Raw genomic sequence first — 72,089 nt, 5'->3', positions numbered from 1 at the left:
AATCCTTTAAGAAGGCCTGCATCAAGGGGTGTGGCCAGGGGCATGGCCTCGCTCTGAAATACGACTGAGCGCTTCGGCAAACAAACAGGGGAGGCACCTAAAATACTAACTGGGGTCCATCAACCCCTCCTCACTGAGAACTGAGTCATAACAGTGTGTAATTGTTATTGAAAAACAGCCGCAACCCCCCCTCCCCAACATTCAAGACCTGATGGCCGCGGGAGAAACCCGGGGAGCAATAAAGTCGGATCACCTTTAGATCTATACCTAACCGTGCCAGCCCATTAACTTTTCATATCTCCAGTATACTTGCACAGTCGTACAGCCATATCATACAGTTCAGTAGTATTGTAGCAATTTGTCCCCAGGTATGGCGCCCCACACCTAAGACCGTATATCAAACTACCCTACTGGGTGGTGTCTTCATTATTATCGGGATACCATATTTAGCGCAAAGCAGCACTTCCGGGACCCAGTGAGGTAAGGGGTCTCCATATTAGATTAGTTGACAGGTTTCGCCTTATTAGGTGATGTTCTTAACTGTCTGAATCTTCTCCCCCCCCCAATGCCTCCGGGGAGTGAGGGGCTTCTCTGCGCGGTTTCTCACTGCCCCTTTACTTTAAGAAATGTAGAGCTTGCTTCGGGTCAGAAAATATATGAACCTTCCCATCGACCCGAATGCGCGGTTTCGCAGGATACACCATGTGGTGTTCGAGATTTAGATCAGGTAGCTTTCTTTTAATCAGCAAAAACTGGTGACGGGCATCTTGAGCCTGCTGAGTGAAATCAGGATACAGAGATATATCCATGCCCTCATAGAGTAGCGACTGCAGATCCCTGGCCCTACGCAGGTTAGCATCACGATCTCTGTAATTTAGCAGTCAGGCTAAAATTGGTCTCGGAGGCGCACCAGGGACTGGTCAAGGGGCCAGTGATCTATGTGCCCGCTCCACTAGGAAAACTGTTGAAAAAGTGTCTCTGCCTAACAACGTCACACGTGTTCTATAAACAGTTCCATATTTGGTATATTGGTGGATTTCCGCAATGCCAGTCAACCTTATGTTGTTGCTCCTCGATGGCACCTCTGAATCTTCAGCCTTGGCCTGTACAGCCAGCAGTATCCTGTCCATTTTTGTGCAAGCCAGGGTTCCCGAGGTCGTCACATCCTCAACATCCGAGACCCTCTTTTCCACAACATCGAGCCTGTAGTGTAGTTCCTATAGTACCCCTGCAGGACCTGCGCTTTTGGATAACATACATTGTGGGCCTGGTGGCAGACTGATTCTGAGCACCCCCACTGCGTATGTTAGCCTGTTTGCATTAGCTAGCTCACAGTGCCAGACTCGTGGAAACAATGTACTACTTTTCGCTCAGTCACTCGTGCTTGCTCATTTGGTCTCAGAGAGTTACACAGAAGACGCAGTCGAGCGTGTTTACAATAAGAATTTATTGCACAGTTGTTATTCTAGTGCAAAATATATGTGCGGCGATAACTGTTAAACAGTAGCAGAGATATATGATCAGCAGTACAGTGAATATAAAAGGATAGTACAGTTCTACCACTTTGCAATAGTCATGAACATATACATGAATATAAAATGCATTTATAAAAAAAGTGCATACTCCTACGATGCCTGTCTAGATGTACCTAAGTGTACCTAGCATGTGAGTACGTGCGAAAGAGAGTAAGAATCCCGCTCTGATCTAGTTGAACCCCATTACCTGAATAATGGGAGTGTGGGACTCCGTCCTGGTCTCGGGTTGGACATCCCACAAAGGATGGTTAGACCACTGTCAGCTGGCGCGACTGCATGCAGGAGCCTCAGCGTCTCTGGTCAGTGTATCGGCCTGGAAGTCTCGGTTCCCTCTAACTACTGAAAGCAAGAGGTGCTGTATTTATATAGAAAAGAATATAGAGTCCCTTTATCCCTTGTGCTTGTGTTAGCTATAGTTGGGTATGAGGATGACGTATGAGATGAACCTTGTGCATAGATAGTAGGAAGGGGGTGTATAGCCCCTGCCTGGTTTCCAAGTAGCCTCATGAATTATTCACACGTGCAGTGTCAGTCTAGGAATGAAATCATAGAGCACTATTGTTCGGGAAAATCCCTCCTTCTGCACCCAGGCCTAGATCTAGATAAAGGTTCAGTCCATAAAAGGCATTCAATCCTTATAAGGCGTTTTGTCCTTAAAAGGTTCGTTAGTGTGTAATGTAGGGAAGGTGATGTAGGTGAAAGGGTATGATAATCCCTGGGCCTATATTAGGGTACATATATGAAATATGTTACAACAAACAAATGATGGACGGAATGCTGACAATGCAGACATTCTCCCCCAGTCAAGAGATCTGGGTTAAATCCATCGTTCTTTTGCACACTACGCCACCCCAGTTCAGACATGGCCATATGCAAATCAGTCTTGACCCTGTGCCTCATGGGAACAGTCCAGCCCGAACTGCCAAGCCATGTCTTCCCTGGACCGGAATCAAGCATCCTAGGACCGGTTTCTGGCTATCAGCCGTCATCAGCCAGGATAGCTTGACTCCAGTGGCGTAGTGAGCACGGGACCCACGTCTGGGCATACCCATCCCACTTAGGGCGAAAAGCGTTACAACAAACAAATGATGGACGGAATGCTGACAATGGAGACATTCTCCCCCAGTCAAGAGATCTGGGTTAAATCCATCGTTCTTTTGCCCACTACGCCACCCCAGTTCAGACATGGCCATATGCAAATCAGTCTTGACCTTGTGCCTCATGGGAACAGTCCAGCCCGAACTGCCAAGCCATGTCTTCCCTGGACCTGAATCAAGCATCCTAGGACCGGTTTCTGGCTATCAGCCGTCATCAGCCAGGATAGCTTGACTCCAGTGGCGTAGTGAGCACGGGACCCACGTCTGGGCATACTCATCCCACTTATGGCGAAAAGCGTTACAACAAACAAATGATGGACGGAATGCTGACAATGCAGACATTCTCCCCCAGTCAAGAGATCTGGGTTAAATCCATCGTTCTTTTGCCCACTACGCCACCCCAGTTCAGACATGGCCATATGCAAATCAGTCTTGACCCTGTGCCTCATGGGAACAGTCCAGCCCGAACTGCCAAGCCATGTCTTCCCTGGACCGGAATCAAGCATCCTAGGACCGGTTTCTGGCTATCAGCCATCATCAGCCAGGATAGCTTGACTCCAGTGGCGGAGTGAGCACGGGACCCACGTCTGGGCATACCCATCCCACTTAGGGCAAAAAGCGTTACAACAAACAAATGATGGACGGAATGCTGACAATGCAGACATTCTCTCCCAGTCAAGAGATCTGGGTTAAATCCATCGTTCTTTTGCCCACTACGCCACCCCAGTTCAGACATGGCCATATGCAAATCAGTCTTGACCCTGTGCCTCATGGGAACAGTCCAGCCCGAACTGCCAAGTCATGTCTTCCCTGGACCGGAATCAAGCATCCTAGGACCGGTTTCTGGCTATCAGCCGTCATCAGCCAGGATAGCTTGACTCCAGTGGTGTAGTGAGCACGGGACCCACGTCTGGGCATACCCATCCCACTTAGGGCGAAAAGCGTTACAACAAAGACGTGGGACCCGTGCTCACTACGCCACTGGAGTCAAGCTATCCTGGCTGATGACGGCTGATAGCCAGAAACCGGTCCTAGGATGCTTGATTCCGGTCCAGGGAAGACATGGCTTGGCAGTTCGGGCTGGACTGTTCCCATGAGGCACAGGGTCAAGACTGATTTGCATATGGCCATGTCTGAACTGGGGTGGCGTAGTGGGCAAAAGAACGATGGATTTAACCCAGATCTCTTGACTGGGGGAGAATGTCTGCATTGTCAGCATTCCGTCCATCATTTGTTTGTTGTAACATATATGAAACATAACACCACTCCTCCTAATACTCATCAATAATAATATGCAAGTGAGATACTCATTTTACTAGGTATCAGCACATAAAATTATCAATGAGCCATTTAAAATGTTTCTAAAAAACCTAAAAAAGAGTTTAAAAATTCTCGAAATATTACTTCTGTCTTATAATTGTTCAGCAAATTACAGTCCTAAATGAGTTCGATCATACACATTGAACTACTACAAGCGTCCTTAGAAGGCCATGCTTTTTTATTGAAAGTTTCAATTTTAGGAAGTGTTCCAAATTTTGCAGAGTTTCTGAAATGAAAAGGAAAATATGAATTATTTTCCAGCACACGAAGAGCCAAATTTAGATTAAATGTCCTGGCTGGGAGATGCAACATCATCGCTGTTTGCTGCCGCAGGGGACGGACCTTGTAACACCTCACAGAGTACGTCAATGGAGCATAGATGAAATTCAGTGCTGCGAACAGCTGGTGGAAAGGCATCCGGTGATGTAGTCGATACCTCGGTACTAATATTGGAGCTGAAGCTCAACCCAGTTGTAAAAGGCACCTGTAGGTTCTCGAGGAATTAATTTGTCAAGATAGGAATACGCTGAGGACATTGCCAAGCATGGGACCGCAGTGGTTCCTGCCTGGTGTTTAAGTCCGCTGGCGTCTCCATTTAAAGTGTCATACAGATGTCCAACACGCATTCTTCACCGCAAAACAGGCATCAAAGAACAGGTAAGACGCAGTCCATCCAGACTGGTCTAAACGATAGGAACCAAGAAGCACTTAGTTCTCGGAGGCGAGGTGTGCCTAGATGTTGTACCATGCGCTCACTGTAATTCCGCTCCAGGAGAGCTTTTGCCATCTCGTTGGTGATTGGGCCATCCATTTCGTAGGTGGTAAACAACAATCAGGATTCCAGCTATTGAGGACAGGATCAGAGGCAGACCTCCAAAAATGCTTCCAAATACGGAGTGTATAAAGTTTGGAATAACTCCGAGGATTGTCTGAAAGGTGCTAAGGAATCCTGACCCTATGGTCTTAAATAGGTGTACAATACCACTCGTATCTGACATATTAAAGATACAACCCATCATTTCTGCTAAATGAATAGGGCAGTTTGTACGTATAAGCGCCTGTATCTCAGTCGAGATCCTTGCTATTTGAGGATCAAAGGTTTCTCGAGCGAGGGTTAAGGGTACAGTTTGCTATAAAAGCATGGCTTTCAGTCGGCTCAAAGTATCAAATTGTATAAAGGAAATATTCAGCGAAGGCCATAGCGGCGCCTCCCTGACTGCATTTGTTGGAGGAAACAATACTTGCATACAGCAAGTAACCCTGAAGTTCACAGTTACCAGATAGGCAATGCCTGGAAGCATACCACAGCAACCTTGATCGTTCAACATCAAGTAACTCCCATTCGAGAGCAGCTCGAACACCAGTGTAATCACGGCAGCTGGAGTTCCTTTCATGTGGCAGGACAAGTTTGCTACTGATCCATTACAAGATCCGTGCAATGAAATGTCCTGGCAAATGAGAGAACCGCTCAAAGCGCTCTTGCAGTTTGTACCACTAAGAAACACTTCTCGATCCCCACTCCGGCATCGAAATCTATATGGTAAATCCCAGGATTCCTTAATGTAATCTTTACCCCAATTTTTCATATTTGCCTGCCTGCCTTTGCTCAAGGCAATACTGAAACTGAAAGGTCGTGACCATGAGAGTGATATGGCCATGGATTAGCCATTCTGTTGATGGTGATTCCGCCACTGTAAATGGTAGCCTTTCCAGTTTTTCAATATGCAGCATTGTATATTTAGCTCCTCTTTGTGCCATTTCTATCTGTTAGATTGTATTCAGAAAACAGAGACGTACTGTTTATAAAACACCAAGGCACAAAGCCTGCACGCAAAGATTGCAGGGTCCAGCTCAATAACATGATAGAACGTAATTGAGATTGCCCGTGTTGTAATAGGGCCAAATCCTGTTCTAGGATGTCTATCGCAGAAGACACAATGTTGCCTAAAGAATATATTATGGAGGACAAAGTTGTTAACCCATTGTCTACCACAGCTAATGATTTTTTTAAGTTAATACCGTCTAATTCCTGTATTCTCTCTGTGGCTTCTTGTTGGGAAATCTTCCAGATTTCATTATAGGGTGCATAAATGCCAGCATATATGAAACGTTTCTGATTTTGTTTTGTGGGTCCTAGTAAAAAGTCCCTAAGATCCATGTCATGTGAGAGTAAAGATAAGTGTTGTTTTACTTCTGTGAGTGTTGCGGTTTCTAGCCAATCAAGGCACAACTTCCCAACACTATAGAATGGCACTACCCCCGGGTGTTATCTCTGTACATAACGTGGGTCTGGCCTATGGATGCTGAGTCCCTCAGTGATTTTCAGGAATCTCTTATGACATATTTTCGTGTCTAAGGGCCAAACCACCCACTCCTTCTAATTTGGGTCTGTCCTATTGTACTGTATGATGTCATCTACTGTTGCCCCTTTCTTTCTAGTCAAATTCTGCCACCCCCATGTGTTGGTGTTGAAAACCGAGGTGTGTTCAGGTCCTTGTTCTTAGCTTGTCTAAGACAGGATGTCTGTTGCTCAGTTTCATTTAGAAATAGTATCTGCCGTGGAATGACGTATGCTCTAAATAGCACTTCTTTTCCCTGGACGTGCCAGTCCCTAGATCCCCAGACTGATTTTAAGTCTATTGTGTCTTTCCACAGGTCAAAACCCTGTTCAGACAGTTGGGTAAGAAAGGAAGCAGAGTAAATCTGTTTGGTGTTAGAATAATTTTCAGTGCTGATTTTGGTGCAACCTTATAATAATATGAGGCTGGATCGGAGGTGTTAAACCCTGAAAAATATGAAAATTTCTGTGCAAACGTTTGCTAACTACTTTTTGGTGGTGTAGGACAATGTTCCCATTGATCATATTCAAATACATTTCTAAGTGAAATAGATTTGTGCAGGAAATGATGACCATAATTTTGGTAACAGTACATAATCTGAAGAACCTTCTAACATTTCATTGTTTGACAATGCAGCAGTTTTCTCTAAATCAGACAACATATTAATAACTGTTTCAGTGTGCCAATCATCAGAAAAGGTACTGGAGGTAATGATATCACTTAATGAAATTTTAAATAAATGTGGAATCTTTAAAACTTCAGTCGGTCTGAAAATACCAAAATCAACCTAGTCCCAAACTATACCGTCCGGTATGGGAACTGCTGTAATGTTCACTGATCACAAGTCTCTTTGTTCACGGTGTGATGATAGGTGTGGCTTTAAAATCAAGTTGACTTTAGGGGCTGTAGAGTTTTGCTGGAGGTAACGTCCATTAATAAGCATACTAAAAGTTATTACTAAGCCTAGCCAGAAAAGAAAAACCAATATCCCAGAAATTACCCAGAGTTCAATCCAAGGCGATACCAGGTATGTATTTTTAAGAAAGTGAATAAAGTTCTTGATTTGTTGCTTGATTGGTGTTTTGGCTGGCGTTGTTTCATGTTCGCTTGGTTCCAAGGAAAACGTATCAAAGTTCATGAAGTAGCCAGAAGCAGTTCGATCAATTGTTGGAATTGCATCAGGATTAGTCGAAATTGTATGTTGCTCTCTTCGAGGCACGTTGATGTAGACATCTGTATTTGGTCTAATTGCAACTTGTGCGTTGATTTGAGTTTGGTTTTGAAGTTGAACTTCTGGTTCAGGGGGAACGAGTTCCATTGCATTGTTGCATAGTCCTTCATCCCGTACAGGAGGGTCTTCAAACGTGATGAGTCTTTCTGTTTGAACTTCTTGGATTGTAGCGAGTGGAGGGCGTCTGCTACTTTGGAATCCACAAGGCCTAATGCTTAGTATCGGCCACATAGTGTGTTTTGATTAAGTTGATTGAGACAAATCTTTTCTCCTTTTTTCTCGGCAAGAGGCGGCAAAAGTACAATTCTTGTTCCTTGTACTGCAAGGACTGGAACAGGTGTTCTGTATGAGGGTCCAAATTCCTTTTTGTCGCAATTTTCTCTCTGACCAGATCCCCGATTTCTGGGATCCAGACAGGTCTTGCCGTGTCTGCCTTGACTTTCCCAGTGGCGGTCTGCTTTAGTCGGACATTGCTTTGTTTTGTCCTGGATTCATTTAGATCCTGTAAAACAGCCAAACGATCATTGATATCAAATGGTTTTTCATCCGCCCCTGTGCCTTCACAATCAAGATCAGGTACCCACATTTGTGTCCCAAAGAGGACTTCATATGGAGTGACACCCCCTAGAGAGTTTCTTGGCTGGTTGTTTAACTTCCACTGTACCCCATAAAGGTGTTTCACCCAACTACCGCCCTTGCCTAATACCCTAGCTGTTAAAGATTGCTTTAAGTCCCGGTTTTTCCTCTCCACAACCGAATTTCCCTTGGGATGGTACGGAGAGGAGTACCGCAATGCTACGCCCATTCCGTCCATGGCCTCTTTGTAAGTCAGAGAGCTAAACGTAGGGCCGTGGTCAGAATGTAACGTGCTAACTGCGTATGTGCCGATAAAGACTCACAAATCTTTGATAACAGTTCGAGCGTCAGCCGAGCGCTGAGGCCAAACCCATAGGAATCTCGAGCAGGAATCCACTGCAACCATGATATATTTGTAAGCCCTGTCCGTTTGTAAGGGGCCGCAGTGGTCCAAGTACACACATGCAAGAGGTTTGTCTGATTTTAATAATGGCGTCTGCGCGGGTCTTGCTACCGTGGAGCCTTTCATCTGCTGGCAGATGTCGCAATTCTAGACATAGTCTTTAGTTTGCTTCGTTACACCTGGCCACCAATAGCGCTGTTTCAGTAAAGAAATAGTGGCTGTAACCCCTGTGTGCGCAGAGCCCAAACCCTTGTGTGCAGCTAGTATTAAACCTTGCCTCCGATGCATATTTGGTATTACCCTATCCCCCACTCCGGGAATCTGAGCATATGGAATGTTTTGTGCATCTAATTTGTAGGAATATTTGAGTGGACATTTTTTAGGTACTGCTGTGCTGCCTTTGCCTGAAGCAATGACAGCTACCATTATCTCACTGTCTATTCTCGTTTTGGAACGAGTGAGTGCAGCTACGGAAGCTGTGTGAACAGCCCCCTTTCCGGCTTCATCAGCTAATGAATTCCCTTCAACGTGAACACCATCACGTTGATGACTCAGTGTATGGATCACGTGAGTCCTTGGTAGCTCGTTTTACAACTCTGCTACCTGTTTCCATATCATTTTATGCTTAATTGTGCCACCCTTGGCATCTTTAAACCCATTTTGCTCCCAATGGTATAGGTAATCATTATATGACTGCACACAGTAAAAGGAATCACACACGATTAGTGTGGGGAATTCATGATCCGTATTTACAAGTGCCAGTTTCAGCGCTTTTAACTCTGCCAACTGTGCTGTGCAGTCTCCTAGCGGTTGCGTTTTTGTGTAACTTGGATAGAACTTTCCATCATACATGCGGCCTTTAACGATAGCACACGCTGCGCTGTATTGCTGCTTACTTCCTATGGCCAGTTGCCCAGATCCGTCAGTATAAATAATATATTCATACTGATCGAGAGGCAAGATTTCATTTGGTAGAGAATATTCTTGTTAATATTGCAGGAATGCCTGTGTTTTTAAACTTGGATCAAATCTGTATTCAACGTCCATTGCAGTAAGAGAATTAGCCCATTGTATCCATCTTGGATGTAAGGCTTTTGCATTTGGAATGCTAGCCTTTGTAACAGCTTCTAAAGCCGGTACTGGGGTTACGACAATAATGCCTTTCCCCTGAGCCAGTGATCTTTCTCTTGCTACAGCAGTCTGAACAGCTGTCAGGATTTTTTCTGTTGAAGTGAAACGCATTTCTGCCTTTGTGTACAGGTGTGATTTGTATGCGATTGGTATTGTTTCTCCTTCATTGAAGGTTAAGTAAGTGTACCCGCATTGACCCGCAATTATACAGATCACCAAGTGGCGTATGTTTACGGGTGTTTATAAGTGTTTGTAAGCTATCATGCCTTCCTGGAGTGACCGAAGAATATTAGTATATTCTTGTGTCCAATTTTTGGCTGAAAAGTCAGGTTTTATTAAGTCGTAGAAAGGTTTTACCCTTTGTGCATAATCTAAAATGTATGTTCTGCCGAAATTTAGGAATCCCAGTATTGATTGTAAATTTTTTAATGATTTTGGAGGCTGGAGTAGCGCACACTTTTCTAAAAGGTTTGCTGTTAGACTTTTCCCTTCACTTGACAGCACATATCCCAAAAATAGGACATTGAGGTGGGCTATTTTTGATTTTTTAAAGTTACATTTGTAGCCCTCAGTGGCAAATCCCATAATAATGGTGCTTACCCTGATCAAGTGCCTCTCTAAGTTGTCGTCCCTTAGATAAATATCATCCACATAGGACAATGCTTCTTCATAAAATTTTGGAAGTAACTCCGTTACCCTTGCTGAAAATACCCCGGGGCTGTTCTTATACCCTTGGGGGAGTCAACAAAATTGTCATCGAGACCCTAACGCTAGCAATGCAGTCAGATACCTGCTTTCAGGTGCTATATTTTGGCAGAAAAATCCATTTGAGATATCAAGTGCTGTTTTGTATTTTTTCCGCACATTGTTATTAATTAATGTGTGTAGAAGAGTGGCATCGACTGCATAGTTGCCCCCAACTTTTTGCTGATGTTTTGACTTTTATGACACTAGCCAGGCTGTGGCCCTGATATCCAGGACCCCAGCCTATCTGCTTCTTCTCTAAACTGATGTGAGTACCCTTGGTACCTTCCAATTGGATACTGAGGACACCCTGTCAGCCCCTTGTAGATTGTACCCTAGGTACCCAGGGCATGGGTCCCTCAGAGGCCTACCAGGGGCTGCAGCACTTATTGTGCCACCCCTGGGACAGCCATACCAAATGACACCACCAGACCACTACTGTAGTCTGGGTAAGGTGGTGCTTGCACTCCTTACAGGGATATAGGTATCCTGTATCCCACTTAATACAACACATATATCCTCATAGGTCACCCCTAAAGCAGGCCTTGCTAATCCTACAAGGCAGGGTGCTGAGATATGTGTGAGGGGGGACCCCTACCTGAGTAGGGCCCCTCTGCAACCTTCGTAAAACCATTGCTGGGTTGTTTATAGTGTAGCCATACCATCTACTCTTAAACGCATTATAAGTAAATTGCGAGACATTGAAGGGCTCCTTCTCTTGAGCCCCCTGGTCACTGTTCCGTGACCCAGACTCTGTCCCCTCTGCTTTCAGGTCCTTCTCTTCAAGATCTACATTTTCATTCTTCACGACATCGACGACGCCTCTTGCTAGCAGCAGTTCTTCACGTTTTACCATTGAAAATCAGCCCGCGACCCGAAATCGAAAACGACCTATGCACCCGGCTTCCCTGGGGCAGGTAACAGTGGTACCTCGGTACTCTCGTGGGTGTGGGCCCTTCAAAAGCTTAACTCTAAAGTATTGAACTTGTACTCCTGCTAGAAGTGTTTTTAATCTTGTAAAATTCAACCGCGACATTCTCCATAGGCTTTAATAGAGATCCCGACAGTAGCTTTAGCCACTGCACGCGTCTCCCGTGGGTCCCCTTCCTCACTACCTTGGGTGGTTTCACAAGGGGCCAGCGACCCCTAAATGCCCTAGGCATTGTCTGTAGAAATGTCGTGGTTCTTAAACCACTTTTTTGATATATGGTTGGTCCCCCCCTGGGGCCCTATGATTCCAGTGCTATTTATTGTAACTATCACTGCTTTATTGAATTGTATCTTCACCTCTAGCCTCATAAAGAGACTAGTAGGGTTATTCCTAGAATAAATACATATATTTTATATATATACCTGTGTGGACTACTCTTTCATTTGGTTATTCAAGAGGTTATCTATGGTAAAACAATAAGCTTAACACTCCTTCAAGACTTAGCCTGAAGGCTGCTCACCACAGCTACCACTAGGATAGCTTTCTTTAAAGGTTGTCTTTAACCTATCACCATAAGAGTCGAATTGGACTGGTACAAGGTGTCCCCTATAACTAGAGGACAGCATATGCCAGGCCAACTTCTCACAATGCGGCACTGTGTGCATTTTGAACAGCAAATGTCTTTGTGCATGAGTTTAAATGTCTGTAATCTAAAACTAGATGATAAGTATTGTCGGGTTTAGAGACGGGAAACAAAGGATTGTTCATTGGAGAGGTACATTTTTCAATGACCCCCTGGTATTCAAGGATAAGTTCTTCCAAAAGAGACCTTTTACTTTCCTGAGCTTGTCCCCCTCAATCCGGAGTGGTATTTCATATAACTTATGTGGGACGCTCACCCTTTTGTCTGGTGTTTCCATCGTGATGTAATCATTCAAGTCCGCTGTCACCAGAAATGCCTTCAGGTTCTGGAGAGCTATTGTTACTTCTGCCGCGCTGTCTAGCATTGTCAGAGCCCATTCCCCGTTAAGAAGTTGTGTCCTTACAAAAAAACACGAGTTATTGGTTCAGGTGGAGACCGATCTCCTTGAATTAGAGAAGGAGCATGCACGAGATCCCTCGCCGGCACACGAGCCAAAGACTCTTACTGAAACAAGACGAGTACAAGATAAAAACAAGGGAGCAAATGGTGACTCAGAATCGTGCCACTCAGCATAGACTCTATGAGTTGGGAGACAGGGCCGGCAGGACACTGGCGTGGTTAGAGAGGCGAGAAGAGGGGTCCAGGTGGGTACAAAAATTGATGATAGGGGGGAAAATAGTGACTCATCCGCTGGACATAGCAAAGGAATTTGCTTACCATTTCGAAATTGTGTACTCCCCCTCTACCCAATACACGGCAGAGGACTCACGTCGGCTCCTTCAGGATAGTAGCATACCGGGCCTCTCGGATGTGGAGCGTGATGCCCTAGAGGCGGACCTGTCAAACGAGGAAATAAGTAAGGCCCTGGGGCAGATTAAATCCGGAAAGGCGATGGGGCCCAATGGCATTCCAATTGAATTTTTGAAGGCTAATGCCTCTCTGACCGTGCCACACCTGAGAGCCACGTATGAGGAAAGTTTCGAAGTGGGGAGTCTACCGGTAGATCAAAGGCTAGCCACCATCATAGTCATACATAAGCCTGCGGATCACTGTGGTTCATATAGGCCAATCTCTCTCCTTAATGTAGAGACGAAGGTGCTGGCTAAAGTTTTGGCAAATAGATTGGTGTCGGTCATTGCGTCGCTGGTTCACCCAGACCAGTCTGGCTTTATGCCAGGTAGAAATACGGCCCTTAACATACGGCGCCTACACAATGTGATGACCCGAAGGAATTACATCGAGGAAGATGCGGCGGTGCTGTCAATGGCGTTCGACTCTATCGAGTGGCGATACCTCTTCGTGGTCCTAGCGAAAGTGGGACTGAGCCCCAAATTTATAGCCTGGATAAAGCTTCTATACACCGGCATGATGGGGCAGGTGAGGGTAAACGGTTTCACATCTAGAACCTTCGAGTTACGTAGGGGTACTAGGCAGGGGTGCCCGCTTTCCCCGCTGATTTTTTCTCTTGTCCTGGAACCTCTCGCGGCCTGGGTGCGCAACGATGTGCTGGTGCGAGGGTTGAGATGGGCAGAGCACGTGGAGGGTAGAATATCCCTATATGCGGATGACATATTGCTATATCTGGCATCCCCGTATACCTTGATTAGGGTCGTGCTGGATATATTCGCGAATTTTGGCAAATACTCTGGGTATGCGATTAACTGGCACAAGTCGGTACTGTTTATGTTGAGAGGTGCAGTCCCACGCCTTCCGGCAGACTGCAACATAGCGGTCGCTACAGAAGGGTTTCGGTATTTAGGGATCTTTATTACCTCAGACCCGGTCTGCTTCTAACTGTAACTGTCCCCAAAGAGTCCCAGACTCTTATTTCAGGGCGATTGAAGGGGAGATTCGCACGCTGCTCTGGGATGGTAGGGCGTCTAGAATAGCGTTGCAGAAGTTGACTAGAGGCTGGTACGACGGGGGCATAGCACTACCGGACCTACAACGCTACTACTGGGCGGCACAACTGGTGACCATTAATCACTGGAAATACCACCCCCGGATGATCCAGCATATGTCCTGGACCGCTATCAAACAGATCGCTCCGGATTTATGGGGCCACTGTACACCACTGACAGGAAAAATAGGAGGAAGTTCTTCGGACCCACCCAACACACATTGGAAATATGGTGGGTGGTTTCCGCCCGGTTGGGATGGAAGGGCGTTCTCTCGCAGGCCACACCGTTGTGGACCACCCAGAAATTAGGGATGCTGTGTTATCAGCACGGGTTTGATAAGTGGGACCTTATCGGAATATCAACAGTAGGGGATCTGGTAAAAAAGCGAGCAATGCTCACCTTTGGTGAGCTTCAGAAGCAATACTGTCTGGCGCAGGGAGAAGTGTTTAGGTATTTACAGATCAGACATGCGCTACAGGTGGCGTGTCCATCCCTCAAAAATATACCGGAGTCATCTCCTCTGGAAGATCATTTGCTAGACGGGCTCCTCATCTCAAAAGCAATATCTCTCACCTACAAAAAGCTGAGTAATAACCTGCCGGACACTTTCCTGAAGCTCAGAGAGCGGTGGCAGGCTGACATTGGTCCGATAGACGACGAGGACTGGCAGACGGCACTTATGTCCCCGAGGGAGGCGGCTATAACACAGAGATTCCGGCTCATCCAGCTTAGGATCCTTCATCGATCATACATCTCCGGGATAATCTTGGCTAGATTAGGGACTAGACCTGACGACGGTTGCACGAGGGGCTGTGGACAGCAGGCCACATTCTATCACACCCTGTGGAGCTGCCCAAGGATACGTGCCCTTTGGGAGGGAGCCACAGAACCCATGAACACTGCCCTGGGGTAAGAGGTAGAATTGACGCCACTATTGGGACTGTTGAATGTGTGGGAGGAGACTGATCTCACGGAAGTTGAACAACAATTCATGATGCTGGGATACATGTTGGTGAAAAGAGAGCTAGCTAGGGGCTGGGGGGGAGCGAACCCACCACTTCTCACCGTATGGGCTAATGAAATGGATAGATGTATGTTGGTAGAAACTGCGGTTTTTGAGGCGCGGGGATGTCCTAAGAAATGGGATAAGAAGTGGTCAAACTGGAATAAATATCGAGGGGACCCCTGTGTATCGCCTACGGTGGCCATGGGGATGCATAGACCAGCAAATAGGGTAGGAAATGCTTAATATGTATCTAAAAAACTATGTATGATTACTCTATATTGAAAGCTTTATACATGTCGTTCATTTATGTTATGTATGGCTGCGATCGAAACCAATAAACAAAGTTAAAATAATAAAGAAGTTGTGTCCTCAGAATTCTGAGCATGTCCGATTTTCAGACCAGCAACTTTCTTTTTCCTAAATTGAGGTTTTGATTTTGGCTTATCTTCTTTTTTGGAAGTAAAGTCTTGAGCGCGCTGCTTGTCTCTGGACTGTGTGCGCTCGTCCTTATGTTCTGACCGTCCTTCTCTCTCAGAGTTTTTCTTCGAGCCCTGAAAGGAACAAGAAGAATGTGTGTCAGTATCCTGATACCTGTCAGGTTTCCTAATATTACGTCGAAATTCTGTAAATTTCAGCGTTACCGACCGGTATTTAGCCATGTGCGATGTAGGTAAGGAATCGGTAAATACCAATTCCTTATTGCTCTTGCATTTAAGGAATCGGTAATATCGATTCCTTATATGCAATGTAGGAAGCACTGAAAACAGTGCACCTAAGCCTTAAGGAATCGCTATTTACCACCAACTTCAAGTTGGTGGTAAGTAGCGATTTCCTTACAAAAAGCACTTTTTTGCTTTTTTTAATGTGCCATGTGGCACACATCCATGCCCTTAGGGCATGTATGTGCGCCACATGTGCACACATGCACATTTCAGGGGTGCAACAGGGTGTCCTTTGGACACCCTGGCACACTTGAAATACCTCCCGCTATTAACGATTCGGTAATGCCGAATCGCTAATAGTGAATGTCTTCACATTAATTCCTATGGGCCTCCAAGCCCATAGAAATAAATGGGTAGGTATTCCTTATTACCGGATCTCAATTACCGATTCGGTAATAAGGAATATTAAGGATTCGGTATTTTTTACCGAATCATTACCTACATAGGAAATACCTATTTCTTAATACCAAATCGGTAAAATTCGGTATTAAGGAACTGGTATTTCACATTTACCTACATCTGGCCCATTATCCCTATTCCTAAGGTTATACCTCTTTTCAGAGGGCTCCTGTGGAGGAGACCTACCTTGGGACTGAGATCTGTTGTCTTTAAACTTTTGTTGTTTTTTATTATCCCACTTCTTTTTAGAAGAAGTTGGTATCTGCCTAGAAGTGTCCTTTTCGGGACTGCCCATTAGTTGAGGTTTTACAGCTTTTCCCCGCAAAACTATCCCTGCCCAACTCTGCATACGTAGTTTCAATTATTTTGGGTAGTTCATTCTCCTGATCCAATGGAGAGAGCTCCCATAGGCGTTGGCGGATTGCCACTGATGCTGCTTCCCCTTTAATGATAGCTAGTATTATGGCTGATACCTGGTCGTAGCTATTTAATATCTTCATCCATAGGTTCAGAGCAGGCTCTGCTCCATACTCATTTTGTACTTGTCTTAATACATCGGGTATCACTGCTAATGAAGGAATACCATAAGTTCTGATATATATAGCAGCAAAGACTGTACCCCAAGAAGTACAATCCTCTAACTGTGGTGTAATCCCCATGGGCAAGCCGATTGGTAACATTCTGTGTTTTTCAAATGGTGTGGTATTTGGGAACACTGCTTCTAACTGTGTTATTTTGTGAGCTACCCAGAAAGGAAATTTGTTCACATTTTGTGGGCCTTTTACCCATTACCGCGTGTAATGTTTGTGGAGTAATTTTGGTAGATGTGCTCTGTGTAGGAGCTGCATTTGGTGTAATTACTGTTTGTTGGACTGCAAGTGTCCTCATGACGAATTGTGTCATGTTTCTGAAACGTTTTATCAACTCTTTGTGTTGAAAGACCAATTCATCTTGTGGCATTGTGTCAATGTCAGGATGTGGTTCATAGGTCGCTAATATTGGCCATGTTGCTCCTGGTCTTCCTAATAGACCGAGTCTTGCTCTTCTTTTTGAGTGGGGTAGGGTCAGTGACGGCCCGTGTAGGGCGTTTTACCGGGGCGGTGACGTGGCGCAGAGGAGGGGCAGGGTGGGGGGTTGCAAAATGCGGCAAACGGGCGAATTCAGGTAAGTTACGAAAAAAATTTATAAAACGAATTTCGTTGCGCGCGCTGCATCGCATTTGGCGATGCAGCGCGCGCAACGAAATTCGTTTTATTATTTTTTTTCGTAACTTACCTGAAATCGGCCGTATGCCGCATTTTGCAACCCCCCCACCCTGCCCCTCCTCTGCACCACGTCACCGCCCCGGTAAAACGCCCTACACGGGCCGTCACTGGGTAGGGTGCCATTAAACCAGAAAATATGTTCCTGGTGGGTAAGCGGAACTTCAGTCTCCTCAAACGGAGTGTAGACCGCTGGGACTTCTTCATGTACATAATAATGAAAACACTTTGTAGCAGCATTTGCTGCTGGGAATGTAACCCATGAATAGAACACCTCAGTTTGGAAATCTTCATGTGCCTCTATCACGAATATCACTATACCTCCCCTGGATGTTAAACCATGTTTGAGGAGTTTAAATGTGAGTGAACGTCAGCCATTGGGTGCAATATATATTGCATTGGCATCCTCTTCCTCATCTGACTGAGGCAAAGGCATATTTAATGGGTCTAATTCTCCTTCTTTGGTAGTAATTGTGTTTAAGATACAGAATAACTGTCCAAGGAAAATAAGATAAGGTGTTTTGCACAATTTTGGGAACTAAATATCCTTCAAGCTTGATAAACCAACAGCCAATACATAGGATATCTCGCCTACTCAGCTGAGGCAGAGTTTGTGCCCACCCACTCCAGACGTCTCTGGTATTTGTGAGTAGGGGTCTCTAAGAGTAAGCACGACTGAACTACCCAGAGTCTACTGTTAAATAAGTACCAAACCAACGTTGGGCGCCATGTAGTGTAGTTCCTATAGTACCCCTGCAGGACCTGCGCTTTTGGATAACATACACTGTGGCCCTGGTGGCAGACTGATTCTGAGCACCCCCATCGCGTATGTTAGCCTGTTTGCATTAGCTAGCACACAGTGACTCTAGAATCTCCTTTTTATCAGAGAGATTCGTTTTTGGCAACCTCAGAACACGACAACCCTGATTCCTCAGACTCCTGGAAACAATGTACTACTTTTTGCTCGGTCACTCATGCTTGCTCATTTGGTCTCAGAGAGTTACACAGAAGAAACAGTTGGGCGTGTTTACAATAAGAATTTATTGCACAGTTGTTCTTCTAGTGTAAAATATATGTGCTGCGATAACTAAAACAGTAGCAGAGATATATGATCAGCAGTACAGTGAATATAAAAGGATAGTACAGTTCTACCATTTTGCAATAGTCATGAACATATACATGAATATAAAATGCATTTATAAAATAAAGAGCATACTCCTACGATGTCTGTCTAGATGTACCTAAGTGTACCTAGCATGTGAGTAGGTACGAAAGAGAGCCAAGAATCCCGCTAGGATTTAGTCGAACCCCATTACCTGAATAATGAGAGTGTGGGACTTCGTCCTGGTCTCGAGTTGAACACCCCGCAAGGGATGGTTAGACCACTGTCAGCTGGCGTGACTGCATGCAGGAGCCTCAGCGTCTCTGGTCAGTGTGTCGGCCTGTAAGTCTTGGTTCTTTCTAACTACTGATAGCAAGAGGTGCTGTATTTATACAGAAAAGAATATAGAGTCCCTTTGTCCCTTGTGCTTGTGTTAGCCATTGTTGGGTATGAGGATGACATATGAGATTGACTTTGTGCGTAGATAGTAGGAAGGTGGTGTATAGCCCTTGCCTGGTTTCCAAGTAGCCTCATGAATTATTCATACGTGCAGTGTCAGTCTAAGGATGAAATCAGAGAGCAATATTGTTCGGGAAAAACCCTCCTTCTGCACCAAGGTCTAGAACTAGGTAAAAGGTTCCGTCCATAAAAGGCGTTCAATCCTTATAAGGCGCTTTGTCCTTAAAAGGCTTGTTAGTGTGTAATGTAGGGGAGGAGATGTAGGTGGAAGGGTATGATAATCCCTGGGCCTATATTAGGGTACCTATATGAAACATAACAAGCCTTTCTGTGTGTTTATCTAGTCGCTCTGACATTCTGTCCATTTGAAAAGACAAGGCATCGATCTTACCATTGATCTTGGTCAGGCTATGCTGCATCGCCGCCAAACTCTGTTTGAGATGTGGATCAGCTGCGGAGTCGCCTGCCTCAGAGCCAGATTCTGACATATTTTTGTCCATATCTTGCTGCCTTGGGGTCTTGCGAGGCTCAAATCGCAACCTCGACTGCGATTTATCTGTTCCTCTCATATTGAGGGCAGCCGAGGCACCTTGATCCTGGTGCGCTACAGCGAGGAAGAGAAAGCAACTCTACGAGCCCTTTGGCGCTGCAGCAGTTCTCCAATGTTGTTAGCACCTTCAACGCTTGTGAGGGCTGGACCCACTGTATAGTAAAAGAAGTCAGCTTTGGTGGGCTGAAATTAGTTCCACTGTCCAGTGGGGTGCGATCTCTGCAAACTTCGCTTGGACCCGACAGCTGACCCTTCCCTCACAACCTCTCAGCTTCAATCAGGTGAGCGGAGGGGGGGCCACCACGGGCCCGTACCCTGCGTCAAGCGCCACTAGTGGAGGAGCGTGACACTCCAGGCCTCCAACCCGGTCTCCAATATGTCCGCTCAGGTAATGGCAAGTCAGTGATATCCCCTCAAGAAGCCACTCACCGCTGTGTAAGGGAAACTTCAATCCGCACTCGCTCCGCTGGCCTTATTATCATTTCACTTCCACTTGATATTGATACTGAAGAACCATTTGACGATGTTTTAGTTGACGATCAACTTCATTTGGTGTCGATTTGCCTCAATTAGTGTGGTCGTTTGGGCTGTGGGCATGCGTCGAACGGCGCTTCTGAAACGTTCTGGTGGCTATTTTGTCTTTGCGTTTTGACGCAGTTACTTTTACTTTCACCTTGAAAACTGTTACAAAATGGTTCTCCTTCCCACAGCCAATGCAAATCTGTCCAATGGGGGGACATTTACCTTGGTGTGGTAAAAAAAATAATCCACCCCTGAAGCACAACTTCTTTTTCCGTAGAGACATCCCTCAGTGTCATTCTGCCTTGTGCCTTTGCTTACTTTTCATGTTCATGACTGACTCACTCAGGGTACCTCCGGCCTCTATGTCAGCAGCTTGTAGATTCACACACTCCAGCTCTGACAGCCATGAGAACCAGCTCCAGACTAAGAGTTTCTTTCAGCATTCGTCGTCTGAATGAATCTGACAGGCATCATCAATAACTCTGAGACGTATAGCTTCCTCATCATTAAATTCATTGAACTTACAGTGTTTGATGAGCGCATCCAGTCTCTCAACAAATTTGTCGATGGTTTCACCAACCTTTTCTCATTCTTGACTGAAAATGTACCTTTCGTAATCTACATTTGGCATTGAATTGAACTTGGGATTCAAGGCTTCTTTGATCTGACAGTATGTAACTTCGTCAGGCTGCTGCATTTTCTTTATGACTTCTTTTACACCTTCACCGGCAAGATTCTTAAGGAATTTGATCATCTTGTTATCTCTTTCTTCTGGTGCATCAATGAAATCATCAAATATCTCTATTCAAGCAGTCCATGTATCACCGATATTCTGCTTTTTGGCAGAATCGAAGGGTGGTGATGGTTTCAGGAAGGCGACGGAACCTACTGATGTGGAAAGTATTGTTCTTTCCGACGCTGCTTGGTGACCTTGTTTATGCAACGATCTATGAGGCCTAGCGACTTGCTACCTCTGGGTCATCTTTGATAATTACAGGAAACTTGGCCTCTTTCTTGGTTTCCCCATTGGTAAAATAGCCTTTCACTATTCCAATTACTGATCTCGGCTTTCTGATCTACGAAAACCTATTCAGTTGTTCTGAGACCCACTCGGCAGCTTTTGTGATATGCCGCTTCGTGTATGGACAGCTCCGCAAGCACAATCCTGGGCACTTCTTCTGGGGTCACTTCCCCAATGATGTGGTATGATGACTCTCTTTACTCAGTTCTGCTAAGCAGATGACAGTTTGTTTTATCTGAATCGCTTTACTTTTAGGCATCTTGTTGTACTGTCTGACACCTGGTTGATCTCTGCCTCGCATGGCTATCTTTCAATTTGCTGTTGTTATTTGCTGCTCATTCACAACCTGGTTGCATTCGCCTTTAACGTTATCACTCCATATGATAAATAGATTTAGGTTGCATTGTTGCACGGTACCTCTCTTTTTGGCCTTACCAGCAGGTTCTTGGCCAATGATGTGTAGACTTCTCAGCAACGCCTTTGTTATCTTCAAATGCTTCACACTGTCTGGAGATGTGCTTTGACTCCACATACACCAAGCATTGATTCTGCACTTTGATGGAGGTACACGAGGCACGCATGAGCAGATGGCTGGACCACAGCAAATTCTCTGGTAGAACACTGTTGATCTTTGGGTTTCTAATCCCCTATTTTGTTGCAGCTATAGCATCCTCCCCAGCCTCGGTACCCGCTAATGACTACGCCACACATGAAGCTTGGTATTACACTTCTTTATTCATCTGCGTGTAACCACGAACATTCTAAACATGCATTTACTTCACTGAGCTCTAACACTTATGTCACAGTTATATGGAGTCCATCAAGAGCAAAAAAGGTTCCGTCATTAACTCACACAACACTACACCCAGTACAAAACGTGCCAAAGCCGTGGTCCTAGTGATGTCATATATCCCTGACTACCAATCAGACACCCTGAAATCGGTCCTAGGACGCTTGTTTCCAGTCCAGGGAGAACCTGGCTTGGCAGTTTGGGCTGGACTGTTCCCATGAGGCACAGGTTAAGACTGATTTGCATATGGCTGGATTCAAACTGGAATGACATGGTGAGCAAACAAATGATGGATTTAGGCCCAGATCTCTGTACTGGGGTGAATGTATGACATTGTTCTGCATTCTGTCCATCAACTGTTGTTTTTGCATTTGCCACCCAAGTGGGACCGGTATGCCCAGACGTGCGTCCCGTGCTCTCCATGCCACTGGAATCAAGATATCCTGGCTGAAGAGGGGTGAAACCCCAAAACCAGTCCTAGGACGCTTGTTTCCAGTCCAGGGAGGACCTGACTTGGCAGTTCGGGCTGTACCGTTCCCAGGAGGCACAGGTTCAAGACTGATTTGCATATGGCTGGGTTCAAACTGGAATGGCATGGTGACCAACAAAATTTATTTTATTTATTTTATTGAACTTATATTGCGCGCAGCTACCCGCAGTGGGTTTCCCGGCGCCAGGGATAGACTGGAGGAGAAATCGGAAAACAAGTAATTGCAAGAGGGAGACACTAGACCGGAGGAATCTGGAACTAGAACAGGAGGGTCTTCAGTTTTTTGCGGAAAGCCAGAAGACTGGTTTCTGTTTTAAGCGCCATTGGGAGAGCATTCCACATCTTGGGGCCCAGATATGCGAATGAACGGCCTCCCATTTTTGCCAGTCGGATTCTGGGAATCACAAGATTGCCACTATTGGATGACCTCAAAAGGCGGCCAGGCTGATATGGCTGCGCAAGATTGTGCAAGTAGGCCGGAGCGGAGCCTTGGCGAATTTTGAAGAGGATGCACAAAGTTTTGAAGGCCACTCGATCCGAGATTTTTAACCAATGGAGGTCACGTAGAGCCTGCATTGCGGACATTCTCCTTGGGACATTACGCAGCAGGCGGGCGGCTGAGTTCTGTACAACCTGGAGTTTATTGATTGTAGCTTTATCTGCTCCTAGATAAAGCACATTGCCATAGTCGATATGGGACATCACAAGGGCCTGTACGACAGTTCTACGAGTGGACTCAGGCAGCATCCATATGATCTTTTGCAACCAGCGAAGGGTGTTAAAGCAGATCGCAGCGACCTTAGTTGCCTGCTGCCTCATCGAGAGTTTGTCGTCGATTAGGACACCGAGGTTGCGAGCAACAGGCACGGGGGTAGGCAGAGGACCCATGTCACTGGGCCAATGTCGTGGACCCCAGAGATCTTTTTGTTTGCCTAGTATGATCACCTCGGTCTTGTCTCCGTTGAGCTTTAACAGATGCATTTGCATCCAAGCTGCAACGCGAGAGAGGCCGATTTTGAGGGCAGAGGTGTCCTGAGCCCTGCTGCTAGACAAAGAGAACACAATCTGTGTGTCGTCTGCGTATGAGTATATAGACAGACCGGCGTCCTCTACGATGGAAGCAAGTGGTCTGATGTAAATATTGAACAACAGAGGGCTCAATATAGACCCTTGGGGGATGCCGTAGGCAGAGGAATGAATCGCAGATTCAGCTTGATGATCAGAGATCTGGTCCTAAATGATGGATTTAGGACCAGATCTCTGTACTGGAGTGAATGTATGACATTGTTCTGCATTCTGTCCATCAACTGTTGTTTAGGTCTCGCCTGACCCAGCGCATGCGCTGGTCTGGCGAGACTTTTTGAGAGGGCTCCAAAAAGTGCTACCAGGCCAGCCTAGAGCTACAGTGCATGTACGCGGGCACGCGCGCCCGATTGCTTTCACTTTCGGGGCCACACGGCCGCTTTGATGTTTGATCGCAATCTCAATCACTTTCACGGCTTGGCATAGCCAATAGGTCTCGCTTTTGGGACCTTAAAAGTATTTAGTTATGCAACTGTTGCATGGCTAAACACTTATAAGGTCCCAAAGGCGAGACCTATTGGCTATGCCAATGCTTGTTTTGCATTTGTCACCCCGAGTGGGACGGGTATGCCCAGACGTGGGTCCCGTGCTCTCTATGCCACTGGAATCAAGATATCCTGGTGTCCTAGGACGCTTGTTTCCAGTCCAGGGAGGACCTGGCTTGGCAGTTCGAGCCAGGTTCAAGACTGATTTGCATATGGCTGGGTTCTAACTGGAATGGCATGGTGAGCAAAAAAATGATGGATTTAGGCCCAGATCTCTGTACTGGGGTGAATGTATGACATTGTTCTGCATTCTTTCCATCAACTGTTGTTTTTACCAATAAAAAAAAAATGCAAAAAGAACTATTGATGGACAATGTTTAGATTTGTTCGGCATTCCGTCCATCAATTGTGTGTCTTTTGTTTTTACCAATAAGACACAGCACTTGGTCATTCGACTTGAAAACCTATTCCTTTATTGGCCTGCAGGGTCATAGCATTGCCAATTGTGTGGAAGCTTGATAAGCATGTGACTAAGGGAACTATTGTGAGATTTTAATGAGATTTCCTGAGGTTGTGCAGTACAGCGGCTATCTTGATTCCCTCTATGGTATAAAAGAAATGCACACTGCTGATGTCAACTGCATGGCTTTCAGGTGCATTGAGAGGCAGTATCTCATTGTTGGGCAAATTTACATGTAATGTAGGCCCAGGCAAAGTCCTTGAGCAGCGAATCCGATGCCGGACTCTTGCCTGCTTGATGATTTGAACTGGTAAAGTGTGCCTTCAAGGGATTTTTTTGAAAGACTAAGTTATATCATTTGACTATAGGATAAAAATATACCTATAGGTGAAATTAATCTCAAAATGCATGTATCTTAAAGTTGTATTTTTTGCATTAATCCTATATATATATACAAATCATTTCAACCAAATTAAAACAATTGAATAATCAAAAAAGACAAAAGGTGTGTGAAAAAAGTTAATTTATATCAATAAATGGTAGTCAGGGTACCTAAAATTTAGACAATTATACAAAATTTGGAAGGAAATAATATATTCAATGATTCCTCCACTCAACAGTAAATCAAACACTTTTTCTTGATGATGCTTAGAAGTTATATAGAAAACAGTGTGATAGTCGACGTTTCGGTCTTTACATCTCAGTTCATACCATTTGCCCAAGCCCTCAAGGGTACATTGGGTTGTCCACTGTATATATCATGCTTGATGATTTGGCATCCTGTGGAGAAACAAAACAAAAGAAACAAGGTTAGTGATTAAAATTGTTCTTAGAAAAAATGTAGATCATAGACAATACTAGGGTGAATAGTGCAAACACAAGACTAAGCTAGAGAGAACGTTTTATGATGTGGTGCACACATAGTGAAAGAACCAGCAAAAGGAAAAGATTATTAATCACGAAAACAAAGTAGTAAAGCGCTCATTGATAAATCTATATTTGTAGAGGTCCAACCTGCAAAACAAAGGGAAAAGACAGCCTAAGAAAGACTGAGGGAATGTTCTGTGTTTTGATGGCTATTCTAGTAAACATAGTAAACACAAGGAGATGATGAACAGAGCACTGAAACCTTTCAGACACTCACCCCCAGTCACAGAGCTGGGTTGAATCCATCATCGTTCTTTAGCTCACTTCACCTCCCCAGTTCAGACCCAGCTATATACAAATCAGTCTTGACCCTGTGTCTCATGGGAACAGTCCAACCCGAACTGCCAAGCCAGGTCTTCCCTGGACTTGAAAAAAGCATACTGGGACCGGTTTTAGGGTAACACCCCTCATCAGCCAGGGTAGCTTGAATCCAGTGGCAAAGTGAGCAAAGGACCCACGTCATGGCATACCCTGCCAACTTAGGGCAAACAAAGTAAACACAAGTGAATGGACAGAGCACTGAAACTTCTCAAATTTTCAGCTCTAGTCACAGATCTGGGTTGAATCCATCATCGTTCTTTAGCTCACTTTGCCACCCACCAGACCCAGCTATATGCAAATCAGTCTTGACCCTGTGCCTCATGGGAACAGTCCAGCCCGAACTGCCAGGCCAGGTCTTTCCTGGACCGGAAACAAGCATCCTGGGACATGTATAGTAAACATCCCCTGCAAAATGAAAACAAAGGAGTAAAGCACATTTTGGGAACACTGAGAATAACCAGGAATGTTCACATTGATCCTTAAGGTCAATTGTAAGTATTGTGCGGTACCGGATATAAGGAAACCACCAACACGTAGTGAAGTAAGCGTGAAGGGGTTATACAGGGGCAGTTTGTATGTGAATAAATCTGTATAAAGAGTGTCTGTTAACTTTGACCCTTCTCCTTTAGGTAAAATCATCTCAACAAACCAAGAGAGGAATAAGAACGAAGGAAGAAAATCACTATGTACAACCCTGAAATCTGCCTCCTACTTTCCCACCACCTTCTCCTGTTGGGGCACGATAATCCATTGTTACCTTGGTTGAAGGAAGGACCTCTCAGAGTGAGTGATGGGATCCACATCATTCCTGCAGCTGATTGAAAAACGTGTCACAATTAGGTTAGTGGTCTTAACGAGGTGAGGTAACTGCAATACAATTGTTAGAACTGAGTTTTAAAATTACTACAATCACTGGTTAACATACAGGATGCATCTGGCATCTGCACCGCCACCTTGTCAGAACATTTCTGGACCTGGAAAAACTACAGCTAAAGAAGCAGACCCTACTGGTAAAGAATTCTGACTCTTGCTGAAAAAATAGGACTCACACAGGGACTAGAGGACTCCTGAATCCTGCTGCACCCACAGGCTGGAACTGCTCTCCAAGTGGTTGGCCTCCTGTTTACCTGCTTCATGGACACAAAAAGCAGTAGGACTCTGTCTAAGAGGGTCCAGCTGACTAAAGAAGACTAGGCTCTACAGGAGATCTCACTGGAGAGGGAGACCTTGTGCTTAGAAGCCTGCCTTAAGGATCTAGGTCTGCAGTTCAACCAGAAGAAGCTTTCCCAACAGGTGGATACAGAGGGCCAGATCTAGATCCAGGGTTGCGGAGGACATTTTGTCTGCCACCCTGACAGACGTCTGCCTGCCAAATTTAGAGATCACAGCTGGCCCATAATTGATCTGTGCACCTTGACATAGCAGTTCATGTCATGGCACAAAACGTGTGGTTGAAGTCTGCCACCAAACTCAAGGCCCAAAAAGTATGGTTGAAGGCCGGTAATTGAAAATCAAAAACAAAGGACCTTCAAGCCTCAAGAGTTTTGTCCGTGTTTGTGGCCGGTCATTATTTGTTTTTTATCTGTCCCTCACCAACAGGTAGAGAAGAAGGACATTAAACCATCCTCCCTAATTAGGGCAGGTGGTGTAATGCCCTTCCTTCCGCAGACCCTACTCTGTCAGGCCATCAGAGGAAGCTTTCTGTCAAATGAGCCAACTGGGGCTCTGTTGACAGAAACCTGGCAGTCTTCTTGGCCCTAGGGAGGGCTGACGGAAAGTGATTTTGTTGGACAACTGCAACAAAGTACCCTGCCAAACTATAAATCGCTGCTAAGGCTGAAAGTAAAACCTTTGACTTGAACAACTTGCTCGGTGTGGGCCTGTTATTGCACCTAAATCCTGGTTCACCGCAAGCTGTTGTTTTTCCATAGTTCTTTACTTTTTGGAAGTGCTTTTTGCCTGAACACTTTAAATTCATATGTCTGGTGGCCCTTAACCTACTTTGATGATCTTGGCATCTTTTTGCTAATGATTTTCTCTCATTTGTTCTGAATTGTTTTGGGAATTTTATGGTGCTTTTTGAATTTTGGAATTGCTGGGACTGCTTGAACTTAGGACACACTTCTCTGGCGATTGCCTGCTACTTATGCCACAGCCACCAGACTCTCTCCGAACTGTGTTTTGGCCTATTGAGAGTGGCTTTATTGAGTTAGTAGAGGAACCACTGAGCCTTATTACCAGATTCATTTCTGAGACTGAGTCCAAGCAATTATTCTAAAAACTAGTAATCACCAGAATTCGGTGCAGGGATACCAACCAGAATTGTAGGCTGTGTTGCTGTACTGCTGTGCATAAAGTCATACATAAATTCCGCAGCCAAACTCCACCTCAACCTCCCACCCCACACTGACATCACCCCATACCCCTAGGAAGTCCACAGGCTCCCAATCCACAAACAAGCGCTCTTTAAACTCCTCACACACAAACCCTTACACAACATTAGCCCCATGTGCCTGAACAACAGCAAGCTTCCACAAACCTATCAGACACCTCCTCTCAGCTGGACTATTACTATCACCCCCCTTCATATGCAGAACCAGAACCACTGATCGTGACTTTCTTCTACCTTGCTCCTAAAGTCCAGAACGACCTGCCCCTGCACATCAGTGCCACCCCCTCAGTTCTTGAATCCCGCAACAAACTGAAGACCTGGCTCTTCACTTAGCCCTGGTTCGGCCCATAGAGCTCCTGCTTCAGCAACTGGATATATCCCTGGGTGAGTCATATACTATACAGATAAATATAACATAACAGTTACCCCTTGCCCGTCCCCGACTTGAGCCTCTTGGACACCCCTTAATTCTAATTTAATCAACCACGCAACCAAACAGTTTGCCTTATCACTCTCTGTGCAAATTCCTGCTACATATTCAGCAAGATTTCTTTTTTTGCATTTTATTACTGGTACACATAACATACTATGAACATGTTTTGCTTGCAGGCGAGATGGAACTCATACAACAGATACATTGCCCAAGACTGCATCCATCCTACACATCACTTAGAATGGAAGTAAGAGAAAGAATAAATAGCCGCAAACATCAATCCCATGCATTTACAGATCAAGTTACACAGAGTCATAATCTTCCCGCATTGATGACATTACCCTCTGTCCCCCGTGGTGGATAACAAGTAAGCTGTTAAGGGGCCCCAGTAATCTTTAGGCCGTGAGGCGCTAGGCAACTCCACTACATATAGTGCCAATTGCGATCTACAATAAAACATGTCAGATAACCAAGCTTTCAATGTAGGGTTGGTCCTACGCACTGTTTTGTGCTGCAACAGAAGAAAAGGCAACCCGACGCCCTCAATGACTCCATTGCCCGCTCTGTGTCCTCAGGTACTGCAGAGGGCACCGCCGCACTTCGCACTGCAACCCTGGTCTCAGGACGACCACGCGCAGCCACTGCTTGCACCACGACCTGTGGGCACCGCCTTGCTTCATGCTGCCGCCGTGGTATCCCTGACGACAACGCTCCACGCCATCGACCCCGCTGCTTGCACCTTGGTTTGAGGGCACAGCTCATTAGTTACATGACGCACCGCCCCTTCCCACACTGCAGCCTTGGCCTACTGACGCCGGCGCCATCGGCTCCGGTTCGTCAGCCGACGACAGCGCTTCAGCAACGGCGATGCTGCTGCTTGTACCTGCCATCACCGCGACAAGCACTGCACCACTTCGCTCCGCAGCCATGGGGGAGAATGTCTGTATTGTCAGCATTCCGTCCATCATTTGTTTGTTGTAACGCTTTTCGCCCTAAGTGGGATGGGTATTCCCAGACGTGGGACCCGTGCTCACTATGCCACTGGAGTCAAGCTATCCTGGCTGATGACGGCTGATAGCCAGAAACTGGTCCTAGGATGCTTGATTCCGGTCCAGGGAAGACATGGCTTGGCAGTTCGGGCTGGACTGTTCACATGAGGCACAGGGTCAAGACTGATTTGCATATGGCCATGTCTGAACTGGGGTGGCGTAGTGGGCAAAAGAACGATGGATTTAACCCAGATCTCTTGACTGGGGGAGAATGTCTGCATTGTCAGCATTCCGTCCATCATTTGTTTGTTGTACCGCTTTTCGCCCTAAGTGGGATGGGTATTCCCAGACGTGGGACCCGTGCTCACTACGCCACTGGAGTCAAGCTATCCTGGCTGATGACGGCTGATAGCCAGAAACCGGTCCTAGGAGGCTTGATTCCGGTCCAGGGAAGACATGGCTTGGCAGTTCGGGCTGGACTGTTCCCATGAGGCACAGGGTCAAGACTGATTTGCATATGGCCATGTCTGAACTGGGGTGGCGTAGTGGGCAAAAGAACGATGGATTTAACCCAGATCTCTTGACTGGGGGAGAATGTCTGCATTGTCAGCATTCCGTCCATCATTTGTTTGTTGTAACGCAACAGAAGAAAAGGCAACCCGACGCCCTTAATGACTCCATTGCCCGCTCTGTGTCCTCAGGTACTGCAGAGGGCACCGTCGCACCTCGCACTGCAACCCTGGTCTCAGGACGACCACGCGCAGCCACTGCTTGCACCACGACCTGTGGGCACCGCCTTGCTTCATGCTGCCGCCGTGGTATCCCTGACGACAACGCTCCACGCCATCGACCCCGCTGCTTGCACCTTGGTTTGAGGGCACAGCTCATTAGGTACATGACGCACCGCCCCTTCCCACACTGCAGCCTTGGCCTACTGACGCCGGCGCCATCGGCTCCGGTTTGTCAGCCGACGACAGCGCTTCAGCAACGGCGATGCTGCTGCTTGTACCTGCCATCACCGCGACAAGCACTGCACCACTTCGCTCCACAGCCATGGTCACACCGACGCCGCTGGGATGCTGTCACTGAGCCACTGCATGCACTGCAACCTGAGGGCACCACATACCACACTGCTGCAGTTCGCACCGCAGCCGCGACACCCACCCTCCCAACTTCAACCGCATGGAGTTCGATCTTCAAAGTGTGTGACTTCAAGTGCCTGATGACTCCCCCACCGACCTCTGGAAATTGACGCCTGTCAACGCCAGCTCTTGGAGGCTCATCATGAGGCCACTGACGCCCTGAATTTCTAAAGGTACTGTTTGCGGGTCGTCCCAACACCATAGCTTGCCCGCGACACCGCGGTCAGCCAGAACTGTTTGGATTTGTTGTTCACAATGCCATGATAGCAGTGGCGGCTCCTCCGTGTCGCCCCACTGCTTTTGAGCAGTGCAAAGCATGAAACATAAAATGATATTAACTTTGTGTTATTATCATTTTATTCTTCGTGCTGCTTTGCAGGTGGGCGAGTGGGCAGGACTGCTGTGCTCTGGCGGCAGGGGAGGAGTGGTTTGCTCACTCCTAAGTGCGCAACAACTGTGTGGTCAGCCCTCTCGGGCCGCCCAAACCAATCATGCTCACTTTTAAACTTCTCCATGCAGGCTGCATTACAGCCTGCATGGAGAACATGCCCACCCCTCCAGCCCCTGGGTGAGCGCCGTGTCACAGAGCTCAGACCAATCACAATGCTGCATTGCGTTGTGATTGGTCAGCAGAGCCTGGGTGCTTACCAATCACAATGCTGCATGGCAAAGCTTTGATTGATCAGTGGGGCCTGGCTGTGCTTCCTGTTCAGAGGAGAGCAGGAGCAGAAACGCGGGACTGGCAAAAGGTAATTTTTTTTATAGTGCGCACTCATGCCCCCCTCCACCCCCGTGCAACTCCACCTCGTGTGACTCCTTCCCCTGCATGACACTCCCCCTGCGCGACTCCCCCGCTACACCTGCCCCGCCACCCGTGAGCCATGCCAGCCGCCACTGTGTAATAGCCCCGGACGGAGCTTTCGCCTTCAAGGAACTATATTTTAAATCTATTTTTGCTTATTGATATTTCTAAGACCTGTATGGTGGATTTGCATCGTTTTTGGTCTTGTTTGCACAGATGAAATATTGGATATTTTTCTAAAACTGGTGTGGTGTCCTTTTGTAGTGTTTTCACAGTATTTATGTATGTTATGTGCAAATGCTTTACATACTGCCTCTGAGATAAGCCTAACTGCTTGTGCCAAGCTGTCAAGGGGGTGAGGGGTTATTTCAGTAGTGTATCCCCCTTAACCTGACCAGGAAGAAGGGTCCCTACTTGGAGAGGGTAACAACCTGCCAACTAGAGACCCCCATTTCTAACAATTTGCATTTACCTAGGCTTGTCTTTTACAGGGGCAACAGAGGTCTTGTTAGAGTGCAGCGGGCATGGTCAAGCGTGGTAGGTATTTATAGGCATGCCCAGTCTGGAAACGCTGCTTGCTGTTGGAATACCTACCTGGGCATTGCTCCTCGCTCATGTTCCTGATTTCGGCAGTGCTGCAATCTGGCCTTCAAGCCTCCAGTCGGCAGCTTGGTGCTCCTGATTTCACTACACTTAGATGAAGAAAGAAGGCAGATTTAAAAGGCTTTCAGTGGCAGTAACATGCAACATTATACATGCATGATTCTAGCTTGCATTTGAACGCAGAATATGAACATTTAAGGGATGCACCTAATGTGCATGCTCATTCTGAGGTTACTCTGTTTGCCTGCATTATGATGTCAGTTGCCTGCATATCTTATGATTCTTTTTGCCCGCATCATGTTATTCTTCGTTTTGGTCGCATAAGGTTACTCTGTTTGCCGCATCAGAGAAATAAGAAATGAATGTCCAACATGAATGTGAACCAATTCAGATCCTATGCGTATTGTGCTCTGTGGCCCTAGTGTGTACATGACTACCTGACATTTCATTACAGTGTCAGATGCTAAGCGCATTGTACTCTGTGGCCCTAGTATATATATTTATATATATATATATTCACTAAAAAAACCATAGGTTTCACACATGTTATAGTTAGGTGGACATTTCACTCGTAAAAAACCATTGAAATTCCCCCGTTATAGTTAGTTCAGCTAACCATAACTCGCGCGACCGCAATCCACTGCTGATGACGTCACATATTACATCACTCTTGACATGGTCAGTGACATCACTCATGACATCACTGATGACATCTCAAATGACATCACTGATGACATCATCCTTGTGTAAGAGTGGCAGACCTCCTCTTATCCTAATATAAACTTTGATACACACATTGAAAAATACAAACTAAAGTTTTGAAAACTATAGAGATACCAATACCAGTTAGAACAACCTATTCAGTAATTCCAGAAAGACACATATTCACTGGATGATGTCATGAGTGATGTAATATGTGACGTCATCAGCAGTGGATTGCGGTCGCGCGAGTTATAGTTAGGTGAACTAATTATAACGGGGGAATTTCAATGGTTTTTTACGAGTGAAATGTCCAGCTAACTATAACATGTGTGAAACCTATGGTTTTTTCAGTGAATTTGCAAGGTTTTTAAATGCTAATTCCTAACTATAACGTGTGTGAAACCTATGTTTTTTTTAGTGAATTTGCAAGGTTTTTTAAATGCTAATTTCTAACTATAACGTGTGTGAAACCTATGTTTTTTTTAGTGAATTTGTTTGGTTTTTCAAATGCTAATTTATGTATGTTTTATTATATTTTTTATATATTTATTTTTCAATAAACTACCTATGTATATAGTTATAGATTGACTGTATCCTGTAATATGGAATGGGTCAGCTCTTTTTTTTTTAATTTGGATAAAGTTGAACTGCATAGTTAATATCTTCTATAAACTTATAAAAAGTTAAAAAACAAAAAAAACAAAAATTATGGGTTTTTCTCGGTGCGCGCACCTTGCAATTTTTTTTATTAAACTAAATGGTTTTTTTTATTTACGAGGTCCTTTAGGGACCCCCTGAGAAGGTCTAGGGGGTCAGTGAGTGTCTTCCCTGCCTCCTTTTCATGTTTTAGAAATCGGGTTAAAGTAATTCATTTCTGATGCGTGCGTGCACCGTGCGCGCATGAGTGCGAACACCGTGCATGCACGGCAAGTCATGGGATTACGAAACAACACTTTTCATTGGTTCATAGTAGTTTCTGTTCCAGAATCTTCAAACACCACACCCACTCCCCTCACTATTTCTTCTTATTTCCTGGGAGAAGGAGCTGAATAGCTATTCTACTTGAAAATGGCAGAACAGCAGTCTACTTCAGGGAGTGAGGAGGAGACCTTTGTGGTATCACCAAGGAAGACCAAACAAAAAGACTCTTTCATCTGGAAATTCTTCACCTTTCCAGAGGGCCAAAAGAAGGTCAATGCACCGAAGGTGACATGCACTATTTGTGGAACTGTCTTATCCAGAGGAGATCCCAGCAATAAATACTCATTTAGTATTTATTCAATGCTGAGACACTTCAAGACAGTACATCCTGTACCTTATGCTCGAGAGACAACTAGAGCCCTAAGGGACAACCCTCCACCTGCTCAGCCGAGCACATCATCTGCGGCCGCAGATTCTCCGTGCACCAGGCCACTGGACATCCGCCCACTTTTTCAGAAGGTGCACATACATTGTAATGTGTGCAATGCTGTTCTTTGCTACGGTGAGAGCAGTATTAACTTGATCGAAAACAAAATACAGCAGCACACATGCTCCAGCCCATAATTTTTTTCATTTATTGTTTTTGTTCCTGTTGAACAGTTTTTCATTACCAGTTTTTTTTGGTGCTCTAAAAAACTAAAAAAAAATACAAAACAAAAAAGACAAAAAAAACTGTTCTTTTCAGAATCACTTCACTTCTCCAAGAAGAGCTATATTCCTAATATACTGTGTTGTAATTTTTTTAATGAGTTTTTTGCTGCCCTTCAGGGACCCCCTGACAAAGGCTAGGGGGTCAGGAACTCTCTACCCTGCCCCCTTTTCACGTTCTCCACCTTTCTTTTTCACTGTCACACACAAAATGGCATCCGACACTTCCTGATTTCGACCGATTGGAATGTTGACTGACATCTAACCACCAATCAGAATTACGCTCGTGGACATTTGGTGCGCACACGGTGCGCGCATATAGATATTTATGTACTTTTAACTGCAATTTTCTCAGGAACTACTGAACAGATTGATACCATATATGCAAAAGGCACATGCCTGACCTGAGGACTACCTCTTTGCCAAATTTCAAGTAATTCTGTTCAGCCGTTCGGGCTGTACCTTTGACTAAAGGTCCTATGGGAAAATGCATGGGGAAAACGCGTTTTGGGACTCCCCTTTTTTCTCAGCCCCCGCTTGACGAATCACCCCGAGACTTTCAGGGTAGGAGCTGAGCGGAGCGCCCCATTAGTTTTGAAAATTTCACGAAGATAAGTCAACCGGCGCCAAAGTTGTTCAAAATAGAATTTTCAGATTTCCTATGGGAACTCGGTCCTAACTATAACTATCTACTGGCGACCGCCAGTAGATAATATATATATATATGTATATATATATGTTTGACACATGAGTTCTACTAGCGTGAACTAACCGAGCAGGCAGAGGAACTAGAGAGATTGATTCACCACATACTAATCTTACCTCATAGGTACGTGTATGTATCAAGAGAGGATAAGTGTAGGAGAACACCCTTACTGTAGCTAAATATTCGTCCCTTTATTGTAGATGATTACCAAGATTTCCTAGAAATCATGTATTGAGGCAGGGAGCTCAACAAACACTGGAAAGGGGATCATATCAGGTATTGTGGGGTGCAAATTGTCTATGCATTTAGGCCCAACCATTAACATACTGATAGGTAACTGACTATTCTCATTTCAGACTGTGTCCAGTCCTTTGAAGACCATCGCTGCCACCAACAGAGAACAGGATAGTGCAGAACCATCATATTTCTCTCAATTTCTCATCCAATCCCCTTTCCCACAGGATATCTACATGGTGTACATTGGTAGAGCTTGGATGTCTAGGCAGAGCTGGGAACTAGCGGACGAAATCTGCGTTGTGTCTCTATTGGAAAAACAGGCCAGTGCTTGACACTGACCAGCTATTCCCAACTCGACCCAATACCACATCACCAGTCCCTTCCGCCACCCCTTCAGGCTTACTACTCAACTCCACTCACACTGCTCCACACACACTACAGGAACTCATGCACCCATGTTCCCCCACTGACCCACACACAGGAACTCTGAGTCTAATCCCCAACTTGTTGTTTCCAACTAACCTATTATACCACACATACCTCTCATCCCCCACCAACTCAAATTCAAGGACTATGAGTCCTATCCCCAACAGGATGCTTCCACTCACCCCCTAATCTCATTCAGCTAGCACTTATACCTCACCTGCTCCATCACATGATGTCTTAGAAGTAGACACCCACTTATTCAGACCTCACAGGGACACTTCCACCCAATCCAATTTCATTCCATGGTACCATAATTTCACCCATCATCCTACACCTACTTCTACTGAACACACAAGAAACACTCTCTCCACTCACTAAGTAGCCAGATGGACAACACCACTCTCCTCATGCCTTATCAGCACTACACACAGAATCGAACGGTCTCACATAATGATTCGTAGTCTGGACAACAACCTTATCATCCATAAAAACTTCCGCTGCAATTCCTAAAATGGCCCACAATTCACCTACCTCCTGATACAACATCCTCCCATACCACCCCTCACCCTTCCCCTCCTCATCTGATTTCACAAAGAGAATTATCCACATATACTGAACACCCACCCAGAATATTCTACTCCTTCACCCCACTGATACCTACACCATTGATCGATCAGCCTACCCATACCAATCAATCTATTCATACCAACTACCAACCTTCCTCTCTCCGATCAACCACCCCTGTGAAATTGGCCCACTACATCTCCAATGGGGTTAATCATTACACACCTTCACACGTTATGGTGCCTTCCAGCATTACCATACAAACTCTACATGACCAATCTATGCAGCATTCTCCCTTGCACAGCCTCAACAACACTCACCACACCTCGCCAATGGATATCCATAACGAAACCCAATACATTCTTGGGGTGACCCAACCTTCAGCTGAGAACTACATACCAGCACCTACCAGTGACACATTGGCCTTCCTAGGTACACAGCCCTTAAATGATTCGAACAACAACAATATCCCAATGACAATAGCCCTAGCTGATCACCACCACAAATCCTATTCCTCAGCTCCACATCCCCTGGAACAGAACCTAGTACTTCTCCTCTTGAATCTCTCCAAACTAGATGTCACAATATCCCACCTAAGCATCCGGCTTTCTTCTCTCTTAGACTCCCTACTTCTCCAACTGAGATAAAAATTTTCCCAGCGCTCAGGATGTATGATGTAACAACGCGTAACATTACAACGCGGTATGTTACATCGCGGTTTTAACAACGCAAGTCGCTACATCGACTTGCGTTGGAGGGCGCTGGACATAGGAATAGTGTGAATTACTATTCCAACTCCAGTCTACGTACAGTAGGGAAGGTGTTGGAAAGTAATTCACACTATTCCTTAGCCTACAGCGCCCTCCAGTGCAAGTCGGTGTAACGACTTGCGTTGTTAAAACCACAATGTAACCATACCGCGTTTTAATGGTTGTGTGGTAAAGGATGTTTCCCGCAATCTTCTACCCGACCCCAAGAGATTACTACTGTATCTCAAACTGATATTGCCAATCTATTTGCCAGCTACAACACCCCATTATTCTTATCGGCCTCAACTCTCTCAATCTCTTCTCCTCCAAACAATATAAACCAATATGTTGTTTTGACTATTCTATCAACTAGGAATAAACTTAAGTCCCACGCAAAGCTGGCATTGCCTAAACATCAGTCCCACACAATACAGGCACTGGCTAACAGACGCCCCTCTCACCAAATCTGTCACCTCAACCTTATGTTGCATGCTTCATAACTGTAGATCCGCAATGAAGCACAAGCTGGACATCGATGATACTATCTCACACTATATTCTTGACCTACCAATCATTACAGAGACTTCATTTAATGACACGTCGCATAACATAATGGGCCTTCTACTTCCTCCAAACTACTCCATCATTAGAAACAATTGTGTTGGTAGAGTAGGAGGAGGAATTGCTGCCAGCTATCTTCCAAGACTGCTTACAATGCAGGTAGATACCTAACTGTTCTTTCTCCACATTTCAATGCTTATATCTAGTCTTACATGTAGAATATAGCTGCCCATGTTGCAGATCAGGGCATATAAATTCTCCCTACTTCCACGGATAGAGTAATTTCACAGATACACGCACATACACTCACCATACGCTTGGGCCCATTTCACTAACATACACTCAGATTACTCTATCAGTACTAACCATGGGAGAGAAAAACCTCCTAAACACCCTGCATCTATAGTGAGGTCAATGAGACCAAATTGACACTGTCTTGAGTCATGATTTAAACAATAATAATCACAATAAAGTACTCAATAAAGGACAAGAAATAACCACCAACACTGTATTTAAAATTAGGGTACTTTATCTAAAATTAGTTCAAATGAAAAGTCAATTCAAAATAAAATCATTATTCTCATAATTACCTATTCTAGCTAAATGTCATAAATGGGTCAGGACAGGTCTCTCAGTAGAAGTCTCCCAAGTCGCCGTCCTCACAGCATCGATCCTCACCAACGCAGGTTTGGGAAGAAGTGGCCTTAGACCCTCTCTAGTCTAACAATACTTATAGTAAATCTTTCAAAATAAAGCAACATAAAATGTTCTGGATTTCCGTTGAGCCGCTGAGCAGAGCGAGCAGGAAAGGATGTAGCATCGCTACATTTGGAAAATCTCCGCTCAGAAAAATCACAAAAATAAAAAGACGGAAGAAGGAAACTCGACTTTGCAAATGTAACTTTTACAAATGTTCTTCCTCGGAACCATCACGAAAACCACTACTGTAATCACAAAGTTCATTGTGGCTCTCTTTTCCTCCAAGGTTACTTGGACGATTGCCTGGAGTCGCTGTCATCACAGAAACTTTCAAAACTCCAGCAGAAGCCATAGTCAGATGACTTTCAACAAGGCCTCTCGTCATCCATTTCACTCGAGCACAGGCTGTAAACGGCAGCCATTTTCTCTTAGGCCAAAACGAACCATCTTAATCGAAAGAAATACAAACAACGTTACTACATCATCGCAATGATTAAACAGTGTTAATTCCCACTAATACCCTTATGTGTATGTAATTAACTAGCCATCTGCAACATATTTAAGCATTAGTACACGTTATTTCAAAAGCGTTTTGTGCTTTTAAACAAACAGCACTTAGCAACATTCATTTAATAAAACCTGCACATTATTATTAAGCAACATATATGCATTCCCACGTGTAATTTCTCTTGTTAATCATGTTGGTTAATCAGAATTTTCACACAAAACAAATAATTACTGATTACAAATTAGTATTTTAAGTCAACACATATAGACAAAACTGGAGCTTCCAAAACCCGATACATTTTCAACAGAAAACTCTGCTCCATCAATCCCCCCTTTGGTGATATTATCACCAAATAAACAACCCAAAAATAAATTTAGTCCCATTTTAGGAGAAATTGGAAATGTCTTTTTTCTTTTTCACAACACTACACACCAGACTCCCTTTCATCATCCCTCTTCGTTTCCAAGTAAACACTCTCCCTCAATTCTTCTAATTCTATTTCTTGTGGATCTCTTTTTGACCTCTTATTTCTCTTTTCAATATTTCTTTTGATTAATTTCTTTTTCCCTCCCCTGTTTTTACAACACAAACACCCCAATCTTAGTATCAATAAAGCAACAATTACACAGGTCAAAGGAAACAATATCTTACCTATAATAGTACTACCTATTTTTGCAATAAAACTCTTAACAGCAACTATTTTATTAGCTATTTTGGTCCAGATACTTTCAGCTTCCAGTGGTACTAATTCTTCGTGCAAATCAGTAATATTTTTGATATAGACCTTCAGGTCCTTGCTTTCATCAGGAATGTAAGTGCAACAATGTTGAACTTTCAGCATTCCACAAACCCCACCCTCCTTGGCCAATAAAATATCAAGGGCAAGTCGATTTTGCATAGACATGGCACGTACGGCAATCATCTCCGTATTCACCAAAAGAAACCCTCCAGCGGTACTTGTCGATAAGCGATCCACCACTGTTGACAGTTTCCGAATTCCATATGCATTTAAAGAAATTCCCACTGCTGGAATTAAAGCTCCAAAGATATCACCAACTATTTCTGACCAAGTTTCTCTCTTAAAACGTGTTAGTAAATTAATATGTTCTACATCTTCTATTCTATCTATATGAAAGATCTTTGGAAAAAACAGGCCCACATAACACGTGCCATACCAATGGTCAGGCAACCTATAATAAGCCTTGTACCCACAAACATAATACACTCCTGGGAAAACTGGATCCTCTCCTCCTTTGAAACCCCATCCTGTTGCAATAAAATATGTATCATGACACTCACTAGTCCCAACAAAATATGTATCATATTGGGATTTCTTCCTTGTAATGCATAGTTTACCCTTCTGTGGTGCATCTAGAGCTAACGTTGGACTAGCCCCATTTCTCAATTCTTTCCCCATCTCAATGTCCCAAATTGTCTCACTCACTTTGTATTTCCCTGCCTTTTCATGCATGCTCATTCTCCTTTCCTCTACCATGTTTAGGAAAGCCTTCTCCTCTTCTTTCAAGCTGCAAGTTAAATTATTCTTAAAGATGTAATCTAATGTTAATTCTTCTTTTTCAATAAAAATCTCACCAAAAATGTTAGCTTCTTTAGCTGGATTCAGCCTTTTGTTCATAGGCAACTGCCCAAAAATATTATCTTTGTTAGACATCACATAATCTATTTTCCCTAATAAATAAAAAAACACTACTCAACACACTACATGAAATTCCATATGTAGCAGGTAAATGGTGATAAGTAACACCCTCTGAAACGGATGCAGGTAACTGCATACATACGTAGCAATCCCTTACTTCCATTGTCTTCACATATTCATATAACAACTTTGAAAAAACATTACTAGAAAAATCATTAATTGACCTATCTTTATGCATGTAAGTATTACTAATTCTAGTTGGGACTACTTTCTGTGAATTCTTCTCTACATTAGTCTCATTCTCAGTATGTATCTCAAATGTACCTATTGTAACTCTAAATGTAACTAATAAAGCTAATACACCCCATAGTAGCATTAATAATCCAGTACAGCAACAGCACATTCTACACCATCTTTTCAAGAAGGCACATCTACTTTGATTATTTTCTATGTTAGCCATTTTACTACTTTGACCGTGTCTTTTGACTTAGCCTCTACTACTCCACTACTGCAATTTCTATTTTTCTCTGGATTACTTCAGACAATTTAAATTTCAGACTTTCTTCTTTTCACTTTTCTCCAAGTGATTGCTTCTGTTCACTCAATTTGGATATTCATCATTCTTCACTTCAACTTCTTCAACATCAAATTGTATTAGATCTCCAACATCATCTTCAATATCCGATTTTTCTCCAATGTCAGTCAAGATTACTTTCAGGATTTCACCTGTATCTTCCTCAACCACTTCACGTAAGGTCTCCTCTGGATTTCCTTGACTTTCTGCCTCTTCACCTTCAGACAGTGCCACGTACGTCCATTCCGGCGACCTATACTTCTGGTTAGGTTTTCTTATCCTCTTGATCCCCTCTTGTTCTTTCGACTCTTTCCGCTTTTCACCTTTTGCTGGATTTGGACTCGACACCTCATTCACTTGTTCAGCTTTCGAGGTATTTGCTCTTATCAGTCTGTATCTCAGCCTCTTTACTCTGTTGTTAGGCCAAAGATCTCCTCTTACAACCTTTTTTTGTCTTGTTTCTTTATTATTTCTTTCTCCAATCCAAGTTCTCTTTCTCAGAACTGGACCTTCTGATTTTTCATTCTCACTTTCATCCGATTCTGTTTCAAATGCCTCTTGTTCTTCAGCAGTTTTCTTTCGTTCCACAGTCTTTTTCACCACTGTTTGAGACTTCCCTATTTCTTTCCCTCCTCGGGTCTCCAACACGCAATCTTCTTGCTGTTTACTTGTCCCTTCACCTAGCTTATCAGGAATATTCCCTACACCTCCTCGGGGGTCTTCCGCAATCTGTCCCTCTCTATCTTCTTCTGACCCTACTTCTTCAGATGTAATCTCAAGTGGATTTTCAACCTCCTCATCTGATTCAGGAGTAGTCTCTGTGGAACTGCTCTTTTCTCTTCTTTCTTCTCCACTGCTTATTAGAACTTCAGGCTCTCTCACAGAATCTGATCTCCCTTTTGAAACTCTCAATGTTTCTCTTGAAGCTTCTCCTGGAAAGAAAGAATCACCTGACTCTCTTTCTCCTTCAGCTCCTTCAAAATTCCGATTCCTTCTCACTGATTCTGTTTCTTCATCATCACTGGAATCTGACTCTTCAAAATACTCCTTACCAGTACCATCTTTTGGGTTTGGAACTCTCAGAGTATGACTTGCATGTACCCAGTTTTTTACACCAGCACACTTCACTGCAGTTGTCGTAGTCAGAATGACTTGTCTTGGCCTTCCCCACCTTGGAACCAAGCAATTTCTTCTTCTGTGCACTTGAATCCTCACCCAGTCCCCTGGACTCAGATCATGAGCTTGCTTCTTCTCAAGTGTAGTAGCGTCTTCTCCAACCTGGTGAAACACAGAATGAACTGCGTCAGCCAGGCCTTTACAGTAATCCAAAATCATGTCATCAGTTATTGTCATCAACTTATTGACAGGCACAAATGCATGACGCATTGCACGTCCCATCAAAATCTCATGTGGACTCAAACCAGTAGTTCTATCTGGAGTAGATCTAATAGTCATTAGCACTAGAGGCAAGACATCAGGCCATTTCATTCCATTGGCTAAACACATCTTACCAATCCTGTTCTTGATTGTGCCATTTATCTGCTCCACAACACCAGAAGCCTCTGGTCTGTAAGCACAATGTAGCTTCTGCTGTATGCTCAATGCTTCACAAATCAAACTCATGAGCTCATTATAGAAGTGTCCACCTCTATCAGACTCAATCGTTACTGGAAACCCGTACCTAGGAATCAACTCTCTTAACAGTAACTTTGCCACTGTTATTCCATCATTTCTCCTAGTCGGATAAGCCTCCACCCATCTTGAGAACAAACAGACTACCACTAGAACATACCTCAATCTGTTCACTTGTGGCATTTCAATGAAATCAATCTGCATTCTGGTAAAAGGACCACCTTCTCTGCCTATTGTTCCTAGACTCACCACTGTCTTTTTCCCAGTGTTAAATTGCTGGCAAATCAAACATCTTTGACAAATGCTTTCTGCAATCATCCTGAACTTTGCATTGTACCAAGTCTGTTTAAAAGACCTGATCATCGCATCCCTTCCCAAATGTCCCTGGCCATAATACATCCTTGCCATTGCTGACAACATAGAATTTGGCATGACTGGTCTACCATCTCTATAGATCCAGACATGATCTGTTTCTCTTGGGGCACAACCTGCCTTGATCCAGTCTTTCTTTTCTTCCTTTCCTGCCTCATCCTGCAACTGTTTCACCTCATCCCACGTTTCTAGGACATTAGTAAACATCACAGAACAAAAAGACATTTCCCCTTCTCGTTCCCTATTAATCGAGTGATTATTTTTAGCACAATACTGTGCAATATCGTTTGCGAAACGATTTCCAATTGTCACAAAATCATCTCCTTGTCCATGAGCAGCACATTTTACAACTGCTAATTCTTTAGGCAGCTGTATCGCCTCAAGTAATTTTCCAATCACCTCAGCATTATTTATTGGAGTTCCACTCGACGTCAAGAAACCTCTCTGTAGCCAAAGCTGACCAAAGTCATGCACAACTCCAAATCCATACTGACTATCAGTCATTACAGTCACTCTCAAATCTTTCCCAATTTCGCAAGCTTTCGTCAATGCCACCAATTCAGCAACTTGTGCAGATTTCACTCCTTTCAATGGCGATGCTTCCATAACTTCTGAAACCTTGCACACTGCATATGCTGCACTCAGCACACCATCATCATTTCTCAGACATGATCCATCCACAAACAGCACATGATCACTCTCAGGCAATGGAAGATCTTTTATGTCTGGTCTCGGTTTTGTACAGTAATCCAGCACATCCAAACAATTGTGATCATCTTCTGTCTTTATACCCACACCTTCATTATCTGGCAATAATGTTGCTGGATTCACATTCACACATCTCTCAAGAGTCACATTTGATGCTCCCAGAATGACTTTCTCATATTTAGTCAGCCGACTATGTGACATATACTGAGTTCTGCTTCTTGTCAAAAGAATTGCCACATTATGAGGTACAAATACCCTTACAGGATATCCCATTATGATTCCCTCACTCTGTTCCAGACTTCTGCATGTTGCAGCTACAGATTTCAAACAACCTGGTAAACCCACAGCTACAGGGTCAAGTGTCGATGAGAAGTACGCAATAGGCCTTCTCAGTAATCCATGTTTCTGGATTAACACTGAAAGTGCACATCCATTTCTCTCACTGCAGTACAACTCAAACTCTTTTTCATAGTCTGGCATTCCTAAAGCAGGGGCTTCACACATTCTGCTCTTCAACTCCTCAAATGCTGCCATTTGTTCTCCATCTAGTTCCAATGGGTCTTTCATCTCACTCTTTGTCAGCTTAATCAGGTGCTTTGCTATCAGGGAGAAATTAATTATCCACTGACGACAATAACCCACCATCCCCAGAAACATCCTCACTTCTCTCTGGGTCTTTGGGGCTCTCATTTCCCTGATAATTTTGATCCTGTCATCAGTCACCTTTCTCAGACCCTTTTCAATATTGTGTCCAAGATAATGCACCTCTTTCTTGCAAAATTGCAATTTGGCTGGAGATACCTTTAACCCTCCATCTGCCAGATGATTCAGTAAAGCTATGGTATCTACTTCACAAGCTTCACGTGTCTTTGATGCCACGAGTAGGTCATCAATATACTGCACTAGTACTGAGTTTTCAGGCATGATCCAACTATCCAATGACTTTTTCAATAACTGATTGAATATCGAAGGACTCTCCGGGTACCCCTGTGGGATTCGACACCATGCTAAAATACGCTGGCCAAACCTAAATGCAAAAATCGGCTGGCTGTCATGATGCAATGGAATTGAAAAGAAAGCATGACACAAATCAATCACTGTGTACCACTCAGCATCATGTGGAATCTGATACAAAATCACTGACGGATTTGGCACAATGGGACAACATGCCACCACAATTTTGTTAACTTTTCTCAAATCCTGTACAATCCTGAACTTCCCATTAGGTTTCTTTAGCCCCATTATCGGTGAATTACACGGACTACTCAGTAATTCTCTCAAAACTCCTTGCTGAATCATTTTCGCAATTATAGGAGTTATTCCTTCAATTATTTCTGGTGTCATTTTGTACTGGGGAATGTTAGGATAAATAATTCCCTCTTTCACTGAAATTTTCACAGGATCTACATTATTCATCAATCCCACATCCTCTCCAGTAAAATCCCAAACTGTCTTTTTCACTGTGTCTCTCAGCTCTTGAGGCAAATCCTCTGGATTAAACACAGCATATGTACCAACCATCTCACTTTCTCTATTATCTAGAGTCATTCGGTACAAAACATCTTCATCTTGTGTTTCAAAAGCTATTCCATCCGGAGTACAAAAAATTGTACAATTCATCTTACATAGCAGATCCCTGCCCAACAAGTTCACTGGACTAGTGTCACAGACCACAAATCTGTGCATGTCCGAAAATTTCCCTATTTGTACCCTTACTGGTTCAGTAAGACGTGTCTTGATTTGTGTATTGGCTACACCAACTACATGGATTGCTTCATCCGAGAGAGGAAGATTTCTAATATCTGCTGACCTGACAGTTGATCTTGTCGCACCTGTGTCTACTAAAAAAGTAACACTTTCTTCATTTATTTTCCCATCTACAAATGGTCCTGCCTGGTCTATTTCTAGAGTTGCACCAAGTATGCACTCTTCCTCCTCTCCTCGGCACCGTCAATAATCACCTTCAGACTCACTCCCTTCATTCTTTAACAAATACTGTTGTACCTGGTTAGAACGCCTTGGTTTGTTTACCTGCTCCTCATTGTAGAATCCCGAATCCTGATTGTACTTTTGTGACCCTCTACTCTGCGGCAAGGGCGGTTTTGGCTCTTGGCTCTGCTGTCTCACAACCTTCTGTTGTTGCTGCTGTTGTTTATTCCCCTCGTTCTGCACCTGTTGATTTAAGGTTTTACTCTCATTATTCGCTAATGGTGGATTGGTACATTCAGATCTCCAATGTCCCAGCTGGCCACAGTTGTGACAAGGGAACTTTTTCTTCGCTTCCTCAAGATTCCCCTTTCCTTTCCCTGCATATCTGGGCCTATTCCCTGGATTATTTGCCTGTTCCACCAACTGTGCTTCTTGTCTCTCCGCAACCTTCACTTGTGCCCACATTGCTTTCTCTTTCAGCTTTCTCTGTTTTGCTTCAATTTCATCACTGAAGTACTTTGCATGTCTCAGAATCTCATCTATTTTCTTACTCTGCCAATCCACTGTATGCTCACGAATTCTCTCACTAATCTCAGGTCTCAGGCCATATACAAATCTGTATACAAAATGACTCAAATCCTTGTCACCCAGGTGCTCATCCCCACTGAATTGTTTAAAAGCCAGTATCAGCATTTCATAAAAAGCATGAACTGATTCTTTTGCTTCCTGATGTGTTCGATCTATCTTAACCCAGTCTGTCTCTTTAGGAGGGACTTTACTTTTCAGGTAGACAATCACCTGATCGTACTTCTTCATTACCTCTGGATCTGGTGCTCCTGTTCTCTGATCTCTTGGATATTCCTCAGTAGGCCAACTTACAACTATTTTACACTCAGCCCACAAGTCTGCTGGAACAATTATATCAAACAGACTATTCAGGTCAATCCACAGCACCTTTGACAATTTCACAAACCTGTCTACCTGCCTATACCACTCGACGGGCTTTTCTCTCAGTCGAGGGAAATCATTCGTAAATGATAAAATATCCTGTCTGGTCCATGGAACATGTACATATCCTCCTCCAGGTATTTCTCTCATAGGATAAGCATCCACTGTTTTCTCTTTTTCTCTCACAGGAAATGCTGAATAAGTCCTGTCCACTGATTCTTCCCTTTTCTTATACCACCTATCCTTCCATTTTTCTACATCACCCCATTTTCGCAACAATGCAATCATTTCCTTAATCTGTCCTGTTCTACCAACACCATTCAGATTTTCAATATCTTTGTCCGTAAAATCCATCCTGTAAGACCTCTGCAATGCTTTCACCTTATCAATGTCAACTCCTTGCTCACTCGCTATGGCTCTTAACCTGTCATGCGTATTTTTAGCTCTCCAGGTAATGTTTTTGCACATGAATAACAATTCTCCATCATGATGATTTTTTAGAATGTCTGTAGGAACTGTCCCTACAACAAGCTCCTCTAATTCTATGCGTAACCTGGCCACATCAATTGCCTGGGAATCTTTATCCCTCTTTTGAAGGACTCTCATCCAATCATTCAAATCTTCAGCTGTTATTTCAGTAGTTCTTTTCACTGGAACCACCTTTTCTGGCATCCTCTGTGGTTCTAAAATTGGCATCCCTGAACAACTAGCATCACTAGTATCCAATCTCGAATTAGACTGTACCTCTAATCCTCCACTGCATGTGTCACGTCTGGATTGTCTCAAATCATCATTACTTTCTGTCCTTTTTCCTGAGTCTCCTGAGGGACCAGCCAAACTTGTCAACTTATTCCCAACATATGGAACCACCAAACCATTTTCACCCGTCCTCTGCTTATCAAAAACAGGCATAACCGGACCTATGGTTACAGGCACCGTAACAGCTTCTAGATTCTTCGTCAGTTCTCTAATCTTTTCAGTCAGTTCTGATGTAGTTCTGGCTAATTCTCTCGTATTCTCATCACCACATCTTTTCTCTCTCTCTTTTTCTCTGAAAGGGTTACCACTTCTTAATTCAGGTGTCACAACTTCTGTCTCAATGATACGCAATGTATCTCTTATCGGAGTAGCAACTGGTGTGCTCTCTTCTGGTTCTGGTCTATATGGAGGTGGTCTCTTGTAAATCATGTCATTCAAGACCTCATCCTCATAATCACTAACTCCATATCTTCTCACTTCGGCCTCAGGAACCCTCTCTGTACCCTTCCTTTCTTCCTTCTCGTCAACTGTTCTCATAGGATATAATCCCTCTGACATACTAGCATCTCGCCATCTCCTCATTCGGTCATGATGAGTTTCACGATCATGTTTCCTCCCAAACATGTACCTATAGTTGCCTCCAGACCTCTGTTTTTCTCGCTCATGTACTTCCTCTTCCCATTCCACCAAAGCCTCAAACTGTGTCGGCCTTGGTCTAGGCTCTAGACCCATCATTTTCTCCCGCAAATTTCTCAACACGGCCAGATTAAATGAACCATGTTCTGGGAATGCTAAGACACCATCTTCCTTAGTATACCTAGCCCAATTCTCCAACCATATACAGGTATGATACCCATATCTCGCAGCCATGAAGGATGCAGGCGTTTTCGTTGGAGGTAACAATTCACCTTCTCTTGTTTTAACATCTTTATCCTTGTCAAACCATCCTTTAATTTTTCCGAACAACGATTTCTTCTTTTTCTCTTCTTGGTAATACATTTCTGTGTTTACCAAAACTTTCTAATCCCTTCCGTAATACAACTGTACAGTACAATATTTTATCCAATAACAGCGTGACTCACACCAACGCACCAATCCTGGAGCGTCTACGTCACCTTGTACTCCTTCCAATCCTTGCGCGGCTCACACCAACGCACCAATCCCAGCGCGAGCACTGTTCTGATCTACTACCCAATCAGAGCGCGGTCTGTATTACGTCAGCAGTCGCTGCAGTCGCTCCTGCTCCTGTCTCCTGTTACTCGTCTACCCCTCCTTTACAAAATCTTCTCAGTAGACTTCGTGTCAAATTTTACAAAATCTATTAGTTACAACATATAAACATCTCCATTGTCTGCTTCGCTAACCATAGAATAGTAAAGAAAATCTTTTTCACAAGAATCCCGTCTTTTCCCTGAAACAGCACTCACTTCTGTTCCACTACGGAATTAATACTCTCGTTGACACAGTAGCACATTCCTCTACTCTGCCCTTCTAACTTGCATCCATTAACTGTTTCCTCTAGGACTGCTCCAAAGAGTCTTACAATCAACTAAATGCTCATACATTCACGCACTTTCATACAAGAAAATATAATACATACACACAGAATCCTGCCTTCCCGAGAACAGCGAACAGTCTGTCCTACTACAGAATTATAACACGCATTAACCAAGCAGTGTTTTCCTCTGCCCAGTCCTTCAGACAAGCTCAGAGAATACCTATTACTTCTCCCGCGATAAGCTTTAACGGCGAACCTTACGGATCCCTGGGACTTAAGACCAGAGTTTCACAGATAACCTTCGCTATCATACACACTCCTTTTATACTAGAAATATATCCCTAATAGTAACACACGACGATGTCACTGATTCCGAACCCAGACAATGTGACGCGCAACTTCAATTGTCACACGTTTCTCCTGCATACGTACAGGACCAACAATCCCGTCTTTCCCGAGAGCAGTATATACTTCCCTCTGCCCTACTACGGAACTGCTACCAGCTCCCAAATTCCAGAAGCACTACATAAAACTCAACATGACGACTCCAACATATAGTATTAGTACATATACCAACATCAATCAATAATCAATAAATCAAAAAGCCAATGTACAAGCAATCTAATCAGATCAAGACAATAATCAAAACCATCAAATTCTGCTACCAGGAAATTGTTGCAGATCAGGGCATATAAATTCTCCCTACTTCCACGGATAGAGTAATTTCACAGATACACGCACATACACTCACCATACGCTTGGGCCCATTTCACTAACATACACTCAGATTACTCTATCAGTACTAACCATGGGAGAGAAAAACCTCCTAAACACCCTGCATCTACAGTGAGGTCAATGAGACCAAATTGACACTGTCTTGAGTCATGATTTAAACAATAATAATCACAATAAAGTACTCAATAAAGGACAAGAAATAACCACCAACACTGTATTTAAAATTAGGGTACTTTATCTAAAATTAGTTCAAATGAAAAGTCAATTCAAAATAAAATCATTATTCTCATAATTACCTATTCTAGCTAAATGTCATAAATGGGTCAGGACAGGTCTCTCAGTAGAAGTCTCCCAAGTCGCCGTCCTCACAGCATCGATCCTCACCAACGCAGGTTTGGGAAGAAGTGGCCTTAGACCCTCTCTAGTCTAACAATACTTATAGTAAATCTTACAAAATAAAGCAACATAAAATGTTCTGGATTTCCGTTGAGCCGCTGAGCAGAGCGAGCAGGAAAGGATGTAGCATCGCTACATTTGGAAAATCTCCGCTCAGAAAAATCACAAAAATAAAAAGATGGAAGAAGGAAACTCGAGTTTGCAAATGTAACTTTTACAAATGTTCTTCCTCGGAACCATCACGAAAACCACTACTGTAATCACAAAGTTCATTGTGGCTCTCTTTTCCTCCAAGGTTACTTGGACGATTGCCTGGAGTCGCTGTCATCACAGAAACTTTCAAAACTCCAGCAGTAGCCATAGTCAGATGACTTTCAACAAGGCCTCTCGTCATCCATTTCACTCGAGCACAGGCTGTAAACGGCAGCCATTTTCTCTTAGGCCAAAACGAACCATCTTAATCGAAAGAAATACAAACAACGTTACTACATCATCGCAATGATTAAACAGTGTTAATTCCCACTAATACCCTTATGTGTATGTAATTAACTAGCCATCTGCAACATATTTAAGCATTAGTACACGTTATTTCAAAAGCGTTTTGTGCTTTTAAACAAACAGCACTTAGCAACATTCATTTAATAAAACCTGCACATTATTATTAAGCAACATATATGCATTCCCACGTGTAATTTCTCTTGTTAATCATGTTGGTTAATCAGAATTTTCACACAAAACAAATAATTACTGATTACGAATTAGTATTTTAAGTCAACACATATAGACAAACTGGAGCTTCCAAAACCCGATAAATTTTCAACAGAAAACTCTGCTCCATCACCCATTCAGATTAAATATCATCTATCACCCACCAGATGAAAGTACAGCTTTTATTGAGGAATTCATGGATCTTCCACATAATCAATCACTGGAGAGTGACAAAGTGATCTTTCTGGGAGAGGTTAACCTTCACTGGGGAATCAATGAAGACTCAGCTGTCAACCATCTGGCCTCCTTTGTAATTGGAAATTATGTAACCCAACATGCCTTTCAACCAACAAACACTAAAGGAGCCATACTAGACTCGATAATCTAAAAAGATGACCTACTCTTCGTAGATGATCCCATATCAGTAGACTAACCTGATCATTTTCTCATCTCTTTCTCTCTGTGACTCGCACTCTGTGACCATGAGCCAATTCAAAAAGTAATATCCTGGTTTCAGAACACTAGGAACACTGTGGTCGGCATCCTTAGTACAATGCACAGAACATTCTACCACCTATCAGCCTAGACACGAATATCAATGAGTCATCTGCACATTGCTTTGTCTGCCTTTCAGATCTGCTTGATGAGGTTGCTCCACTCCAGAGCAAAAGGAAAAGACACAGGCCATCAGCTCCATGGTTTAACAAAGCCTTATATGAACAAATAAGAGCCCTGAGAACTCAGGAGGAGAAATGGAGACCATTACCCTCCACATTTAACCTCACATGTCTCCGTAAAGCAAGATCACTTAACAAAGAGCATATTTTCTGTGAAAAATCAAATTATTTCAGATCACATCACGCCAAGAACCGACCTAAACAACCCTTTGACCTGGTCAAAGTCAGCAATTATCCATGTCCACCCTATTTTTCATCCAAACCGCAAAAGCAGAATAATTTGTACAGTTCTTTGACACCAATACAAAATCACTTCTAAATTGAGACAAGCGTCCTAATCCTACTACTCTGTTTAAATCCAAGAACAATTGGCAGGTATTTATCAGAGAGGAAGACTAATTGAAGACGTTCATGAGAACATAACCATTATACCACTTTATTGACCCTATCCTGGGTAACATAGTCAAAGACCTTTACACACACATGCTTCCCTACTGGATTAAACTGATGAATCTATCACTCGGTCAGGGAATATTTCCTGACTGCCTCAAGACAGGTCAAATCACCTCACTTCTCAAAAGGCCCTCTGCAGACGCAAACAACCTCAACAATTTTTGCCCTGGCTGCAACCTCTCTTTCTTGGCAAAAAAGTATTGAGAGATGCTTTCTGATCAACTTTCTCAACACATCAGAGACAACACCTTGGTGAATACCAATTGGGCTTCAATCAAGGCAGCAGAACTGAAACAACACTGCTTCGGGTGATTGATGATACACTCCAAGTCCTAGATTCTAAACAACTCCTGCCCCTGATTCTTCTTGCCCTATCAGCAGATTTTGATACAGTTAACCATTCTGTGCTCCTTGACACACTCAAAAATCGAATCGGGATTAATGGCACTGCCCTTAAATGGCTTGACTCATTCCTCACAGGCAGGTCACAGAAGGTAAAAATTGGCAAATATTTCTCAACACTAATGGCTGTAGAACAAAGAGTGCCATGGGGATCCATCCTTGCTCAAGCCCTAATCAACCTTTATATTGAGATTCTTGGAGTCTTACTTGGAAAATCTGGGATCCTATATTGTTAAAATGCAGATGACACCCAACTATACCTAAAGGTGTCCTCTCCCAATGGAATGGCATCTCACAAACACTTTAACTACTGTTCAAGTGTTAGCAAGAACACTTGTTCATACCACCTAAAACTAAACTCTTCCAAAACTGAATTCCTCCTTATTTCTGCATCGCAACTACCACCTCCAGTACAATCCTGTATGGACACATTTAATATCTAAATAATAAACAAACCATTGTTGACAGCGTAAAATCTCTAGGAGTCATTCCAGATAAAAGATCAAACCTTTAGTTCAACACCCTGGCTAAAAATGTGCAATATCAACTACGGCTTCTCTGGGGATTCTGCTGTTTCATTCCAGAGCAAGATTTGAGAACTCTTGTTCAATACTTAGTTCTCTCAAGACTCGACTACTATAACTCTCTTATGACTGGTCTCCCTAAGACCCGTCTCACTCACCTTAAATCTAGCCTATATTCGGCACGACATTTTGTCTATGGGTTCAAAAGAAATTATCAAATCTCACTGATCTGCTTACTCTCCCCTGGCTGCCCATTGAAGTCAGGGCCATATTCAAGACGTATTGTATCCCACACATCCACTCAGCGCTACCTGGTGGACAAACAAACCAAACAATTGCAAAATGCCGGAAGCACTGCTAATTCAACCCCTAACATTTAAAATGGAAAGCATACATGCCAACAGACCTGAACCAGGCAGGAGATCCATCATTTTTAATAGCTTTATTTTAACTCTCTCATGTCAACAATTACCTGTGGTTTAATATAGTCAATGGGGACAATCCATTCCCCCGATTATTATTTCAAAATCTCCCACATTCGAGTTTGAAACTATTGGAATGTATGGAACAACACATGGCAAAATCCTTCTCAGGAGGCTCGACCAGAATATGGAACTCTATACCTCCAACCCTACACATCACCACTTCAGCAGCTGCTTCATACCGGAGCTGAAAACCCTCTCCTTCAAAGACATTTTGTGTAGTCTCAACAATGACCCTTACTGTGGGAACGACTGGACTTCTCCCTCATCTCAAGTTGGGCATCAGTAGTCAAGCTGCTGCCTACTCAATGCACATACTTCTTAGGAATATTTCACTCTATGCCTTTAGTTATTGACTTGTAAGGTTAGGTACATAGTACTCCGTAAAAGTGTATATTTTTATATAATCTTGTATCTTTGCAACAAACCTTGTTTAGGGTAAAGAGTTCTAGCACCTGTGGGTATTGTCCGTGCTATATCAAAAAGCATAAATAAATAATGTTAATTGGGGTTGAGCATCCACACCCCCATCATTTACTTCACTGCAATCACCCAATGCGAGCACTAACTTCACTCTTAAGTAATTGAATTTAAATAGTGCTTACTACCCCTGAGGAGGCGTCAAAGCGCTTTTCGGTGAGTAGCACCCTACGGCAAAACCCTAAAAGGATTAGTGGCAAATTAGTATAGGGAAATATGAAATTAAATTGAGCGGTGGACATGTTAGTCTGTTATTTGGGTTGAAAGGGATAGTGGGGGGATAGAAGTGGGAGGGGTTTGCATTTATATAGTGCTTGGTACCCCTGATGAGGCATCAAAGCGCTTTTTGACGAGTAGCACGCTACTCTAGAAACCCAAACGCATTAAACTTAAACAAGTAGCCCGTCTTGCTCCTTCCAGTGCGGCCTCAGCTCCCTATGCATCAGGGCCAGGACCGCAGGTACCATCCTGCACTGCAGCCCCATCGCGTCACCGGCACTGCCTGGAGGCACTTGAAAAACCTTCGCAGGCTCCCGCAGCACGGGACGCGCACGGGCAGCGCTCGTGCAAAGCCCGGGCCAAGGGCGGGTCCGTCCTAGCCCGTCAGAGCCCGGATGAGACTGGGCTGGGCCCATTCTCTTGGGGCTGCCGTATTTTGCTGGTCTCTGTAGTATCTCCAAGTGAAGCAAGTTGTTCTTTTAAATACTTCAATACTTACTTGGAGTTGCCTGAGCTTCTCTTATGTACGGTACTGTTACTCGGTGTGACTGTGGCATCTGATCCCCAATACAAGCCAAGGTTACTCTGCTATCGCATATAAAATGGCCAAAGGGAAGCAACAGGTGACCAGGGAGGGGACACCAAAGACGCTTCAAAATTCTACACTCAACAGTTTTCTAACTAAGGCTGCCTCTGCTATTGACAAGGAAATATTGGCAGTCGAACAACGGCTATCGTTGGGGAGGAGTTCCTTTGCAGCACTGAATCAAGATCCACTGTCTAGTGGGGTGCAAAAATTAAATGATCACAGAGGTTCGGGAAGCACTCTGATTCATGCTACTTCCCAAACTGAGCCATCCTCTCCCCCCGAGAATTCTGTGTCCCCCCCCATTTAGTTCCTATGGACCCTGGTCTTCCAGTAAAAAGGAAGAAGAAGCTGTAAAACCTGGCAGCCACAGTTGGAGCTAAGACAAGGGCCAAGAAAAAGTTGCAGGACCTATCGCAAGGGCGTTCCAGTAATTTCTCAGCCCCACACACTGTGCAAGAACCGGATTTAATCACTTTACATAGTCCTTCACAGGACACAGACATTTTCTTAAATCGGTTACAAGAATGTTTAACCAAAAATGTCATGCCAATCCTGTCTAGACTTGACAAGTTAGAGCAAAACGTGGATCTTTTCATTAAATCTGTTACATGTGTTCTGGAAGGGGAGGGAAAAATCCAGTACAACATCAGGGTAGTCCTAACACGGGGGAGTATCATGCTCCAATACATACCAATAATAGGCTGGTGAATGAGAATAGTGTGGATTTACCAGAGGCACAGCCCGGGCTGGAAGTGGCAGCCCGGGAGGATGCCAATAGGACCTCCGAGCTTATTAGTCATATAAACGGCAGTGAAACCGTTGGAAATAGTGTGGAAATATACCTTTTTAGGGGTACACTGGTGCAGGGTCCACAGGTTCAAAAACCAACAAAGTAGAGATCAGCACTGGAGTTGGGAATAAATAACAAGTTTATTAATCACTCATGAGTGGGACCATATCCACACAGCACTCTCAAGTGCTGCCTGAGGTAGTACATTGAAGTCACAGAACACAGGCCTTATATACAGCTTTTCTGCACTGGTAAGCATGTGGATACAAATAGAAGGTACAGGCCTACACAGGAATAGTTACTGACAAACATAGGCAGATGGGAGATCACTTAGTCAGCAAAGTGGGACGGGGAGCAGGAGTGCTTATGGCAGCAGTAATTGATTGACAGTTGAGTCTGAGACCAGGTGTTCTGGCAGCTACAAACTTTTAGCATGCACATTGCTTTTAGCTGAGTCAGGAAGTCAACTAAAATAGACAACATAGGCAGGGAAAAAGACGAGCAGCAGAAGATGTGAGAATTACAAAACCAACAAAAGGGATGCCACAACCAAGATGGCTTCAGCTTATGCTAACAGAAATTATTTCAGATTTCCACAATAGGCCCAGGTCTGATACTCGCAGTTCTAACACCCTTCTCGAGGGGAATGGCCCACCGCGGCGACGGCCTAGTCAGTCAAATGCTTTGTTCCATTCTGCTAATCTGCCACATGAGGTCACTTTGGACCTACCACCCGAATGTTGCCCCTATGTCGTCATACTTACCAATGTTCCTCTGCTTCAGGCTAATATCCAAGAAACCACAGCCCAATTAAAAAACAAGGTCTGTCATTGGTTATCACAATCGATGGAATTTAATATCTCATGCTATAAGGACATCCTGATGGTAAGAAGAGTGGGTTGGCACTCTAGACAAATCCATTGATGGAGATTGTGTGGTCATAACCTGCCGGAGTCTATACCTTGCAGGGTCTATAATCAGGAGCAGGAATACCACTTCCAGAAGGGGCTTAAGTCAGGGGATAGGTATCTTGCCATTAGGCTTTTTTTATAGACACCTCAAATCTGGAGGCCCAACTCATCTACAAAAACCCTAGCCAACACGACTTGGCCAGACTAGAGAGGCACATTTCCCTATCCAAACTAGTAATAGATATGAGGTATTATCAGGTTTGGGCAAAGTTGACTGACTAGAGCTTAGCAAAGATGGCCAAGCAAGTCCGCAAGGGAGGATACCACAGGGCTCCACTCAGGCCGGCCCCAATGTGGATGTGCTGAAACTCCCCCATCCTATTGAACCACAGACTCATACTTTAGTTAGTCCATCTGTCAATAGGCCAATTTCCACACTTTCAACTAGTCATAGTCTTGATGCAAAACAGATATTGAGGGGATGTTCCCCTACTGATCAGCAGTTGTACATCCTCTCATGGAACATTGCAGGCCTACTTTCCAAATTCAATGACCCTGAGTGGGGTACACTTGTGAACAACTGCCATCTGTGCCTCTTTCATGAAACATGGGCTACCGAACCGATCCATAGGGTGGGCTTTGTTTCCTTTAGCATTGAGGCAAAACAATCCCCTTCGGGCAGACCTGCAGGAGGAATGATGATTTGGGCCAAAACTACACTCGCTTGTAAAATTAAGCGCCTCAAAATAGATTCTCAGGAGATATTGGCCATTACCATGGGCTCGCACAAAGGAGACACCCATGTCAAGATTTTCAACATTTACAATAGGTTTACTAGCCCTCTTAAACCCTCTAACACCATGACAACGTTAGTCAATTTTCTGGAATCCGACAGTAGTGACTGCCCCCTCATTATAGCTGGAGACCTTAACACTATGTTTGAGCCTGTGGATTATGTGCAGGATTTAGTACTGGAGGAGGAAGGTGCAAGAGGTATCACAAGGCTCCAAATTCCACCACTTAAGAGGTGTACCTGTGTAGCACAGCAAGTTTTATCGTTTACACTTACTTATGTGGTGTTGGCATGTAATGAGAGGACCCTCTCAGACCCTAGGTCAGATTACACCTTTAAGAGGGGGAACACTAGAAGTAGAATAGACTATATTTTAGTGGATCTTGATCTTTGGTCACAAGTAATTGATATGGCCATTCTTGATCGAAATGATAGTGATCACAACGCCCTACTTCTAAGTTATTCCGGGTTACCGGTTTTAAATTCTCAGCAAAATCCAATGAAGGCACAGGTAGTAACAACTAATAACAACAAGAGAATTAAGTGGCCAAATGTAGTTGCTGATGGGAAGCTTCTTACTGGAATCTATAAAGAGGTGACACAATTCCTATTGGAGTTGTCTAATGCCAACATAAATGATGATACCATTTTAGTCACCTACCTAGACCTTCTGAATAATATTTCGCCCTTTTTTTAAAGTCAGGGTGGGTCGCTCCCATGCAAACAGAAAAATGAAGCCTGGTACAACAAGGATTGTAGGCTGGAAAAAGTAGAACTTAAGGAGGCAGTAAAGGAGGGGACGAGGTCTAACCTACTCAATTAATGGAGGAACTACAAGAGTACACAAAGGGAGGCGAAACGTAATTGGGAAACTGAGAGTTGGCGCACTCTAGTGGAGGCATCTAGGCAAAATGATTGCCGCTTATTCTGGCATCTCCTTTCCAAGGGGATAAGCTATCAGGTTGCCGAAAATGATTTTTATATACTGCCGCACATTTGGGAAGGGTATTTCCAGGCAAAATATTCCCTGGAGGTTGATGAGGCTGTGGGTGAAGCAGGGAAGGTACCAGGGGCCGAAATGTGGAGTTTGACTGAAATGAGGAAGTGAGTTTTTCCCTTATGGAAGTAAAGAATGCAATCACTTCCCTCCAAACTGGCAAAGCCACTGTACTGGATAGACTCCCGGGACATCTTTATAAATCGGAACCCAATATCTGGGGCCCTCTGCTTCATGTCATTTTTAATGCTTTGTTAGACTTGGCATCTTTTGGCGTGTTTCCTCTGAGTTTTTGCTTTCTGACCTCCCGGTTTTCACTCTGTTTTTGCTGGTGTAATGATTCTGCGTACTTTTCTCACTGCTGACCAGTGGGACAGTGCAAGTGCTCCTGTGGTAAAGTATGTTATGGATTGGTGTTTCCATGATTGGCCTATTTCATTTATGTGTCAGTCCCTAGTAAAGTGCACTGCAAGTGTCAGGGCCCATAAATTAAATACTGTTGGCGGACTGCAGCACTGGATTGTGCCACCCACGCAAATAGCCCGTAAAGTGTAACTCTAGCCTGCAATTGCAGAGCCTGTGTGCAGCCTGGGGCTACCATGTCGACTTGGCAAGTGCACACACTTACCAGTCCCTAAACCTTCCCTTTTCTACATATTAGTCACCCCTAAGGTAGGCCCAAGGTACCCCTGTGGGAAGGGTGCATTGTATGTGAAAGGTAGGACATGCCCTGGTGTGTGTGGCATGTCCTGATAGTGAATTACAGCCTACTTAGTTTTTCACTATTGCAAGGCTACCTGTTCCCCATAGGCAAGAATGGGCAGTTTGATTATAACATCCTATAATCCTAACTGACTCAGAGAACATGGTAGAAATTCGAGTTTAGTATGCCTGAACTCAGAATGATAAAATACATCTTTTAGTGAAGATGGTTTTAACATTCTGTGTTTGAAAATACCACTTTTAGAAAGTAGGTATTTTCTTACCTAAGCATCCAGCCTGCCTCTGCTAGCTTGTGCATTGTCTGCCTGGTTTGTGAGTGACAGGGGCTGGGGGAGACTCCAGGAGACAGGGTGAGTCAGCACAGGGCTGAATAGACCTATCTGCATGTAGATGGGTGGGAGGAGTAGCACCTGGGTCTGAACAGGGCTGTGCCTGGCTTCCACAAAGCTAGCTCCACATCCTGTGGTGCGTCTGAGGACCCTGGCACACACTGACAAAGGAAGAAGGTGCACACTGGCAGAATGCACCCAGAACTGGTTTGAACAAGGGAAGGCACCCTCTGCCTGCAGAGGACAAAGGATTTGCTAGTATAAATATTGGGGCCCAGACCCGAAGATTTCAGAATTCTTTTGGATCAAGAAGACTGCCAAGAAGAAGAGCTGGAGAAGCTGTGAGGAGGAATTACCACTTTGCTGTGTGCCTTGCTGTGTTGGCCTGCAGTGGCTGCTTCTGTCTTGGGTAGTGAAAGGGCTGGACTGAACTTTCTGCAATCTACTTTTGTGAGTTTCTCCAAGGGCTTGAGGTAGAGTTTGCCCCCTGTTCAAGAAGTCTCAGGAACAGTAAAGACTTCAAGCTTGATGCCGTCTACGACGCCGCTGCCGACTCCGTGCCCTGAAGGCACCACAGAGGGCACCACCGCAACGCCGCTCCACGACCCTGGTCTCACTGACGATGCCTGCTGACGCCGCCACCGAGCCGCTGCTCGCACCGCGACCTGTGGGCACCGCACTCCGCACCGCCTCGCTTCACGACGATGCCTTGGTATCCCCGACGACGACGCTCCACGCCGGAATCGACGCCGCTGTGTGCACCGTGGTTCGAGGGCACCACTCGTAAAGTTAAACAACGCACTGCCCTCATCCCGCACTGCAGCCTTGGCCTACCAACACCGGTGCCATCGACTCCAGTTTGTCAGCCTACGACAGCGCTTCAGCAACGACGCTGCTTGCACCCTGACCTGCCAGCACCGTGACGAGCACTGCCTTCATCTCACACCGCGACCCTGGTCTCACCGGAATCTCTTCTCCGGGGTTGTCTGTGATGCAGCCTGACCATATACGCTTAAGTGCATTGTAACCCAACGGTAAATGCTAACTTTGGACTGGCTGCACGGAAACATGTCGTGTTTGGTGTCAAACACTTCGGAATCATACCCCCACACCAGTAACTGGTGTGGGAGTATGATCCCACCCTTCTAGAGGGAGAGACATGACAGCACTGGTATACCCGGTACCAACTGAAAAGAGCCCTGGCATCACAAAATGGATGCTGCAGCCACAGACATGAGTCTGGACTCCTGCTGCTGACTCCGGCAGGGGAGGTCTGGACAATAGGTTTCCTGTCACAGGGAGGTGTCACCACCTCCCAGACAGGCTTTAGTGTATTGGGGTTGGGTGGGTGCACTATGAGAGTGTTTTGTAGTCCTGTACTGGGGGCACATTTGGTGTCCCTGTGCATAGTCCAGCTCAAACCAGTTCAGGGGCTACCAGCCCCTGCTCTGGCGCGAAACTGGACAAAGGAAATGGGTGTAGCCACCCCTCTTTCCAAACCCTCTCCCTGGTGGGTCCCCTGAGTTAGTCCAACCCCTTCCTTGGGTATAAAGTAGGAACCCCTGGCAACAGGACTTTAGATATCTCTGGACGAAACTCTGAAACTGAATCCTGGAACTTCGACGATCTGTTCAACGCCAGATGACTGAAGAATCTCCCTTGGAGTAAAGGAGTTACTCCCCTGCTTGGCAGGCACCAAAGACGCATCTGTCCAGTCTGCATCTCCAAAGCTCCCGCCGGACGCCGAAGACTGTGCTACACCAGAGGTGGATTTCCAGACTTCCCAGAGGCCGAACCAGATCTCCAGCAAAGCAGAGACCCGTAGCCCTCATGGGTACCGTGGAACAGGAAGCCCTGGACACCATGCACATTTGCAAGTGCACCAGCTTCTCGACGACTCCTGAGGCTGTGCATTGGGTTACTTGTAGCCCAGACCCTGAGCAGAGAATCCACCGAAGATTGTTGGCCTAGTCACCCCGAGTGACCCGTGGGCTGCCATTTTGTGATTCCTCTCGAGTTCCCTTCACGATCCCTGGTCCGTCGACTGGTGGGTCCCTGTGAAGGTAGCTCTGACTTTTTTTGGGCTTCCCTGGTTTCTCCAGATGTGGCCTCACTCCTCCTCGCTGGGGTTGTCCCTCGGATCTTGCTGGTCCGCACCAAAGCATCTTTCTCCTTTCTGCGTGGTTTGCTGTGGCCAAGGCTTGTTGTGTCCAATACGGGTACCAACGCAGCAGCACTCGACATCCTTCGTGGGACAGCTCGAATCCAGCTCCTGGTCATCCTCGACGCCTCCTGGTCCTCGTGGCTGAAAAGTCAAGATTCACCTTCTTCTCCTGAAACACCCGACATCGGTGGCCATTCGTCTATCGTGCCCCTGGTCACTGGCAAGTGACCCAGACTCTGTTCCCTCTGCTTTCAGGTTCTTTACATCTTCGATCCAGGCTTGGATCTCTTCGGACACTTCGCATCTTCCCGGCAGCACTTCTTCGTCAGCTTCCATTGAAAACGACGACACGACCCGACACCATTTGACACCTATGCACCCGGGTTCCCTGGGTGAGGTAACTCGAGTACTCTGGTGTCTTTTATCTTTAAAAATCTAACCGTGGCTTTCCCCACAGAAGCTAACGGGAGCTCGCAGCTGTGTTCTCACACTGCACACGGCCCCGTGGGCCCCCTGTGTCACTACCTTGGGTGGTTCCTTGGGGTCTACAGGCTCTAGGCCTTGTGTCTAGTTAATTTGTGGTTCTTATACTACTTTTTAAGTATATGGTTTGGCTCGCCCCTAGGGCCTAATGTGTATTTGTGCTACTTACCTGTAATATTTGAAGCGTAACTTATGTGTTTTGACCTCTAGCCTCATAAAGAGACTAGTAGGGTGTGTTTAGTAGTAAATACATATATTTTATATATATACCTGGTGTGGTTTCCTTTCATTTAGCCATTCAAGAGATTATAGACTGGTAAAACAAGCTGCTTTAAATTCCTTAAAGACTTAGCCTGAGGGCTGCTCTCCATAGCTACCACTAGGGCAGCTTTCAATAAAGGTTGTCTTTAACCTATCATCAATAAGGGGTTGTTTGGACTGGTGCAAGTTGCCCACTATAACTAATGGACAGCATATACCAGGCCAACGTCTCACATTGGTGTGCAGTGTGTGGGATTCCAGCTTGCTATTGTTTTACCAGATAATCTCAATTGAGTGACTAACTGAAAACCACTAAAGGTACCTAAGCTACATATAATACCGCCTTTAGAATACAGTAAGTTCTACTGAACTTAGAGTTGTGTTTCAAGGGCTTAGCACACCCTTTCTACAACTCAGGAGAGTTTAGTAGGCCACACTAGAGTAGGTAGTGCAATACACCACACCTCATTAGTGATGTCTTCAAGGTCAGGAACTAGTGGGTCCCTGCCAGAAGCCACTGGGCTTCTTCCAACCAAGTATGATAATCTCCCATTCTTGGAATTGAGAGCATTATGCAATATTAGGAAACTGAAGACAAGCAAAAGTGCAAACACCCAACGCCTCATAGAGGTACTTCTGTTGGATGATCGCAGAAGACCTATAGGGTCTGAAGAGGTAGGCAGAGTGAGTGGGGCAGCAGGTGAGAAAGGGCCTTGGGGTGAAATTCCCCATGACCAGACCTCTGATGCTGACCAGGAAGATGACAATGATCTTGACCTGGAAAACCCAACTCCCCTGGAAGATGCGTAAGATAACCACAATGGTCCTCTCTTTGTCCCTCCTGGGAGAGTTGGTGGTGGGCCTAAAGGTCCAGATCTCCCTCAGTGGAGTCTAACCATTCTGGTTCATCCATAGGGACCTCTATCTCTGCTCATAGGATGGAAACCTTCCAGGAGAGGAGAGAGAGACTGCTCCAGTATAAGCAAGCCCAGCTGAAAATTAAGAGAGAGCAGATAGCCCTAGAAAGGGAATCCCTAGAGCTACGTAGAGCTAGACAAAAGATAGGACTAGAGTCCCATGGTGGCAGCAAAATCCCTAGTGTTAGGGAGAGGTCTCATGACCATAGAAACCTAAACAAGATTGTCCCTCCCTACCAGAGTGGGGATGACATCCACAAATGGATTACTGCACTGGAAAGGGCCTGTAAAGTACAAAGGGTCCCCCAGGAGCATTGGACAGCAATCTTGTGGCTCTCCTTGGCAGACAAAGGTAGAGATAAGCTCCTCACTGTTAGAGAGGAGGATGCTGATGATTACTCCAGTCTGAAAAGTGCATTGATTGAAGGGTTCGGCCTAACCACTGAACAATACAGGTTAGAGATCAGAGATACCCAAAAGGCACAAAATCAAGACTGGGTGGACTTTGTAGATTGTGTGTGGGACCCGGCCTCGTGGCATGGGCCTCCCTGACCGTTAGCATTCCAGCCCAACCCGTGCACCACCCCTGGTCCCTGGTTATAGCCGCCCGGCCTCCCCACCCCGTAGCCACCGAAGACCCCTGGCCACCATGTCCCGATATCCCGATGGCCGGCCCGGGGCCCCAGTGAAACCTAGACCCTAAACGCGCCATGCCCGGCCGAGGGAGAGGGAACCCCCCTCAAGCAAGACAGGGAGGAGTAGTCTCTGTCACACCTCTGACCTCCTCTCAATAGAGGGTTTCGATCGCCCTCCGGGCCCCCAGGGAGCTGGCTCCCCGCATGCTGGGTGTCTGGAGTCCCTCCCGGCCCAACTTGAAAGGATCAAAGAGCCGAGCGGCAGGAAATCCCGAAACATCGCCCCCAGACGCCAAGACCCTCTCTATGAGGACGCCGGACTTCAAAGAGAAGAAGGCGTATAACAGGGGGTGCTGAGGGGACTGGGGCAGGGAAGACCTGGAACTAAGAGAGCCTTGCGGACCTGGTCGCGGCTCGACGAAACTGGAAAGAAGGACGCTACCTGATCCTTGGAAACCATCTGAGCCCTACTGACGTCGTCGCGGCTCCCGAGAACCCTAAGAACACCGGGGCCCTGCTGAGAGACTCGCGGCTCCCCCCGACCCTAAGCCCATCGGAGCCCTGCTGAGAGACTCACGGCTCCCCCCAACTCTAAGACCGGCTGGGCCTGCCGAGTGAATCGTGGCTCCCCGAAGATCTCCCGATCGACAGTTCCTTCCGGCCGGAGCCCTGCGGACGTAGTCGCGGCTCGAGAATACACTGGTCCGGCTTGACCCAAGACTGTACCATGTCCCCCGGCTCGAGGATTGAGAGATGTGCGAAGGATACTCGGTATTGACTCTGAACCTAGAACTGTCCCGCTACCCCAACCCCCCTTGTCAAGGAATTACCAAGCTTGTTTTATTGACCAAAGACTACCTTGCTGATCATAAAGATCCAAAGAATCTTAGATAAAGATCTCCATCTACTGAACCCTACTGTGTGGTGTCCCTTTGTCAAGTAGTGCAAGCTCAGCGAGTGCGATCCTAAAGTACGGGACCCCTTCCTGAAAGGGCCTCCCCGCCGGTACTCGGCCTGGTTCTGGGAGAGGTGGGTCACGGGGTGGTCAGGAACGTGTTCTGTATCCCCCCTGAGATCGCCCCTTCCAACATTTGGTGGCAGGCGACGGGATCCGAGCCGACACCTAGAGATCGTACAGTAAACGGCTGACGCACTACCGAACAAAGGAACCGCCATGAGTACCAGAGGAACCAACGCGAGTTCTACGTTCCGAGAGGACCGATTGGAAGAGTATACGCACCAAGAATTAAAACAGTTTTGCAGAGACCTTAGAATCACTACCACTGGATTAAGCACAAAAGAAGATTTCCAGAAAGCATTGAAAGCCTGGATAGAGTCCGGAGCGTCCCCTTCCCAAACCGAAGGAGACGCTCGAGAGGGGGAACTGCTGAACGAACTCCGAAGCACCCCGGTGAGGAGCAACGCCCCAGAGGGGGGCCTATCCCCGGAGGAACTAGCGGACCGGGAAAGGAGCCGCAGCCACAAACTAGAACTGGCCAAGCTTAAGATAGAGGGAGAGCTAAAATTGGCCGAAAAAAAGATAGCTTTAGAACAGTTACGCCTACAAGGGGAACTTGAGGAAAAGAAACGCCAGCGAGAACACGAAGAAAGAGAACTTCAACTGGAACACGAGCGCAGCCTAAAAGAGATCGAACTCAAAGCCAAGAATAAGGAATCCAGCCCCTCGGGGAATCAAGAGACCTCTCCCCCAATGGAACCAAAGGTACACATCCCCAAGGATGTGGTAAAAGAGTATTACAAAAACGACGACATCCAGCAATGGTTCAAGGCCTACGAGGTCGCAATGACCTCCCACCGAGTTCCACAGAAGGATTGGGGGGCTGACTTGTGGGGCCGGTTCCTGAGTGAGGGGAGAGACACCCTGCTGGATTTGCCTTCCACCGTGCTAAATTCCTACAGCCACATGAAAGAGGCCTTATTAGCGAGATATGGACTCACCCCCGAGATGTACCGGCAACGGTTCAGAGACTGCAAAAGGATACCCGGTACTACGTGGGTGGAGTACGTAAACTTTTACAGCAGACCCTTGGACGGGTGGATCAAGGGCAGCAAGGTCTCCACCTTTGAGGAGCTGTTCGGCCTAATCGCTTGGGAACACTTGTCCGCCAATTGCTTTGTAGAGTTACACCAGCACCTCCTTGACAGCAAGCTCAGAGATCCTCGGAAACTGGCTGTTGAAGCTGACCGCTGGGTGAACACCCGGGCCCCCGGGGCCCCGTGGGAGACTACGGCTGCCACAGTCAGGGACCTCCCCGCCAGAGGGGTGGGGGGAACCAGGGAAGACAGAGGGAATTCCAGGCAGACCCCCAGCATAGTCCCCCAGAAACCAACCGCCCGCACTTTCCAGCACCACCACCAGCCAGCACGGGGCCCCCGGGGAGACAGGGACCCCGAGACAAGATCACCTGTTACCGATGCCAACAGACTGGTCACTACGCCAGTGACCCCCAATGTCCCAGGTACCAACGGGTCGCCGCGACCGCTCCCCCAGCCCAAAAGATGGCCACCGTGGCCCTAGGGGAGGAGATGGAGGACACCGAGGAGTGGGAGCCTGCAGCCATGGCCCTGGTCTCCCTAGGAGACCGAGAAATGGTTCCCGGAACTCCCTTACCCGCCAACACCAAGAAATACCGACAGCAGGTGACGGTCAACGGGCACCGAGTCGAGGCCCTCCGCGACACCGGGGCGAGTGTCACAACGGTCCACTGCAACCTGGTCGCCGAAGACCAGATACTACCCGACGTCTTCTGTCCGGTTATATCCTCGGACAATTCCGAGAGCCTCTGAAGGATGGCCCTGGTACCCTTCGAATGGGGGGGAGTAACCGGTAAATTTAGAGTGGCCGTCCGAACCTCCCAGCCAGTGGCCTGCCTCCTGGGCAACGATCTCGAGAGCTCCCTGTGGGGACAGGTGGAACGAAGGGCCCACCTAGGAATGATGGGCCTACCCGAATGGGTGTGCGCCACCACACGCTCCATGTCAGCCCGATCCAACCCTGAACCCAGTCGCCATCCCCGAGGGACAGGACAGGCTACCCGAGCCCGATGACCTCCCCCCGGAAGGGGAACCCATCCCCGATAACGGACCATTATATCGGAACCCCGAGCAAATGACGGAGCTAGGTGACCTGCCCGAGTTGGCGCAATGGCGCTTCGAGGGGGGCCTTCCCGGGAGGAGTTCTGCAGAGAACAAGCCGCCTGCCCTTCCCTCATCGGACTCCGGCAGCAGGCCGAAGCCCAGGAGGCGGGCGACAGGTCCGGAACCCATTGGGTGTATTGGGAAAATGACCTCCTGTACAGTGAGCAGAAGTCTGCCGAGCTAGGATCGGCCCGGGTACTGGTGGTACCCCTGCGCTTCCGAGACTTCCTCCTGGGCCTAGCCCACAATGTACCCCTGGCGGGACACTTGGGCCAAGACAAAACCTATCATCGCTTAGTCACCCACTTCTATTGGCCCAAGATGCGAGCTAATGTCGAGGCCCACTGTAAGTCATGTCCCACATGCCAGGCCAGCGGAAAAAGTGGCGGAAAGCACAAGGCGCCACTACAACCCTTCCCCGTCGTTAGTACCCCCTTTGAGCGGGTGGGGATAGACATCGTGGGACCTCTGGATCCAAGAACCGCCCAGTGCCACCGGTTCATCCTCGTACTGGTGGACCATGCCACCCGCTACCCCGAGGCCATCCCCCTCCGAGCCTTGATGGGGATATTCTCCCGCGTGGGGTTCCCTCGCGAGGTCGTGAGTGACCGCGGCACTAACTTTATCTCGAAGTACATGAAGTCCTTATGGCAGCAATGTGGGGTATCGTACAAATTCACGACCCCATACCATCCCCAAGGCAATGGTCTAGTGGAACGGTTTAACCGGACCCTGAAGGGGATGATCATGGGCCTCGAAAAGCCCCTCCGTCGCAGGTGGGACGTCCTCCTCCCCTGCCTCCAGTTCGCCTACCGGGAAGTCCCTCAAAAATCCCTGGGGTTCAGCCCATTCGAATTGCTCTACGGGCACCCCGTCTGTGGACCCCTGAGCCTGGTCAAGGAGGGCTGGGAGACCGCCCCCAGAGGGCCCCCCCAAGATGTATTCCGATACATCCTGGCGCTCCGCAACCAGACTCGGAAATTCCTAGAGCTCGCCGAAGCAAATCTCGAGACTAGCCAGGAGGAGATGAAGCGCTGGTATGACCAGAATGCCACTCTGGTCGAGTTCTAGCCGGGCCAACAGGTCTGGGTGATGGCCCCGGTGAAACCCTGCGCTCTCCAAGACAAATGGACTGGACCCTTCAAGGTCGTAGAGCGGAAGAGTCAAGTCACTTATTTAGTTGACGTCCAGTCCCCTCGGAACCCCCTCTGGGTCCTCCACGTGAACCGCCTCAAACCTCACTTCGTGAGGATGGAGTTGAGTTTGCTCCTGGCCACCAACGACGTGGCCGAGGAAGACACCGAGCCCCTCCCGGACCTCCAGTGCGCGAAGGAAAAAGATGGCTCTATAGAAGGAGTGAGACTTTCCTCCTCCCTCACCCCCCAACAATACGACGATTGCCACCAGCTATTGGGGCAATTCGCAGACCTCTTCTCCCTCACCCCCAGGGTCACCGACTGGTGTGTCCACGACGTGGATACCGGAGACAGCCCGCCAGTACGGCACAGAGCCTAACGCGTCCCTGACAGGGTCCGGACCTGCATCCAGGCCGAGGTAGCCAAGATGCTAGCCCTAGGGGTGGTCGAACCCTCCGACAGTCCATGGGCCAGCCCCGTGGAAAGCAGCGGCCCCTGGGGTCGCCCCCGAACTAAGGTTCTGTGTGGACTACCGGGGGCTCAACGCGGTCACCCGAGCCGACGCTCACCCTATTCCCCGCGCAGACGAGCTCATTGACCGCCTGGGGGCTGCTCACTACCTCAGCACCTTCGACTTGACCTGCGGGTACTGGCAAATTGCGCTCACCGAGGGAGCCAAGGAGCGGTCCGCCTTCTCCACCCCAGATGGGCACTATCGCTTCCGAGTCATGCCCTTTGGAATGAAAAATGCCCCGGCCACCTTCCAGCGGCTGGTCAACAGGGTCCTGGCCGGGCTGGAAGAGTTCAGCACCGCGGACCTAGACGACATTGCGGTGTTCAGCTCCCAATGGACCGAACACCTCCAGCACCTCCGACAGGTGCTGATGGCCCTGCGCCAAGCGGGCCTAACCGTCAAAGCCAGCAAATGCCAAATTGGACAAGGTTCAGTGGTTTACCTGGGACACCAGGTCGGGAGCGGGCAGGTCGCCCCCCTCCAGCCCAAGATCGACGCCATCTTGGCCTGGGAACCCCCTGCGACACAGACAGAAGTCCGGGCCTTCTTAGGCCTCACCGGCTACTACCGAAGATTCATTAAAAACTATGGCAGCATAGTAGGCCCCCTCACAGAACTAACCTCCAAGAAACAGCCGAAGAGAGTACAATGGACACCCCCTTGCCAAGAGGCGTTCGACGCCCTAAAAACCGCTATGTGTACTGCCCCCGTGCTCCAAGCCCCCGATTACTCCAAGGAATTTGTAGTCCAGACGGACGCAACGGAGCACGGCATCGGGCCGTCCTCTCACAATTCAATGAGAAGGGCCTAGACCAGCCCGTAGCCTTCATCAGCCGAAGGCTACTACCCCGGGAACGACGGTGGAGCACCATTGAAAGAGAGGCCTTCGCCGTAGTCTGGGCACTAAAGAAACTACGGCCTTACTTGTTCGGAACCCACTTCCGAATCCAAACAGATCATCGACCCTTACGGTGGCTGATGCAAATGAGAGGAGAAAACCCCAAACTGCTGCGATGGTCGATCTCCCTCCAGGGGATGGACTTCACCGTAGAGCATCGCCCAGGTACTGACCACGCAAACGCTGACGGCCTGTCCCGATTCTTCCGCCTCAGCGAGGAGAACCCCCAAGAGGATGGGTAGTTCTCCCCGACTTTCAGCTGGGGGGGAAGCGTGTGGGACCCGGCCTCGTGGCGTGGGCCTCCCTGACCGTTAGCATCCCAGCCCAACCCGTGCACCACCCCTGGTCCCTGGTTATAGCCGCCCGGCCTCCCCACCCCGTAGCCACCGAAGACCCCTGGCCACCATGTCCCGATGTCCCGATGGCCGGCCCGGGGCCCCAGCGAAACCTAGACCCTAAACGCGCCATGCCCGGCCGAGGGAGAGGGAACCCCTCCAAGCAAGACAGGGAGGAGTTGTCTCTGTCACACCTCTGACCTCCTCTCAATAGAGGGTTATGATCGCCCTCCAGGCCCCCAGGGAGCTGGCTCCCCGCATGCTGGGTGTCTGGAGTCCCTCCCGGCCCAACTTGAAAGGATCAAAGAGCCGAGAGGCAGAAAATCCCGACACACTGCCCCCAGACGCCAAGACCCTCTCTGTGAGGACGCCGGACTTCAAAGAGAAGAAGGCGTATAACAGGGGGTGCTGAGGGGACTGGGGCAGGGAAGACCTGGAACTAAGAGAGCCCTGCGGACCTGGTCGGGGCTCGACAAAACTGGAAAGAAGAACGCTACCTGATCCTTGGAAACCATCTGAGCCCTGCTGACGTCATTGCGGCTCCCGAGAACCCTAAGAACACCGGGGCCCTGCTGAGAGACTTGCGGCTCCCCCCGACCCTAAGCCCATCGGAGCCCTGCTGAGAGACTCGCGGCTCCCCCCAACTCTAAGACCAGCTGGGCCTGCAGAGTGAATCGCGGCTCCCCGAAGATCTCCCGATCGACAGTTCCTTCCCGCCAGAGCCCTGCGGACGTGGTCGCGGCTCGAGAATACACTGGTCCGGCTGGACCCAAGACTGTACCGTGTCCCCGGCTCGAGGATTGAGAGCTGTGTGAAGGATACTCGGCATTGACTCTGAACCTAGAACTGTCCCGCTACCCCAACCCCCCTTGTCAAGGAATTACCAAGCTTGTTGTATTGACCAAAGACTACCTTGCGGATCATAAAGATCCAAAGAATCTTAAATAAAGATCTCCGTCTACTGAACCCTACTGTGTGGTGTCCCTTTGTCAAGTAGTGCAAGCTCAGCGAGTGCGATCCTAAAGTACGAGACCACTTCCTGAAAGGGCCTCCCCGCCGGTACTCGGCCTGGTTCTGGGAGAGGTGGGTCACGGGGTGGTCAGGAACGTGTTCTGTAACCCCCCTGAGATAGCCCCTTCCAACATTGTGCTACTAAGACTCTAGAGGGTTGGTTACTTGGCAGCAAGGTGCATGACTTTCAAGGATTGTACAATGTAATTATGAGGGAGCAGATCCTTAATAATTTTCAAAATCAGCTGTTGATTCAGTACCTGGTGAAATCTGATCTGACCTCTCCCCAAGAATTGGGAAAGAAGGCAGACAAATGGGTCAGAACCAGGGTGAGGCAGAAGGTTCAGAACCAAGGTGGTGACCAGAAGAAGCAAGATTCAAAGAACTCTGACAAGGGTGGGGAGAAGGGTAAAGACCAGAAGTCTTCACAAGGTCCCCAAAAATCTTCTTCGGGGGGGGAGGAATCCCAATCTAATAAAGGAAAAGGCCAAAAGAAACCATGGTGCAAGATCTGTAAGCAGAAAACTCACTGGACTAGTGATTGCACCAAGTCCAAAGACTCAACTCCAGCCACCATTGCCCCTAAGGCAACTGTTCCCCCCAGTGCAGCTACAATTGGTGGTGGTAATACTCAGCATAAAGGTGTAGTAGGCTTAACCCTGGGTTCTGAGGTGGACTCTGTCCTAGTCAGAGTTCCAACTCAGGCTGTCCTGCTCTGTGATGGAGGCATGGACATGTCCTCCTTTGTGAGTCCCAGTAACTTGGGCAAATACAGACAGCAGCCTTTGATTAATGGAAAAGAGGCTTTGACATTCAGGGACACAGGATCAAATGTCACAATGGTGACAAAAGATCTTGTGGATCCTGGGCAGATTATACTTGGTGAAATGTACCAAGTGACCAATGCTAGCAATGTCAGGACAGACCATTCCTTGGCAGTTGTTACTTTCTCCTGGGGAGGGGTAACTGGCCTCAAAAAGGTTGTGGTAAGTGCAGACCTCCCTGTTGAATGCTTGCGTGGCAATGATCCGGAAACTTCAGTTTGGGCTGAAGTGGAGCTCAGGAAACATGCAGAAATGCTAGGGATCCCTGCACATGTATTTGCTGTGACTAGGTCACAGGACAAAATGTCTAACACTGGACAGGCCCTGGATTCTGGAAGAATGGACCAGTTGCCTCCCAAGAAGAGGAACAGTAGGGGTAAGGCAGTGCCTTTCCCCCTGACTCAGAATACAGATCAGCCTCCTGAGGGAGATGATCTTGGACCTGAAGAAGGAACTGTCCCAGAGCAGCTTGAACCTGACCAGGTTGAGTTCTTGGGAACAGAGGGCCCTTCCAGGGCAGATCTGAGCCAGGAGCAGAGAACCTGTCCCTCTCTTGAACCCCTCAGAAAGCACGCTGCTGATGAGGCTGCTTGGAATGCTAGTGGCACCCCTAAAATCTATTGGGATGATGGACTCCTTTATTCAGAGTGTAGAAACCCCAAGCATGGTACTTCCAGGAGGTTGGTCATACCTTTGAAGTTTAGGAGCTTCCTACTGACACTAGCCCATGATATTCCCTTAGCAGGACACTTGGTCCAAAACAAGACTTGGGACAGAATTGTTCCTCACTTTCATTGGCCCCATATGTCTGAAGACACTAAGGAGTTTTGTCGCTCCTATGTGACCTGTCAAGCCAGTGGAAAGGCAGGTGGAAC

Source organism: Triturus cristatus, chromosome 8, assembly GCF_964204655.1.
Source record: "Triturus cristatus chromosome 8, aTriCri1.1, whole genome shotgun sequence".
In the NCBI taxonomy this organism is placed as follows: Eukaryota; Metazoa; Chordata; class Amphibia; order Caudata; family Salamandridae; genus Triturus; species Triturus cristatus.
This window is presented reverse-complemented; position numbering follows the sequence as displayed.